Source organism: Ictidomys tridecemlineatus, chromosome 12, assembly GCF_052094955.1.
Source record: "Ictidomys tridecemlineatus isolate mIctTri1 chromosome 12, mIctTri1.hap1, whole genome shotgun sequence".
Classification (NCBI taxonomy): domain Eukaryota; kingdom Metazoa; phylum Chordata; class Mammalia; order Rodentia; family Sciuridae; genus Ictidomys; species Ictidomys tridecemlineatus.
In genome coordinates this window covers 10,444,038-10,516,126 of record NC_135488.1, presented here as the reverse complement: position 1 = coordinate 10,516,126, position 72,089 = coordinate 10,444,038, and the positions used below count along the sequence as shown (strand labels likewise).

The 72,089-nt window shown below is 34.4% G+C and overlaps 2 pseudogenes; both read left to right on the top strand.

The window, feature by feature from the left end:
• The first annotated feature begins 30,584 nt into the window (after nucleotides 1–30,584).
• On the top strand, nucleotides 30,585–47,671 carry LOC144369501 (tyrosine-protein kinase Yes-like; annotated as a pseudogene).
• Nucleotides 47,672–57,413: 9,742 nt separating this feature from the next.
• LOC144369534 (large ribosomal subunit protein eL24 pseudogene) lies at nucleotides 57,414–57,952 on the top strand (annotated as a pseudogene).
• The last annotated feature ends 14,137 nt before the right edge of the window (nucleotides 57,953–72,089 follow it).

The window sequence follows — 72,089 nt, the reverse complement described above, 5'->3', positions numbered from 1 at the left end:
TCTTATAGTGTCCCTGAAGGCTTCTAGTACCTTACCTTTAAGGGAGAGACTAATAGTAACAGCACCCAGTGCAAACAATATACACTTTTAAACAAAATAGTTCCTATTAAGGCTTCTACAGTTTTGTCACAATAAACAGAAATAATATGTTAAATTATTGTCTACAATATAAAGAGTAAGTCTACTGAAAGGGTTTACAGTTTCTAATGATGGACAGTGAAGGAACAGAAGTAGTGTGAGATGTGATATTTATGAGGGAGAAAGAGAGAAGATAAAGGTAAAAATTTATAGTAAGGACAAGGGGGGAATTAATAGAGGTTGGCTGTTCGTATGAGAGAAGTAAGAGAATCCAGGGAGACAGGTAGGTGAGAGAAAAAAATATATACAGATTTTAAAGAATAATATAAATAATCAAAAAGTAAATATATAAGAATACACAGAAAATCTGTATTATACTATTCAGCCATTCCATTTCTCAATAAATTGATGCATGAAAAATATTTAAATTCTAAGATGATAGAGATGTGAGAGAGGGGGCAAAAGAAAGAATAAAAGGAAAAGTCTCAATGGAAAATTGAATGATAGCTTCCATTGGCTTTCAAAAAATTTCTCAGCTTCCCTTCTTTGATGATAGGTGGAGTTGTCTGAAGTTTGATGGTAGGTTCGGTCCAGTTTTCTGGGACCTGTTGGGTGGTGATCCGATAGCAAAATGCCCTCACGCCCTTTTCCAGTCTTCCCCACCATTGTAGCTGGCCTCCTTTGTACCTGTGCACTTCAGGACTCACTAAGCTGTAGACAGCCCAGTTTTCTCCAGCTGAGTTCCCCGCAGCAAACTGCCCCAAGTCTCTGGTGTTCCATGGGTTTGATAGACCCAGACTGACCCACATAAGCCCAGCTACAATCTGATGGACTTGGGCTTCAGATTTCCCCAGGCTCTGCCTTGCTACAGACCCTCAATCTCAATTCCTCTGTTTCAACTTGCAAGGAGAACACCAGGAATGTCCTCACACAAAGGAACAACACTACAAATAGGCAGCCAGAAGGCGGCCACTAGCACACCCAGCAGAAAGACCTCAGATGCAACCAGATTTGCAGTTCCCCGACAATATATCTCCAGGCCCTGGCTGGTGTCTCCAAACTGAAGCCCTGCCGCAGTGGCAAACTTGGAGGCCCTAGATGGTGTCCCAAAATTGTGGTGGCCACGTTTAATCAAACCTGTGGGTACTTTGTCAGTGGACTTCTGGGTAGTGGGCAGCGGGTGATCCACTTGCAGTCTGTGGGCAGTCTGCAGGCAGGAGATCTGCAGGTGGACATTGGGCTGTGGGCAATGTGCAGGCAAGAGGTGGGCAGATAGGCAAATGGCTGATGATAGGTAAAAGTCATTTAATGATCTGTGCTCAAAAGGTGAGGGATTTGCTGGTAGATGGCAGGTGATCACGGAGGGCAAATGAGGGGTAGCCAGGGATCAGTGGGCAGTAAGGCTGCCTTTCAGAGGAACAGTATTTCCTCTGGTTGAATCCAGAGTCATGGAGTGACAAGGAATGTAGCCTCTCTCTAAGTCCACCATCTTGGATCTCCCTGATGGTGACACTTTTGAAGTATTTTTGAATGCAGGAAAGTGTAACAGTCAGCTAGTAGTGTCTTCCTACCATCAGCATATCAACAAATAACTCCTCACTAAACTCAGGCAATAATCATATTTTTTTTTTAACTTTGGAGTGGCAGACCTAGTACTAAGCTAGTAGCATTAATAATCAAGTAAATTCAAATAAGCAATCTACTGGAGTCTGATATAGAAACTGTGGTTTGATTTGGCAGTGACTTGTAAATGTTAAGAGAAGTAGAACTTAAATTATTCCTAAGGACAATTATCCATTTACAATAAGTGGGTTATGTTTATTTTTTAAGTTTCTTATTCTGTAAATATATGTCTAGAATTATGCTTCTTAAGCACTCAGTACCTCTTATAATTACAGTATGTGAGCAATTTATATGGCTATCTGTTCATAAGGAGAGCTAGTCCCTGGCAGGACAATCTAGCTCCCCAAAACAACTTCACACCCAAGAAGGGAGAGGATGGATTTTTGGTGGACAGTTAGCTGTGTCTGCCACAGGTTGGGACAGGAAATAACCTATCAGTTACAGTTAGCCATCTGTATGAAAATACACTAATTTTATAAACAGGGTATTTTTTTTTAAAAAAGTTAGCCATAAGTGAACTTCCTTATTTCAGGCTTCAGTATTTCTAAAGAAGCAAACTATGTATGATAGAAGACTTCATAGCTCAGACCTTCTTGAAGTTTGTTTTCTAAAGCAGAGTGTCTGATAAATTTAATTTTGTATTTTTAGGTGGGAAAAGGATCTAGAAAGATATTAGTTGTTCTTATTTTAACTTAATTAGAACCAATAGAAAAAATAAGCTAGTGATATCTAAATTCTAGAAAGAATCTTTGGAGATAAGGGGCAATGTCATCATGATTTTTATTAAAAGTATCAGGGAAGAGAATTCTCTATATACTATGTGTGCCTTAGATTTCAGGAATCATGAGAAAAGCAGTAAGAATATGATGTAAGATTCTAATAATGTACCACCCAAAGGAATGAAAAGTCTAAAAATGCTCCAAACATTTTATAGGTAAAGTACAAGCACTCTGGTGGGAGAGGGAGTTCAGAGTTAGACTAGGACTGTTTCTGTATTTACTCAGCACTTCTGGTAATTGAGGAAAGACATTAAGTAGTCATATCAAAGAATTTGATGGGGGTGGTAGCAGGTAGAAATTAATAGTGAAGCTGACATTCCCTCTCCCCCACCATGTTACTTGCTCACCTTTCCTTTCACTACTCCATTAGCTACTCCTACTGGGGCTTGCTCTGTTGTGTTTTTGAGGAATGTAAATAGGAGGAGGAACTCATAATAAAGTCAAGTAGAAGAGAGGGTCATGAACCTGTTAGTATATATTTTTAGATATATTTGTAGTTGTAGTTGGACACACCACCTTTATTTTATTTATTTATTTTTATGTGGTGCTGAGGATTTAACACAGCGCCTAACTCATACTAGGCGAGCACTCTACCATTGAGCCACAACCCAGCCCCCTGTTAGTATATTCTTACAGTACAAATAGGATTTTTAGAATGACTGCTGTTTAGGAGAAGGAAAAACTAATAATAAGAGAAACATAGATCCACAGCGTAGGATAATAGAAATAATAGACGACAGAGAATACCTTGTACTGTAACGATTAAAATCATTTAACATTTGTATCAAGAGGTTGCTCTTTAAATAAAAAAAGTTAAAACAAAGATAAGAAAATAGTTAATAAGAGAGCATTTAGCTTTAAGTTATTTCAGGTCTCTCGGTTCGAAAGAATTATCTTAAGTTTCTGAAAGACTTTTTTTATATTCCCAGAGCCACACCAGTAGTAGAGAAATCATGGAGATAGGTAGACATTTCAGAAAAAAGTAAAATGATTAAAGGGTAAATTTTAATAAGTGCAGACACTGAAGTTGCCTTTAATTCTTGATAAAATTCTAGAACTGTTTATTAAACAGATGTTTGTGATAGTTTTTAAGCAATTAGGAGATTATAGACATATTTTTAAGAATTTTTTATTAGTTGTTGTTGAACCTTTATTTATTTATTCATATGTGGTGCTGAGAATTGAACCCAGGGCCTCCCACACACTTGGCAAGTGCTCTTCCATTGAGCCACAATCCCAGCCCCTATAGAATTACATTTTTTAAATAGTTACTTGTCCAGCAATGCTTTATTCACTCACTGAACCTCTATCTCTATAGAGTTGAGTAAATGCTGCCTACAAGATCATCTGTCAGTAGTACTTTCCTGTGCCATTCAGTGGTCAAACCTGAGAGGTTCCCTTCTGACAATAAGATCTAGTGATTCCTTTTTTTATCTTTTGGGGAGGGTGTGCTGGCTCTCTTTTTATTTTTCCCACATCCATAATTATTCTAATGACAGGATAAATTGATTTATCTTTTTTGGTGATATTAGAGCCTGGAATATTAAGAGCTTTAAGGCTCATTTTATATCTTTCCAGGTGTTTTGTTTTGCTCTTTTAGGAAGATTGAATTGGAATAATATATAAGCCTGCTTATTTATTAATAATATCTGTAAAATTGTTTTACTTTTGCTAGTATGTGAATAAAGATACCTTAGTTTTCTTTCGAGGTAGGGTCAGACAGGTCTCAAACTTATGGGTTTAAGCCATCCTCTCTCTGCCTTAGCCTCTCAAGGAACTAGAACTCCAGTGTGCACCACTGTACCCAGCCCCTTAAAGTTACTTTAATTTGACTTTCCAATTGAAGCCTACTCTACATTTTTCCAAATGGTGAATTGCTTTGTCAGTAACCTTTGCCAATTTTTTTGATTGATTTTTTAGAAGCTCTTAATTTATTGTGGATATTGATTCTTTCTATGTCTTTAGGTTGCACTTTCTCCATATCTGTGCTTGTCATTTCTTCATCTAATTCTTATATCTTTTTTTTTATTTTTTGGCACCAGGGATTGAACTCAGGGGCACTCAACCACTAAGCCACATCCCCAGCCCTATTTTGTATTTATTTAGAGACAGGGTCTCACTGAGTTGCTTGGCGCCTCACCATTGCTGAGTCTGGCCTTGAACTCAAGATCCTCCTGTCTTAGCCTTTAGAACTACTGGGATTACAGGCATAGCTACTGTGCCGGGCTTTCCTTATATCTTTTTTTTAAAGTATGTTATAATAATTTTCCTCTATGATTATGGATTTTCTGTTTCAAGAATACTTTCTCTCAAAATTTTTATCTGTCTTTTTATCTATCAGATAAGATAAAAATATCTTATACATAAGAATCATTAAAAAAATTCTATTATAGGTTTGTATTTTGTTTCACAATGTTAATTATTTAGCTCTTTACTCTGGAATTTATGTATGTTATGAAGTAAGGATCCGTTTTTTTTTTCCCTTCAGATGATAAAGCTTTCCAGTGCTAGTTATTAAAAGCTTTTTCACACCCGTGGCATTTACATTTTTGTTTTTTAAATACCCTTGGGTCTGGTTCTAGACTTACCCCCCACACCTCGCCCTTTTCTTTTCCAGGAACTTCAATGTTTATTCCTATGCCAGTACCACATGGCTTGATGCTGAGAACTCTGACCATGATAACAGTAGCAGCAGGGAATAAAATGTATTGAGCGTTGACATGTGTCAGTCCCAGTGATAAATGCTTTGATGTAGTTTAGCTGATTATTTCTTACAAAGCTCTTATGAGTTATGTGCTTTTAATATCTTTATTTCTTCAGGTAAAAAAAGCTTCAAGAGATTTAATTTATTCAAGTTACCAGATTATTCTAAAACCCATGTCGGTTGGTCTGTGTGTGTGTGTGTGTGTGTGTGTGTGTGTGTGTGTGCGTGCGTGTGTGTGTGTCTCTCTCTCTCTCTCTCTCTCTCGTCAGTTTTTAACAAAAGCAACTTTAAGAATACACTTTTCACTAGTGTTTGCATTCATAGTTTCCTAAGTACATATTATTATTTTCTTTCTTTTTAGATATACCTGACAGTATAATATTTTTTGACATACATACATGAAGTATAACTTATTCTAATTAGAGTTCCATTTTTGTGGTTGAACATGATGTGGAGTTATACTGATCATGTACTCATATATGAACATATGAAAGTTATGACTGATTCTTTCTACCTTCTTTCCTCTTCCAATTCCTCTCCCTTCCCTTCATTTCCCTTTGTCTAATCCAATGAACTTCTGCCCCTCACCCTCTTGTGTGTTAGTGTGTTAGTATTCATATATCAGAGAGAACATTTGGCCTTTGGATTTTTTGGAGATTTGTTCATTTCACTTAACATTGATTGTTTCCAGTTCTGTCTGTTTACTGGCAAGTACCATACTTTTATTCTTCTTTATGTCTGAGTAATATTCCATTGTGTATATATACCACATTTTGAGCATTTTTTTGTTACACTTATTTATAGATATTTGTATGTGTACTTAAAAAAATGTTAGTTTAGAAATAATTTCAAAGTTGCAAAAGAGTTTCAAAGAACTGGATACCTTCACCCATATCTACCAGATGTTAACTTTTTGTCTATGTATTCTGTGATCCCCTGCTTAGATACAGGTGTATGTATATGTGTATCCCCCTACACCATTTGAGAGTTAGTTGCAATCATACTGTCTTAATACCCTTGAATATTCAAGGTGTATTTCCTATAAATAAGGACATTTTTCTTATATAACCACAATATACAATTATCAAATTCAGTTAAGTTTTTAGTATCGCTATAATATCATTACCTAATTTCTAGTTGTGGTTATTAAATTCTATTCCTCAAAATGTCCCTATTTATTCACCCACCTGTGAATGTGAATGTGACCTTGTCATATTTGGAAATTGGGTCTTTGTGGATATCATGAAGTTAAGTTGAAATCATCCTGAATTAGGGTGGGCCCTTGATTCACTATGACTGGCATTCTTACAAAAGGAATACACCATGTGAAGACAAAGACATCAAGGGAGAATGCCATATGACAACAGGCAGAGATTAATGTGATGCAGCTATAAACCAGGGAACACCAAGGATTTCCAGCCACAGTCAGAAGGTAGAAGGAAGCACAAAACGATTTTACCCAGACTTTTAGAGGGAGCATGGCCCTGCTCACACCTTGAGTTTGGAGTTCTTACCTCCAGAAATATGAGAGAACACATTTCTGTTTTAAGCTTTTTTTAAATAGCAGCCTTAGGAAATATTATAACAGACCATAGTCACAAATTTCCAATTGTCATAATTCCTTTTATAACAAAAATCTAGAATCCAATCTAGGAGCACATGTATTTAGTTATATTTCTTTAGTCTTCTTTAACCTGAACAGTTCTTCAAATCTTTCTTTATTTCTCCAAACATTGATGTTTTTTAAATCAGACTACTTGTTTTGTACAGTGTGTATCAAGATTTGTCTGATGTTTTCTCATGAGTAGATTAAGTTTACAAATTTGGGGCAGGAATACAGCATAAGGGGTATTGTATCCTTCCTCATATAACACATTAAGAGGCACACTATGTTAACCTGTCCAATTATTGGCAATATTAACTTGATTGCTTAGTTACAGTGATATTTGTCAGGTTTCTTCAGTGTAAATTTAGCATTTTTCTCTTTAATTAGTCATTTATATGTGGGTAAAGTTTTAGCCTCCTCTGATAATTCTTGCCTTAATTCACCTGAGTTAATTATTGCAATGATGGTTACAGAATAATACTTTTCTAACTCTGTATTCTTTTTCTTTGGGGCGGCAGGTACCTGGGGTTGAACTCAGAGCACTCAATCACTGAGCCACATCTGTAGCCCTGTTTTGTACTTTATACAGAGACAGGGTCTTACTGAGTTCTTAGTGCCTTGAGGCTGGCTTTGAACTCTGGATCCTGAGCCACTGGGATTACAGGCATGTGCTACTGCTGCTGGCCTGTGTTCTTTTACATTTATTAGTTGGGATTCTGTAAGAGAATATTTATTTATTATCAGAAGAATTTATGGAGTTATTTTTAGTTAGCATGTTATAATTTATGTATAGTATGACTATGCATTTTGGTTCTCAAGTTTATTCTAGTTTTGGATAGCAAGAGCCTCTTTAAGCTGTCTCCTGTGTACTTTTGATAGACACCCAATATTTTTTGAGTAGTACTTTATTTATTTTTGGTATATGATGTCCCAGGTGCATCTCATGTTTGCCTTGCTGTAACTTTGAAATCTGCCACTTATTCAAGGAGTATTGGTTCCTTTTAGCAGGTGTGAATGGTTTTCAAATGGTTCATTTTTAAATTAATATATTATATTATGGTACACACCTATAATCCCAATGATTTGGGAGGCTGATGGAGGAAGATCACAAGTTCAAGGCCAGCTGCAGCAATTTAGAGAGAGCCTTAGTGACTTAGTGAGACTCTATATCTCAAGTTTTTTAAAAAAGGACTAGGGATATAGCTTAGTGGTAAAGTACCCCTGGGTTCAATCGCCAGTTCTACCAATCAGTCAGTAAAACTTTAAATAATCATATTATGCAGAAATAATGATTATAATCCTAGTTTATTGCCAGTATTTACCCATCTTATTTAAAAATGTTTTCAAAATAAAAAAAATTGTTACACATTTTAATTAGACTATTTCTAGTATTTACTGTTCCAACTATTATGCCAGAGTTTGAGCTTTAAATATAGATATATAATATACAGAAGATTCTTCTATTTCATGAGTTTTTATTTTATTAAATGTAGCAGTAGATGTTGACTTAAATAATTTTTCTTGGCTTTTATTGAAAGAAATGCCTTTTCTTGTTTTTTAACATGTTGATGAGCAGACTAATGATTAGTAAACCATTCTTACATTCTGAGAATAATTTTTTTTTCTCCCAGTGGAGAAGGATAGAACAGGGATTATGAGCATTTTCCAGTGTAGTATCTACCAGCTAGGAGAAACAGTTGAGCACTTAAAGCGTAGCCAGACCAAACTAAGATGTGCTATAAGTGTAAAATACACGTGAGATTTTAAAGACTTAATATAGTAAAAAATAACGTAAAATAACTTGGTTTTAAAATGTTGATTACATTTTGTGTATATTAGGTTAAATTAGATATTTTGTTAATCTTAACCTGTTTTAACTTTTACCCTAAATGTTTCTACTAGTTTTTTGTTTTGTTTTTTTGAGGGGGTGCGGGGGAGCAGTAGTGAAGATTGAACCTTGGGCCCCTGCACATGATATTTGAGTTCTGTACCCCTGAGTTACATCCCAGCCCAGATACCAGAAAATTTAAAATTACATGTGTAACTTATGTGGCTCTCATTGTATTTCTGTTGGACAATCCTGCTCTAGAGCCATACGGCAGACACAACATCTTTGTTTGTATATGGTGCTGAGGATTGAACCTGGGCCGCACGCTTGCCAGGCGAGCACACTACCACTTGAGCCACATCCCTAGCCTATTGAACTGATTTTTATTTGCAAATTATATAGGAATTTTTATTATAACAATAAAATTAAAAGAAAAGGTAATAAATTAGAAATATAAGTGGGAAATTCCAGTATGTTTACAAATAAAACCCCCTTTTTTGTTGTTGTTATTTTTCTCTAAATTCTAAATATTTAATTCATTTGCTTATATTATTTTGTCTTTAGTAAAGTTACATGGCTTTGAATTTTTTCTGACTACAGCTTTTGCTATAGCTCATTGATGTATAAAGTTGTTATTTTATAATTGTAGTTTTTGTTTCTTGTTTGACATAAGAGCATTGGATCATGAAAATTTTTCATCTCACTTAGGAAAGTTTGAAAAAACAGATGTACAAATTTTTTTAGGACTTCTGGTCTATATTCTGTTTTTATTACTCAAAAAAATGCTAATCAACACTATGAGGAAATTGTTTCCAGTCAGAATTGATTTCAGCATGTAGACATGAAATTTTAAACACCCATTCCTAAAACAAACAATATAAAATATGGACAATTGTATGACAAATGTTCCTACAATTCAGTTCAACAAACTTTTATATACTTGCTCTGAGCAATCAAAAACTGCTAGTAGTATTATAACAGTCTGGTAAGGGTATAAAATAGTATCAAGATTTCAAATGTTGTTAACATGTTGAATTCTAATATAGTTTTCATAGAACTTTGTGTATTTCTAAATTGGAAACTTTCACACCTTTATGTGATAATTTGGAAAATCAAAATGTTTTTCATTTTAAATAAGACTTTTAAAATGTTGACATTCATACACATACTTATTATGTACATGTTTTTAAAAATTATTTCAGGCTTGAAATAGTACAGCACAGAAGTAAAGAATATTTCAGAAATATTAAACCAAGATTATTTCTGGCTTTTTTTGGTCATCTTTAAGAAACTAGATACTGAGTATAAATGATCAATTATATAGCGTATGGTAAAATGCTCCCTATAAAGCATCAGCTTTTATGTGATGAAAAACTTGTTTATCTCCTTTTAATGTGACAATTTCATCAGACTAGAATAAAACCATCCATGCTGTTTCCACATTCATTTCTTGACTCCTGTATTTTGCTTCAAAAAGCAAAACAGACAAATTGATATTTTTTTGGAGATTCGAAATGTAAACGCATTTGAAATTCAAAATATAAATTGATTGAAGTCCTTCAGAGCATATATTATATATCTGTTTTTGCCTTTGTAATATAGCCCTTAGAGCTCAGCTATATATAATTTGATAAATACCAGATCCTATTTTCTCATAATTTTTTACTTTCATTTATTCAGGTGCCTTTAAGATTTCTACCTATTTCTACATTGAAATAGCAGCAATTTCTAAATAATCCGTAATGCAAAAAATAGATTTTTATCGATTGTCATTGTCAGAATGAACTGATAAACTTTGTTGTAAATTGATGCTACCATGAATTGGCATCTGTGATTTTTTTATATCCTTTTGAGGTGAGGGATATTGAATTTTAGAACCAATCCCCCATAGATACCAAAGGATGACTGTATGCTGATTCCAAGTATGGGTCCTGTGAGAGACAAAATCATGGCTCCCTACGATGTCCATGGCCTGTGAATATATCAAGTTATATGAGATGGCTTGGTCTGTTTTCTGTTGCTATAACTGAATAACAGACTGTATAATTTTTAAAGAATAAAGGTTTATTCAGCTCAATCTTGAGGCTGGGAAATTCGAGGCTAAGGAGATGTCTTTTATGTGGGCCTTGCTGGTGGGAGAGGGGTCCATACAAGAGACAGTCAGATTGGCTTTGATTACAAACCCATTCTCAAGACAACCCATTAAGCCATGAATAGATTAATTCTTTCATGAGAGAAAACCCTTCATGACCTGCTCCCCTTTTAAAGGTCCCACCTGCTCCATCTCACCTCTTTATGCCTCACAATGGCAATTAAACAGCAACATGAATTTGGGGAGCAGACATTCAAACCATAGTACTTGATAAAGGGGAAATTACAGTTGCAAATGGAGTTAAGGTTACTATTAAACTGATTTTTAAAAAGGGAGCACATACTGGAGTATCCGGGTGGGCCCAATCCAGTAACAAAGATTTTTGTTTGTTTGTTTTATGGTGCTGGGGCTTGAACCCAGGGTGTCATTCATGCAAGGAAAGTTGTTCCATCACTAAGCTACATCCCCAGCTTCAGTAACAAAGGTTTTTAAGAATGGAAGAAGGTAGAAGAGTAAAAAAATAAATAAATAAAAGTGTTGCTGCCTTAAAAGATTGAGGAAGAAATCTGTAAGTTAAGGAATGCAAGCATCACCTAGAAGCTGGAAAAGTCAAGAAAACCCATTTTGTCTTGAGAATGCGTTGAGTCTCTTTGAAATACAGCCATGCTGACACCTTTGAGTTTTAGCCCAATGAGACTGCTATCTGACTTCCAAAGTATTAAGTTTGCATTGTTTTAAGCCACCAAATTTGTGGTAATTTATTATAGCAGAAATAGAAATGACACTGAGTCTTCAATCAACTTTTAATTCTGTCACTACTTTAGTGACATACAGCTTCACTGCTCAGGCCTCAGTTTCTCCATCTGTAAAAGAGATAATAATAGCACATATATTGCAGGATGTGGTGATGCTTGCCTGTAATCTTGGTAACCTGGGAAGATTGCAAGTTTGAGGCCTGCCTCAGCACCTTAGTGAGGCCTGAAGAAATTTTAGTAAGACCCTGTCTCAAAATTTAAAATAAAAAGAGTTGGGGATGTAGCTCAGTGGTAAGGTGCCCTGGTTTCAGTCCCCTGGTGCTTCCATTGCATACACTTACATATATCTGTTGTTTAAATGGTAATATTGTGAGTGTATTCAGAAATATGAAATTAAAAGAAAAATGCTCAATACAAAAGAAATTAGACACTTAGCAAATATCTTCTGGACATTAATAATTACAAAGAATGTTTCTTAAAATGCGCATTTTTTGCCAATATGAAATTTGGAAAGATTCCATCAATATCATTCCTGTTGTTTAAGGTATGAAAATGGATCTTCTTATACTTAAAAAAGAAAACTAAGTAACTCTTATTAAGTTACTAAGTTTTATTTATACAGTGTTAATTGTATGTTATAAATATTAATGCCAGGTGAAAAAGTACTCAGACTGTGATACAATAGAAGCTTAGAAAAATCTGTTGTGTCGGCATGTGGGAGGCAGATATGTTATGAGTTCACTCACAGAGCACCATTTTATCCTGGTTTTTCCAATTCAACTAAGTCAAGCTTTCAGGTTCAATTTTGGTACAATATTGCAACCATTTTTTGCTAGAATGCCATAAAAGGTTATGTGATGGTTTTTCCCACATGGTTTTTCTACTTTAGGAAGTGTTTTCATGCCAGGCATGGTGTAATCATGCCTGTAATCCCAGTGGCTCAGAAGGCTAAGGCAGGAGGATCGAGAGATCAAAGAGAGCCTCAGCAAAATTGAGGTGCTAACCCGTCCAAAAAAAAAAAAAAAAAAGAAGTGTTTTTATTTCAGTTTAGAACAAGACTATGCTAGTTTAAATTGTTTTTTAATATCATTTTTTTTTGGGGGGGTAGATGGACACAACACAATGCCTTTATTTTTATGTGGTGCTGAGAATTGAACCTGGGTCCCGCCCATGCTAGGCGAGTGCTCTACTGCTGAGCCACAATCCCAGCCTGCTAGGTTAAATTTTAAAATATACTTTTGAGGTCTTTTCCTAACCTTCCCTTTTCATCTTTAAAATATGCTGTACATTTATTTGTTCGTTTGCTATCTAATTTAATAAAAGTTTTAAAAGAATATCCTTAATCCTTTTTTTTTTAAAAAGAAATGTTTACCTTTGTAGTCTATTTTGCAACATTTAGCTATTGAGATCAGAAATTTAGTAAAAGAATTTAAAACAGGAAAAAACTAATCCTTTAACATGTTTTATATTGATATACATTTTCCACTCATAGGTCATAGAAATGTAACTTTAAACTTGTGACTGATAACTACTACATTTTTATTGTAGTTGGTTAACTTAAGTTTTTAGTTCTCCTGAAATGCTGCTGCCTTTTACTTATTACGTGCAATAATATTTTGATTGCCCAGACTTCTTAAGACCCATTTCACCATCTCAAAGTTAAAATGGGACCTGCTGTGTTCCAGCAGCAATCCAACCTTTGTCTAGAAAAGACTCACCCAGAAGGAAGTTCAGAGTGCTTTAGGAATTCAAAGTTGATTCTTAAAATCTCTGTCTCAACTGTAAAATTAAGACTATAATATGTTTTACCTTGTGAAGCAAAGGGCTGAAAAGGCCATTCTGCCACAGGAGAGCAGAATGAAGCAGATATATAGAGGGGCAGAGTGCAAGATGGATAGACACTGAGACAAACTTGTAAGAGGGGAGCTGAGATGAGGAAAAAATGGGTATGATAGAGGGACCAGGAGAAAGAGAAGGTAACAAACTAAATTTCTAGGACTTAGATTCCTTTTTCTAGTTTTCTTTTATAATTTCAAATTCCTTGTAACCTTTAAGTAACCTTTATAAAAATTTTCTTTTTGCTTAAGCCAGAAGTCTTAATCAAAGCAAACACTTGCTTTTCTTAGGGTATGTACTGGTTGCTTTACATATGATATCAGTTAATTCTTAGAACCTTGAAAGATAGGTATTTTTCTTCTGAATAAAAATTAGGAAACTCGGGCTTGGGAGAGATTAAGTATTTTAACCAGGGATCACAATAATATGTAATGAAATCATAATTGAAATGTAGGTCTAACTCCAAAGTCACTCTAAAAATATTTATTGGGTATTAGCTATAGAACAAACACTGGAAAGATTTTTTTAAAAAATTATTTAAAAATTGTTGCCCCAAAGCTTACAGTTCAGAGGAACATAGTGAAAAACAGGCAGTAGCAATTCAGTAAAGTGACTTGCCTTATTTAGGAATAAAATATTAGCATATTTATGAATAAAATGTGCTTTGAGAAATCAGGGAAGATTCCTTGAACATATAAGACTTGAGAAGGCTGAGTAGTCATAAGCCAAGCGTAAAGAAAGAGGTAGGTGGATGTATCAAACATTTATGAAAGCAGTATTTCTAAAATAAATTCAGTATGCCAAGAAGCACTGGATATAGGAAGAGGGATGGGAAGATCCAGGAGAGGTAAATAAAGCAAATTATACAGGGCCTTCTGTTGCATGTTAAAGAGTGCAGACTTTATACTGGGAGAAAGGAAGTGGGAGTCAGGCTAATCAAGGCTCATAATCAGATTTATTTATTTATTCATTAATTCATTTATTTATAGATACATACATAAATACATACCAGGGATTGAACCCAGAGATGTTTAACCACTGAGCCACATTTCCAACCAGCATACTATTTTTATTGATTGATTGATTGATTGATTGGAGATAGGGTCTCACTAAGTTACTCAGAGCCTCACTGAATTGCTAAGCTTGCTTTCAACTTGTGATCCTCCTGCCTTGGTCTCCTGAGCCACTGGGATTACAGGTGTGCACCATCACTGCATATGGTTTTTTGTTTGTTTTGTTTTGTTTTGTTTTTTGAGAACATGCAAACATACTGTATAATCAGAGTGATAAGAGAACTAACACAGAGACAGGCTAGTCAAGGAAGCTTTTGCAATAATCTAGGTAATAAATAATAGGTAATTAAGGGAAGTAGTAATTAGCTGAAGAAGTGAAAAAATTTTTATAGATTATGGGCTATTATGATTAGGTATTGGTTACTAATCATATGGAACATGGGAGAAGTAGAAGTTAAACATGACTCTCAGGCTTCTAGTGAAGTGTGGATGGGAGCACTGTGCTTACCGTTCACAGAGACATGAGTGACAAGAGGAAGGAGTAATAGATTGTGATGGGAAAGATGACAGGTCCCATTTTGGATAAGGTAAATTTGAGATTCCTGGAAGATATTCTAACAGGTGCCTATAATACACAGCTATATCCACTAAATGAGTTTTCTGTGGAGAGTATTTTGACAAAATGAGACCTAATCTTTTATTTTATTCTATAAGTTTCAGGAAAAGAATGACTTTAGGTATCTAATACATTTTGCTATTTTAGATGATCTGAGAGATGTTTTATATTCATTTAAAAAGTAAGGTCATGTTCTTTCCCCACACCCTCCCCCCAAAAAATTGGTAGGAAAATCATTGCTTGTCTTTACTATTCTTCTGTGTAATTGTCATTATTTCTTAGACATATATTTGGGAAAATTCCTGTTTAAAAAGTAGAACAGAGGCCACTGCAGTGGTGCACTCCTGTAATGCCAGTGGCCTGGGAGATTGAGGCAGGAAGATTGAAAGTTCAAAGTTAGCCTCAGCAATTTAGCAAGCCCTAAGCAACTTAGCTAGACCCTGTCTCAAAATAAAATATCTAAAGGGCCAGGGATGTGGCTTAGTGCTTAAGTACCCCTAGGTTCTATCCATGGTACCAAAAAAAAAGGCAAAATTGATATTTTATAGATCTTTTTACCTAGAGGGTATCCATGGAATTATATTAGCTTGATTTTGAATGAGACAAAAGCTAAGAAAACTGAGTAATAAGCACTTATTAAACACCTATTATATGCCCAAACCTTAGTTTTTTGTTTAATATATTAATTACAAGACAGAACTTTCTTAATGGAATTTAAAAATTAAAAATTTTTTAATGTGTTTGGAGATTTAAAAATTTGAAGCAAATGTCAAAATTTTACTGATTTCTAACAAAACCAAAATAAACTGTTTACTTCATAAAGTAATATATCATGGTTGAGAAGGAAAGGTTTATTAATCACCTCTCAAGGACAGTGATTTTATTTATTAATTTTTTGTGGTACTGAGGATTAAAGCCAGGGGTATGCTACCCCTGAGCTACATCTTCAGCCCTTTTTATTTTATTTTGATATAGAGTCTTACAAAATTGCTCATGCTATGATCCTCCAACCTTGGCCTCCCAAGTAGAAAGTCACAGGCATGCACCATCATGCCTAATTTAAGAGAAACCAATTACAAATATGTAAAATTATTTCAGAGTTTTTTGTTTTTAACAATGGAAAAAATGCAATGGTTTTAAATGTAGTTTATATGTACAATTTAAAATGAAATTCTGGTATACCAGTCTCAACTTATTTTTCACAACTTATTTTTTAATTACTTCCATTACCAGATATATTACCTTGAGTTTGAAAGGCACTGTTATGGCTTCTGCTAATTTCTAAGAGAAGATTAGTGGTTTAACAAAAATACAACATCTGTAACAAAAGCTCCATGGTCTTAAAACTTATTGATTGTGGTTTCTTGCTTTGCCTCTTCAACTCATCTCCACCCATGCTTGTCATCATGTGATTCATTTTGTTTTCTTAAATCACTTGGCTATTCCTTGCTTTTGTTGCTTCATTGCTGAAAACTCCCTTTCCTTGGGTCTGCTGTATTATTGTCATACTTATAGTTGTGTACATTTGACTTATATATCAAACTTTTGGTTTTAAATCTGTTGATTAAAACATACATTGAAATTCAAGATAGTAATAAGTAAATATCCCAAGAATTTGGGGAAAAGTAAAGAGTTCCAGTCAATAACTAAATCCAATTTCTTTAGTTTAGTCTTACTTAAAGAAAAAAAAAACAGAAGGGAGATACAATGTTGTTACACAAATAATTGTTTAAAGAAGAGTCCATGTAGCATCTGAGGAGCATTTAACTGACCAACAAAGGTTAAAGCAGTATCTGATACAGCAATTTGCTCCTAAAAAATCTTAACAAAAGTCAGACATGGTGGCATACACCTGTAATCCCAGCTACTTGGGACGTTAAAACAGGAGGATCACAAATTGAAGGCCAGCTGCAGCAGATTAGGGAGACCCTGCCTCAAAAAAAAAAAAAAAGGGCTTGGAATATCTTGGGGCGGGGTGGTGGTGGTGGTGTTGGTGGAGGATATTGACAAAAGATGTGAAAATCTGAGAGGTTAAAAATTCTTAAGGGATAAAATCAGCTTACTTTTTCAAGAGTTGGCAGAATTTGAGAAGGGAATGATGCCTAATAGTTCTTTATAGGTGCTTTTCTACCAACAAATTGTTTTTAACAATTGTTGAAAGTAGCTAAAAGTAATTCATTCTTACACTTGGATCTGATCTATGTTGAATTTAATTCACTTTTTAAATCTGTGGTTTAACATTGATTTGTAAGTTATTTTTATTACTATAATCCATAGCAAAAAACAAAAAAGAAAAAGAAACAATGAAGGATTCATTTTTTGACTTCAGACCCTTGTCAGACTTAAACCATGAGGCTCCAGGGATTTGGAATGAGTTGCTTATTTTTTAAGGTCAATTGTTAAAAGTGTAAAAAAAAAAAAAAGAAAGAAAAAAGATTGCAGTGGTAGAAAATTGCCACCATTAGAGAACTCTACAAGCCTCAGTTTTTCATTGCTTACATTTTCTATTTCTTTCACTCTTGGAAAATTAAGTTATTTATTTGCTTTTACAAGACAGGAGTTCACGCCCTTTAAGCAATCTGCTTCTTCCTTCTCTTTGCTTATGTTTTCTGTTTTTTTTTTTTTATGATCCTGCTGTCCTTTGTGCTTTATATTAAAGGGGAAGATTTAAAAATGAAAGATAAAAGTCACTGACTTATGTTTATGACCTGTAAGGCTTCTTGATTTCACAGTCAAATGAAATTGTTCATTTCATACCTTATGAAATTAAATTTATAATTTATCTAAGATTTCTTAAAACTCTGTGGTAAATTGGAACCATCTGGGCAAAATGCCAAAGTAGGACTCTGGCCCTTCCCCCAAACTGGATATAGCATATAATGAATGCCACAGTTGGTTAGATTGCTAAAGTTAGAACATTTAAGTCTTTCTTAAAGTTCAAAAATGTGTTAAATTAGCCAGGTAGGTGATGTGTGCCTGTAATCCTAGCTACTTTAGGAGGTGGACATAAGAGTATTCTAAATTCAAGGCCAGCATAGTCCACATAGTGAGATCCTGTCTCAAAAAAAATGAAAATGTAAAATGTGTTATATTACTTGAGAATTTTTATTCACTGTTACTACCAGTAATGCAACATGGTTAGAGTGAAGGATGGAAGACTGTTTTCAAAGTTAATAGATTGGTGTTAGTTGTGCAGTGAAGCTGGCTGCCAATAATGTTGTTATGTTTGTAATGTTTTCTAAAGAGTTAGTATTTAGTGACTTATCAATGAACAGAAAATGTCATACACAATTTTCTTAGAGGTTATGTTGAGTAGTGAAAAGAATGCAACTTGGAAGTTAGAAAATATAGTTCCCTGGTTGTGTTTCCTTTTAGCCTCAACTCCTGAACAAGACAGCTTCCCTGGGCTTGAGGTTCTATAATATGTAGAAATTATGCCTACTTCTCCGGTAGTACATTAGGATTATTATGGGGTCAAATTAAATAATAAATATTTCAGAGACAGAAAACATTGTCAAAGTGGAAAATATTATTTAAAAGATACTTAACACTATACAGTGTAATAATGTTATCTGCTAATGATTAAGCCAATTGCATTAAAAACATTTCAAATTTGTCCCCAATTCACTGAATACAGTGTTATAGATTCTTATATAGTGTAGGTAATTCTGACATATACCCACCTAAGATAAAGCTGAAAAACTTTAATCTGCCTTAGGGAATTGATGTGTTAGAAACTTGCTGGAAAACTTAAGTATTTCTAGACCTTTTGGTATGCTTGGCTCTTTGCAGGGGATATAAATATTAGGTAGTTGTATAGAATTCATCAGCATCAAATTTTAATTCAGTAATTTATTTCAGTGAAAATTAAATGAATGCCAGTGTATAAAATGCAGCTTGTGTCAAGTAGAAAGAACAAAATCTCTCTGAGATAGACTGTTTCCTATTACTATCTCTTCTGTTCTCATCTTTCCCTTTTTATTTGTATGTTGTACTTCAGCATTGAACTACTTAACATTCTTAAAACTCACTTCATTCTTGGGTTTGTAGTAGGCTTTTTTTTTTAGTTTAATAGGGATCTTTATTTTTGTTTGTTTTATTTATTCTAAATTTATTACATATGATAGCAGAATGTAATTTAATTCATATTATACAAATAGAGTACAATTTTTCATGTCTCTGATTTGCACAGCATGCTCACTCTGCTTAAAAGGCTGTCTTTGCCTCCTGGTAGACTGTCTCTGCCTCCTGGTTTTCTTAATTAATATTGATTATCCTTTTTTGTCTTCCCTAACTCTGAGGCTGAGTTTTAGATTAGTAGGTGATAGGGAAAGCAGAATGGGAAAAGGAATTAGGGAAATTAGCCTGAAGTACTGGGGCTAAGGGAGTTCAGATTTTATTTTGTTGGTAGTAGAAAACCTGTGTCAAATGTGGCTGATGGCTAATGGTCAAGTAAGATGAGAGGACTGAAAGTTGGTCATTGGATTTAGCAGTGTGGAGTTATTTGGGGACCTGTTGGGAAGTTTTAATATAGTGAAAGCAGCAAACACAGTCAGAACGAAAATTCAGATTATATTTTAAGCAAGTGTGAGGAACAGGAATGTTGGAATGACGTTTGCTGAAAGAATAGGGTATGTGGAAAGAAAAGCGGAAAAATATAGTGGGCAGGATAAAAAGATCAGAGATTTGAAAAAAAAAATACCTGACCATCTTAAATAACTAATAACAATTTTTGGTGCTGTCACTATCTTATCTTTTATTTCCTACCGAATTTTGAAACAAAAGACAAAGGTGATAGGGCAGATATTTTAGTTCAGTGATTTATTTTCTTTTGAAGGGTGACAAGATGGCTATATAAGAAATGGGAAAGGAACTGTTTTACTTCTCTGCTCCTGAGAATTTGCCCTATCAGCAAAGCCCTTTTAGTTTTACTCTTCCTTTTCTTACTCATTATCAAACATGAAAAAGTAGTTCAGGTGTGATGAGAGAACAAGGTAAATCCTGATCTTCTGTCCAGTAAAAATAAAGTGACTTTGTGGTGGAACTGGATCAGCATTCAAACATTAATCTTCCAGATCTCTGAAGTCATCTCCATTAAAGAAAAATAATGTAATGTGGTGATTTGTTTCAGTCTGAGAAGTTTTTACTTTTTAGTGCATTTTGCTAAAACATGTGTCAACACTTGCTATTAAAGCAAGAACAATCCAGGAGACTTTGTTAAAGAGTTTACACTGAATACTGATCAGTCATCCTGGTTCCTTCCAGGCTCATGAAGAAACCATGGGATGAACCAACAGCCAATTCATAACTGGTTACAAGGTTAAGGCAATTGGGTAGTACTTCATATTCTTTTAATTTTGCTCATTCAAATGCAAAGTCCCAAAATAGGCAAATCATATAATTGTGGAATATTGAGAGACCCTTGAGTCCGTCACAAATGAATAAAGTATGTAGAAATTGTGAGATAGATAGGGAATGGCTGTGTCAATAGAAAGTGAAGTAGTTGGTTTTAAAACATCAGAAGAACAAGGACCAGAGGTGTAGTCTGGTGGCAGAGTACTTGTGTAGCTTATAAGAGGTGCTAGCTTCAATCTCCAGCACTGCAAAAAAAAAAAAAAAAGTACAAAAATAGAGATGCTATGTCCACATAATGGAAGGGAAGCAATAAACTCCTGACAATAAAACAGTGATTATAGTAGTAAGACTGCAATCATTATAATCAGATTATTCTATAGCTTCTGATTTTTATATATTCTTTCTTTGATTATGCTTATCTTTATAAGAACCCCTCTTCCCATCTAAAAGAGCCTATCTGAAGCTGAGTATAAAGTTTAAACTAATCAGATACATAAATGAGTACTTAAAAATGTTTCCTTTCTTCAACTTGTACAAAAGAAAAATGCCACAGAGTACTTTTAACAGATTATAGTGAAACACCTAAAATTTATTTGAAGGTGATTTATTATTAAGGGATAAATTCTGTTATACAAACTGAAGTACAGATTTATTAATATTTTTAGTTACACATGCACACAATCTATTTATTTTTATGTGGTGCTGAGGATCAAACCCAGTGCCTCACATGTACAAGGCAAATGCTCTGCCACTGAGCCAATACCTCAGCCCTAAAGTACAGATTTATTTAGAAAGTAATACCCTCTGCACTTTGATGATATTAAAATCAAGGAATGAAATATTTTTCTGGATTTAAACTTTTAAGAACAAATTAAGTGGTCATGATGAATTTAATCCATCCCCAGCCTCCTTCCCCAAAAGCGTGAAACCTGGACAAAATAAATTGGAGCAGTGATTTTTTTTTAGACAGTGGATAACATCACTACACACAGTGGTCCCTGAAAGACTAGAAATCAGGTGCAGTTTTCAGTTACCTAACCCCCTCAGCAAAGGTAGAGAATGATGGCCTTAACAAGTTGAAGAGACAGACTTCAGAATTTATGGAAACGGAGGTAGCTGGAGTTTGCAGAGGAAAAGAAAAGTTCCAGCCGACACAATGTAGACAAATAATGTTAAAAGTGTGTGTGTGTGCATAGAAGTCTTTTTACTTTTTCTTAATGTAGGCATAGAGTGAGACTATAAAACCGCACAAAGAGTGGCCAAATTAATGTGACCTGACGTACATCGGGGGTCATAGATGAGTGGTAGGTATTTGAGCTTTTACTAACCAGAGGGGAAAAGTTCTTGTTGATCACTCAGGGCATTTAGTGAAAACTCCCAAAGAGCCTTGGGCCTTGCTGGGGGAGGGTGGGGCTAAACTAGAGTAATAATGGAATGTTGTAAATGACTTTATGCTGATATTAATTTAACAACTGGGATGAGTTTAAGAAATCCTTGGAAGTTAATGCAAGAAACAAAATCAAGAATATAAATAGTGCTATATATTAAAGATACTTAATTTATAATTGAAAACTCCAGGCCCTAATAGCTTCTCTGGTGAATTCTTTTCAACATTTAAGGAACAAGTAATACCTGTCTTAAATTCTTTAAAAATACACACACATACAAATACACACACGTATGGGGAATTCTTCCCAACTCATTCCATGAGGCCAACATGATTAGTCTAATACCAGAAGCAACACAAAATTCAAAAGAAAATTAAAAAATAATGTCTCTTGACCACAGACCCAAAAATAGTTTACAAAATATTAACTTTTAGGAATATACTAAAAGGGTGATATACTGTGACCAAATGTTATTCATCCCAAGAAGTCAAAGGTTCCAAGTTTGATTTAACATTGAAAAATCAATGTAATTCACCTTATAAGTTGAATAAAAAAGACCTATATGATTGTATAAGTACAAATAGAGAAACTGGAAGAAATTCAACATCCCCATTAATGATTTAAAACTCTCAGGCAAACAAAGAATTTCAAGGGAAATTTCCTCAGCCTGAGGACAGTCAACTACCAAAAAATCTTTCAGACAACTTAAAGGTATAGATTGAATGTTTTTCACTTAATATTAGGAGCCATCGCAAAGATGTTTTCTCTCTTCACTTCTATCAACATTGTACTGTAAAGGAGCAAGCCAGTGCAGTAAGCCAGGCAGGCAAAGGCATACATTGGAAAGGAAAATAAAACTGGTTTGTGGTCTTTCTGGATGTAGATAATTCTATGGAACCTATTTTAAAAAAAAACTAGTAGAACTGATAACAGAGAGGCTAGCAGGAACATAACAAGTTAATACACACATCAGTATAGAAGTATCTTTTTAAAAATTATTTTATTATCATTATTATTAGATTGGGAATTAGACCCAGAGTTTTTTTTTTTTTTACCACTGAGTGACATACCCAATCTTTTATCTTAAAATTTGAGACAAAGTATTGCTGAGGATCCCAAACTTGAGGTCCTTTTCCCTCCCTCTCCTGAGTAATTGGGATTCCAGGTGTGTGCCCAGGAAGTATCTGTCTCATGAAAAACTGAAAATAGAAATAAAGCAATATCATTTATAATAGTATTTAGAAAACCAAGAAATGCTTAGAGGTTTACTTAACAAAAATTGGACAAGACCTATAACATTAAAAACTACAAAATATTTTTGAGAAAAAACTTGAAGATCCTAAATAAATACAGTACTACACTTAGGTGTCTTTCAGTAGATGAATGGATAAAAATAATGTGGTGTATATATTCAATGGAATATTACTCAGTTTTAAAGAAGAATGAAATTATGGCATTTGTGGGTAAATGGATGGAGTTGGAGAATATCACATTAAATAAAATAAGTCAATCCCAAAAAACCAAAGGGCGAATGTTTTTTCTAATGTGTGGATCCTAATTCACAGGGGTGTGTGTGTGTGGGGGGGTTAAACATAGACAAGAGGATAGAGTTACCTCAGATTAGGTAGAGGGAAGGGGAGAGGATGTGGGGATAAGACAAATAGTTGAATGAAACAGACTGCATGACCAATGTGAAATTATATCCCATCTGTGTATGATATATAAAAGTGTATTCTACTGTGATGTGTAACTAATTAAAACAAATTTAAAAAGTCAACCTCCCCCCCACCTCTTGGCACTGGGGATTGAACCCAGAGATGCTTTACCACTTAGCTACATCCTCAGTCCTCATTATTTTATTTATTTATTTTTAAATTTTGAGACAGGGTCTCACTAAGTTTCTGCGGATCTCACTGAATTGCTAAGGCTGGTCTCAAACTTGTGATCCTTCTGCTTTAACCTCCCAAAGCACTGGAATTCTATTGTGCACCACCATGATCGGCAAGATATCAAATTGATCTGTAGAGTTAGTCCCAGCAGCCTTTTTTTTTAAGAAATTGACACTCTGATAGTAAAATTTGTATAGTAATACATAGACTCTACTTCATGGTTTGACAGACTACTACTTGCAAGCCAAACTGGCTCACTGTCTGTTTTTTGGAAATTGTGTCATTGCAACACTGCCACACTTAATGTATTTGTGTATTGTGCATAGATGCTTTTACAATAACGTGGCAGAGTCAAGTAGTTGTTACAGAGACCAACATGGTCTACAAAACTTAAAACACTGTCCGGCCTTTTACAGCAAAAATTTGCAGACCCCTGGCCTAGAGTATCCAAAGCAAATTTGAAAAACAAAAAAATGGAGGACTTATTTAATTTCAAGACTTACTCTAAAGCTACAGTAATGAAAAGAGTGAAATAATTGATCATAGGCATAGAACAGGGAAACAGACCATAGAAATAGTCTTAAACAAATGTGGTAAATTGATTTTGACAAAGGTACCAACGTAATTCAGTGGGATATAGTTAATTTTTTTTCACAAATAGTAGTTAGGAACACTGGATGTCAAATTTGGAGAAATTGAAACTCATACTTGATTTTACAGAATAATCAAAAGTTAGCTTAAAATAACCTGATAGTCTTGATGTAAGAGGCTAGAATTCTAGTGAAAACATAAGAGAAAATCTTCTACTAAAGAATTCTCAGGACGTATAAACCACAAACCATAAAATTAAAAATTCTTAATTGGATTTTATCAAAATTTAAAAAACACATACAAGGGCCTGTGGCTATAGCTCAGTCGTAGAATGCTTGCCTAGCATGTGTGAGGCACTGGGTTTGATCCTCAGCACCACATAAAAGTAAATAAAATAAAGACATTCTGTCTATCTACAACTACCAAAAAAATTAAAAAAAAAACACGTACAAGGATACCATTAGAATAATGCAAAGGCAACATATATTCTGAGAGGAAATAGAATAATATATGTATATCTGACAAAGAACATGATTCCAGAATATATAAAGACTATAGAGTGTTATAATAGCAAATATTTTTGTTTCCAGTACACAACCCAATTAAAGGACCAGTTTAAATATATATGTTACCAAAGTAGATATGGTTAGCAAAGTAGAAAATAAGCATGAAAACATGCTCAATATCAGGTGCTTAGTCATTAGGGGAAAGTGAATTAAAACCATAGAGAGATCAAGAGATCTCGATTCACACTTATTAGAATAATTTAAAATTTTGACATAAACAAGTGTTAAGAATGTGGAACAGGGGCTGGGGATGTGGCTCAAGCGGTAGCATGCTCGCCTGGCATGCATGTGGCCCGGGTTCAATCCTCAGCAACACATACAAACAAAGATGTTGTGTCTGCCGAAAAACTAAAAAATAAATATTAAAATATTCTCTCTCTCTCTCTCTCTCTCTCTCTCTCTCTCTCTCTCTCTCTCTCTCTCTCTCCTCTCTCTCTCTCTCTCTCTCTCTCTCTCTTTCTCTCTCTCTCTCTCTCTCAAAAAAATGTGGAACAACTGGAATTCTCATTTTGTTGGTGAGAATTCAAAATGTTAAGGCCACTTTGGAAACATTTTGTCATTTCTCCTAAGATTGTACTTCCATACAGGCCAGCAGTTTCACACCTTGGTAATTACTCAGATGAAATGAAAGCTTATTATGTTCACAGAAAACCCTGCAGGTATATGCTGATAGTGGCTCTATGTGTGATTTTCAAAAATTGGAAACAACTCAAATGTCTCTCTATTGGGGAATGAATAAACAGTAGTATGTGCATACAGTAGTATGTGCATACAGTAGTATGTGCATACAGTGGCATAGTACTCATTCGTAAAGGAATGAACTGTTGACATTTGCAGAAACATGCCTGCATCTCAGATACATTAAGCTAGGTGAAGGAAACCAGAATTAAAAAGCTGAATATCATATGATTCTATTTGTATGGTATCTGGAAAAGATACAACTATAAGAACAGGAAATAGATCAGTGGTTCTCTGGGCTTGTATGGAGAGTACATAGGGGAATAGGAGAATCCTGGGAGGTGATGCAATTGCTCTTTATTGACATTGATGTAGCCAATGTACAATTGTATGCATCTGTCAAAACTTGCAGACCTGAGCCAGACATGGTGGCACACATCTATAATCCCAACTACTTGAGAGGTTGAGGCATGAGGATTGCAAGTTCGAGGCCAACCTGAGCAATTTAATGAGACCCTAACTCAATTTTTTTTAAATGGCTGGGGGTTGTAACAGTGGGAAAACACTTGTCAAGCATGTGCGAGGCCCTGGGTTTAGTCTCCAGGACCACCACCAAAAAAAAAAAAAAAGTGCATACCTGAATAACCTGTATATTAATAAGGGTGACTTTAAATTATGTAAGTTAAATCCTGGTTTTTAAATAGGATTTTTAGAAAGTGAGAAACTGATCCTTGAAGCATTGCAAATGTAAAAGATTCCTCATCATATCTTAGTAATTAATGTGCATGCTTACTTAGTTTACCATTGAAACTAACCTAAGTGAAGAAATAGTATATTTTAGAAGATAGGATGTTGTTTAACTGCTTTTTGCTGACTTTGGCAAATAAAGAGAGATTAAAGATGATATGCCATTATTCAGTACCTGACTGTAATTTGTATCAGTGAATTGGTTAGCGTTAATATGTAGTTCATATGATTTTTATAATATCAGTTCATCCAGATGCATTTTATGATGTCATATACCTTTTGATATCAATAGATTTCCATTGCCAGAGCTTGGAAATGTAAAACATAGCTATACAGAATATTTGGATTCTATCCAAATCCATGTAGGTATATGACAAGTTTTTGACAGAAAAAAAGAAGTATTGTTGAGGACGTAAAGCAACTGAAATTCACATTGATTACTGGTGGGATGCAAAATGGTATAGACAATATGGAAAATAGTTTAATAGCTTTTTGTGGTAAAAGTAGGCATAACTTTATATTACATGATCAAACAGTTCTATTCCTAGATATTGCTGGTGGTGGTGGTGAAGAGAATGACTCATGTTCACCCCACCCCTGAAGACTTACTGGAATGTTTATAGTAGCTTCATTTGTAATAGCCTCAGACTGGAACATTTCGAAAAACCTATCAACAAGTGAATGTGGTTATAGGCAAGTGATGGGATTCTACATAGCAATAAAAATTAACAAACTACTGATACATTGCAATGATATGGAAGTATCTCAGACAGGATTTAATGAAAAAGCTAAATACAAAATACATATGATTTTATTTAGGTAAGACCCTAGAAAAGATAAATCTATAGTTAGAAAAAACAGATCATGATTGCCTAGGGCTGAGGTTATGGATTGAAGTTAGGATTTGCGTGGAGAAGGGTACAACTGAACCTTTTGGGATGATCAGAATATTCTGTATTGTGAATATAGTATATAATTTTACACATTTGCCAAAACTCATTGAACCTTATGCTTAAAATGCTTGCCTTTTATTGTATGTAAATTATATCTTCAAAGTTGATTTTTTTATTTTTTAAAGAATTTTAGATAAAAACTTTATGACAGTGTCAGGACAGATTTCCATGATTTTTAAATAAGTTCATGTTTAAAAAAATCTTCAGAATAGCAGTAATAAATAAGATTGAGAGTTAAAACATTGTTTTCCAGCAAATATTCATACACATATCAGAATAAAATAGTTTGCCTATGATTTTAAGGTTTAAATTTTACAACTTAATATTTTATGGAGGGCTGGAGTTGTAGCGCAGTGGTAGAGCAATTGCCTTGTATGTGTGAGGCACTGGGTTCGATTCCCAGCACCACATATAAATAAGCAAATACAGTAAAAGTCCATCAACAACTAAAAAACTTAAAAAGAAAAGAATATTTTATGATTATATAAACACTTTGAGGGAAGTTTGAAATCTTTGTTGTTATGCTATTGAATCCTGATATCTGGAGCCTGGGAATGTAGCTGAAAGATAGTGTGCTTGCCTAGTATGCACAGGATTGTTCTGGATTTGACCTCAAGCACAAGGAAGGCAAGAGAAGAGCTGATATGTCCTTATGATATGTTGAAAAGAGACTTTAGGTTTATACAATATTTGAGTAACACTATCTAGGACCCAAGTGCCTTATGTCTTCCTGCCCTTCCATTCTCAATATATTGGTATGTTACCTCTGCTAGGTACTTGAGGTCTCTGGATGGCAGCCCCAGATATGGGCATTCATATTTGTGGATGTAACATCTGTGCAAGAAAAATGGAAAGTAAGGAAAACTTTCTAGAAACCTGTGTTCATGGCTCAACAAGCAAACTGTCAAGGGAACGAGACTTCCTGAGTGGCTTAAGTCAATCATTAGGGCTAGAAAGGTGTCGAGCCTCCTCTGAATGACTTGGCAAATGAAAGGAGGGTAAATAAAGTCAGGGTTCTTCTATCCGAAAACTGGGAGAATGATTGTTCAGTAACCAAATATCTGTTGTATCAGATTACATTAAGACTGTGAAGGAGAGGCTCAGTAAATTATACAAAGAAATTATAGAAGCCATCTTGATAGTAAATGTATGTTCTCAGCTGATGAAGATGTAGTCCAATAATTATCCATATTTTTATGACCTAGTCATTATTGTATTCTTCAGTATACTGTAATCTATCCTATGTCTTCATGACATTAAGAAATGTTCCAGCTGGGTACAGTGCCACAGGCCTGGTAATCTCAGCCAAGGCAAGAGGATGCTAAAGCAAGAGTATCATAAGTTCAAGACCAACCTAGGTAACTTAGTGAGACTGTCTCAAAATAAGAAAGTACTGGAGATATAAGTCAGTGGTCAACTTTCTGGCACCAGGTTCTATCTCCGTTGGTGGGGAGGGATTGGCAGAGATTCCTGAGACTGGGAGTATGGTTCAGTGGTAGAATACTTACCTGGCCAGCTAAACTGGAGGGTCCTGAATTTGATTCTCAGCTCTTTGAAAAGAAACACTAAAGCCCCTATCAGGCTTCTAATTTCTAATCAGCTAACCTTTAAAAATCAGTTTAAATGTCACTTCATTTTGGTCTTTAAACACTGTTAGTCATTTTTATCTGGAGAGTCTGTGTCTTTATTCCCTCTATACTATTCTACTTATTAGCACTTGTTAAAAAATTACAATGTACTTCACCTGAAAATAGTTACATAATTACCTACATTTAATACATTAACATTTTTCACTATTTGTTTATGTTTATTTTGCGATAAAATGTTATAGTTGAAGCTCTTTCCCACCCAACTCATGTCATTGTCTTAAGCTTATGATTATCTTTTTCAATATGGAAATATTAACAGCTGTAATTTCTGCTTATCTCTTATATGTAGGTATCCTCCAGCATTGTGTTAATTTTTCATTTTCCTTTAAATCTGTACCTTGGGTGAGTTTTATTATGTCCAAAAGAGTTAAAGTGTGAAAATATTTTGTTTATTTTTTTCTCTAGTTCCCCACCTTTTTCTGAGCTTTATATTATCCTTCACTAAGCTTCACAGCAACCTACAATATACATCTGGAATTAAACTCATTGGTCAAAAAAAAAAAACAACTTATCCCTCTCTACTTGTTTCCTTTCAGCTATGGTTTTTCTTTCCACTTGATTGAAACTACAAACTTTGAAGTCATTCATTACACATGTATAAAAACTAAGTGTCAATAAATACTATAAATACTAAGATGAATAAATGACCACTTTTTTCTTTGTGTTTTCTCTCCCCATATTCAGCTTATCATCTACACTTATTTATTCTGCATATCAACTAACTCATTTTTCCTTTCATAATTTACTGCTCCATGTTTCTTATTTTGCTTTTTTCTCATATGGGTCATTAAATGATGATGTTTCCTAATACTTTTATTTTAGTAGCAGTTGCCTTTTTTTGTGGGGGGGGTACTCGGGGGCACTCAACCGCTGAGCCACATCCCCAGCCCTGTATTTTTATTTTTATTTTTTTATTGGTTGTTCAAAACATTACAAAGATTGCAGAATCACATCGGTTACACATCCACATTTTTACATAATGCCATATTAGTAACTGTTGTATTTAGAATTTAGAGACAGGGTCTCACTGAGTTACTTAGTGCCTATTGCTGAGGCTGGCTTTTAACTCATGATCTTCTTACCTCACCCTTGTAAGCCACTGGGATTACAGATGTGCACCACTTGCCCGGCAGCAATTGCCTTTTTTTTTTTTTAAGTTGTAGGTGGACACAATATCTTTATTTCATTTTTATGTGGTGCTGAGGATTGGAAGAAGTGCCTCACATGTGATGGGCGCACACTCTACTACTGAGCTACAATGCTAGCCCCAGCAATTGCCTTTTATTGTTTAGTTTATAATTCCTTCATAGTTTTCAGTATATATTTAAATTCAGTATATACTTAAATTTCCAGACCCATCTTGTTTTGATGTGTGTATTCAATTGTCACATCTTTAGAATGTGTCCACTTAAAGTAGTGATCTGAAAACCCTTCAACTGTGAGTTTCTGAGACTGCTTATATTTTAATATTTACAGCTATATTTTGAATTAATATTACATAACTGAAGTTATGAATGTTCACTCTTTCAGAATTTACCAGGCAGTCATCATTCACCTGCTTTCTTCTGAATGTTATAGGATGGGAAAAACTACAACTAAGAATTACTGTTTTTTAAAAAGAATTACCTTTAAAGTTACTATTTGTAGTTTATTTGCTGCTCAATTTAAGTTTTTATAGTTGTCATATATAGAATAATGGGACATAATTTAATACTGCTTTTTTTCTGGGTAGCAAGGCTGGGAGGATGCTTTATTTAAAGTCATATTTTCCATTGTATTTTTTTAAAGTATGATGTATATTAACTATTTCTCAAAATACTTGCCTGTTTCCTCTGTAGATTTGATAATGGGCTGCATTAAAAGTAAAGAAAACAAAAGTCCAGCTATTAAATATAGAACTGAAAACACTCCAGAGCCTGTCAGTACAAGTGTCAGCCATTATGGAGCAGAGCACACTGCAGTGGCACCATCATCTTCAGCAAAAGGAACTTTGGTTAATTTTAGCAATCTTTCCATAACACCATTTGGAGGATCCTCAGGGGTGACTCCTTTTGGAGGAGCATCTTCCTCATTCTCAGTGGTGCCAAGTTCATATCCTACTGGTTTAACAGGTGAAATTTAAATGGATAATTATGTTGCCTATTTGAGAACATAACCTTGGGCAGTACATACTTATGGTCTATTTGCTAAGAAAAATATCTTACTGGAGGACTTTTAAAAATTGTATATGTGAAAATTCAATATCTAACATAAAAATTAAAGTCAATATATATATATGGTTCTGGGAAATTTGGTGACAGTTTGATAGGGTAATACTTTTAATTATTTCATTAATTTACCAGTAATTATTAAGCAATTAATATGTGGCAGACACTGGGAAAATGAAGATTAAAAACATACATTCCTCTTCCAAGAATCTTATAACTTCTCAGGATTAGAAAGTGCTAACTAGTATTAAAGTAATCCAGTAGTTACTTAATAAGTGTTAATTATTTGGCATTACAGTCACGATAATGCAGTATTTCTATCAGATACTATGATTTATAAAAGAAAAATCCTGAGGCTCAGAAAAAATTTTCCCCCAGAGATTATAAGCATAAGAGCTTGGATTCAGTGTCATACTGCAGGACTCCCATTTTTACATTATCATATCTTTTCAGAGAACAGCAAGAAGAGATAGTTGACAATCTTCCATGGATACAGAATGCCCTAAAAAAGTAGATTTTAAAAACTTGAAAAAGAGAAAATGAGCTCTTACATTACATGAGGGCTCCCGCATCAGGATGCTTTTCCCTTGAAATAACAAAGCACAGGTAGCTAAAGCAAAGAAGATGAACTTCAAGATTCATTTGTGTGGCAGTTCCATGATATCAATAGGATTTGGGTTTATTTCATCTGTTTCCTTTTTATCCTTAGGCATAAACAGCTACCAGCATCAAATGGAGTAACATATGTCCTTATTTTTTAAAAAAATTTATTTATTTATTTATTTATGTATCTTTTAGTTTTAGGTGGACACATTATTTTGTTTTTATGTGGTGTTGAGGATCAAACCTCTGCCTTATGCATGCTAGGTGAGCACTCTGCCACTGAGCCACAACCCTAGCCCTAACATATGTCCTTATTAACAGCCTGTGGGGGCAAAGGAGAAATCTCTGTCACAAGCATGGATTATAAATTTGTCTCCTCAGTTTGTTCACCTCTGAACCAATAATAGTGAGGACTGCCATACACTGATTCTGTTAGACAACATTTGGAGAATATTGGACATCACCACAATCACAGTCCTAATTCCAGCGTTCTGACTGCAAATATTTCAATAATCTATGGCCATGATGATATTTCTGTCATTAGTAAAAAGTTTAACTTATTTTCAGGATTATATGTTTTTGAAAGTTACTAATTCAAAATGATTAAAATAAATTTTAATACTTAAAAGACATACTTTAGTTACTTTAAATTTTTATTGATGTGCATAGTGGACATGGTGGTGCACACCTGTAATCCAAACAACTGTGTAGGCTGAGGCAGGAAGATCACAAGTTTGAGGCCAACTATGGCAATTTACAGAGACCTTTTTTCAAAATAAAAAGGGCTATGACTGGGGATGTAGCTTAGTGGTAGAACTACAATCTGGGTGCAATCTCCAGTACTGAAGAAAAAGAAAAAGTATTTATTCATATGAAATACCCCATTCAAAGATGTTCACTTATTAACTCTTGTAAAAAACAGAGTGTCTTTGCATATAGGTATAAGAGATGGGCAAGACAAACAAGGCTTCTCTCCTGATAGAGTTTACCTAATAATGTTGATTGAACAATAATTAGTGAACAAACAACTAAATAAGTTGAGATCAGTATTTCTTAATTCTATGAAGGAACTAGCAAGAATAATTGGTAATGATCCTGTAGTTGATCAGGGAAAGCCTCCTTGAGAAGAAATCATTTTAACTGATATTTGATTAATGAGAATGAACTATCTGCAGACCTCAGGAAAGAGCAGAATTTCTAGGAAGAGGGAATAACAAACACAAAGTTCAAGAGAAACAAATGGACTGGAAAGTTTTTAAGAACTGGTGGGAAGAACAATGTAGGCAGAGAGGAGAGTTGTATGATGTGATATTGATGTTAGGATACCACTATTACTTAGTACTACATAGACTCTAGTAAGGAGTTTGGATTTTTTCTGAAGCTGGGAAGAAGCTCATCAAGATTATATGTAAAGGATTTTGCATAATGGAATTCCCTTTTAAAAAAAATCATTCTTGCTGCTCTGTGGAGAAGTAGATTAATTAGCCAGTACTCATAGCCCCAGCAGTCCCAGTAAGAAATGACATGGATTGGGATTTAGGGGGCAGCAGTGGAAATGGAAAATAGATAAATGAAATATTATAGATGTAGAACTGGTAGTATTAGTAGTAGAATTGGCTCAAGTTATTACCTGACTTGATTCTAGTGCTATTTGCTTAAATAGAGAGGATTTGGGTAAATACAGGTTAGAGAAGAAAAATCAAGAGCTTCATTTTGTACATGTTTTAAATGGTTATTACACATTTAGTAGTGATGTCAAAAAGCAGTTGGTACATGACTAAAACTTGGGATAGAAGCCAGATGAATGAACTTTGGTTTGCTATTATTTTATATTTAGAGACAGTAGATTTTATACTGCTTTTTACATTTTGCATTTAGAGACAGTACGTTTTATACTGCTTTCTACATTTCATATTTTTACTTAGTCTGTAATTTTACTAACTGCCTTTCTTCCTACCATTAAAAAAAATCTATTGATGGATGCATGTAAACTAACCATTGATATTTGCCAAGTCAGCGGAATTACATTGAGTAAAATATATAAATATTGAAATTAAGAATATGTTGGAAGAGAGCTCAGTGATAGAGCATTTGCCTTTCTTGTGCGATGCCCTTGCTTGTGCGATGCCCTTGCTTGTGCGATGCCTTGCTTGATCTCTAGCACTGAAAAAAAAATTAAAAAAGAATAAGTTCAAATCTATAGTACAATCTAGTGACCATAGCTAATAACAACGTATTGTAGTCTTCAAATTTGCTGAGAAATTTTAAGTTTTCTCACCAAAAAAAAAAGAAATATGTGAAGCAATGCATATGTGAATTAACTTGATTTAACCATTTCACAGTGTATTCATGTTTCAAAACATTGTGTCATATGTGATAAATATATACAATAAAAACGAATTATATATTATGGGAAGTTTAGCCAGAATACCTGTCTGAAATAATTTTAAGCACTGACAAGTCATGCATATTGTATACATTTGTTCTATTGTTATTTGTTTTGCTTACATATAATAGTTTGGCTGTTCAGTGCGCTCTTCTCTTAAGCATCTGCACATGTTGCTAAATATGAGTTATTTTTGGAATTTATACTTTATAATTCATATCGGCCATGCCATTAAACTTCCACGACAAACCCAACAGTTTTATTTTTAAGGTAAGTATATAGTAAGTTAATCTTACTAAAACCCTAGTGTTTAGTATTAATGATTATGGATGTAAATGTTCACCTGTTGTTTATAAGAAGTTGAGAAGATTAATGTCAGTAGTCTATAGTGCTCCAGTAGTGTTCTTCCTTCCAAAGAATTGGTTCGAAATTTGACTGTCTTTTCAAGCCAGAGGCATTGGTTCAGAATCAAAATTAAATTTTTTTCCGAGTCTATAGAGTTTTAGAATATGTAAACTACAGTGATTTTGTGGAAGGTCTTAAGAGAACATCTCATTATTTAAACTCCAGCTGCTTAGAGCCCCAACTTTTAGAAGCCCCAATTGTCTAAAAATAGATTTTGAAAACTAGAGAGAAAAAATAAGATTTTTGCTGGCAATATTTTTTTATTTCTCTTTTGTTTCATTTTATCTATATAATTTACCTTGGTCTTTTTTTCCTTTGCTAGGTGGTGTTACTATATTTGTGGCCTTATATGATTATGAAGCTAGAACTACAGAAGATCTTTCATTTAAGAAGGGTGAAAGATTTCAAATAATTAACAATACATAAGTGTTGAGTATTCTGAGAGGGAGAAATACAGACAGACTCTTGTTCTTTACATTGAAACTTATAAGCTAGTTTATGATCTGGAGATAAGCATGACAGGGTATGAATCTCTGACCTCTGTGCTGGATAGATTTAGTTCCTTGAGACACGTGACATAATACTGCCTATAGAAGTTACTACTTCTACAAATTGTGCTGCTGTGGTTCAGCCATAAAGAGTAGAGATTTAAGAATGAAGACTTGTAGCTAATAAAATTTTTTTTTTAAATGAAGAGTTACTGAGGGGGCATATGCAAATATATTACTTTAAAAATCTTTTATAAAGAAAATTCTTTGTTCCTATTTAAGTATCCAGATGATTTAAAGATCTTTTCTTTTTTCTAAAAAACAAAGCCAAAAAGTTGAATAAGGAACTTTTGTACTCCCAAATGGACTAAATTAAGTTGCTTTTTCCTTATGTAACTCTCAAGACTTTCTGTCATTTAGTGATCCACATAGAAAATTTGATCCTTGTTTTGGAAAACCAGCCCATAATTTCATTAGCAAGCATAACAATCACTTATAACTTCTTGAAATATATACTTATAGTCCCTTTGATTCCAGTCATGTTTCCCTCTATCCTTGTTTCCATCTGTTACCAGTTATTGTTCTAGAATGTAAAATACGATCATGACTGACTTGCTTTAAAGCAAGTCAAAAAACAAAAAACAAAAAACAAAAAAACATGAGTAGCCATCGTTCCCTGAGGATTTATTATGTGTTTCTTCAAATCCTTTTTAACTCTACCAATCAGCCATACTGTAGTAGGTGGAATTTTCTAAGTACACTAGAGTTTCTTGCCCTTTCCATGCCTTCACACATACTACTTTTTTCTGGAGTGACTGTTTCTCCATTCTCCTCCTTCTCTCCCTTTTTCTGTCGCTTCCTTTGTGCTGGGGATTGAACCCAGGGCCTCCTGTATATTAGACAAGTGTTCTAACATTTATGCTCTACAACCCATGTCCTGCTATATTGTTTCTATTAGGTATTAACATAGCACCTTATGCAGACTTCAGTCCCAGCTCCCAGGGAACTTTTAATTTGTCACTTAGCTTGTCATTCTTTTAGGTTAGTAGTTCTCAACCTGGGGCAAAATTACCTGGGAGATATTTGGCAATGGCTGGAAATATTTTTGGTTGTCATCAGGGTGTTGCTACTGTCATCTACGAAGTAGAGGCCAGTGATATTGGTAAACATCCTACTATGCATGCAGCAAAGATTTATCAAATCCAAAATGTCAGTATTATTGAGGCTGCAAAACCCCACTCTAGACTGAGTTATTTAAATTTAAGGACTGTCTTTTTACCTTTTTTCCACACATCCTGAGTGGCATCTATCACTCAGTAGGTATTCGGTTCATATGAATCATGATTGCTTATCAGGATCAAATACAATTCTATTTGTATGTTTCAAAATAATTAACGTACTAGAAAACCAAAAACCAAATGTACGAGTTTGTAAATGTTTGAATTACCAAAGGGCTTTCCATTTCAGTTTTTGAGAGCAAAATCAATGAATATTTTTAAAATTTTGGTATAAAAAATACATTTAATCTTTTTTTTTTTAATTTTTTTTTTTTTGGTCAATGGTGCCTCACACATGCTAGGCAAGCACTCTGCCACTGAGCCACAACCCTATCCCTACACTTAATTTTAAGTAGTGAATGTCATGTACATCATCCTTATTAGAGACTAATATTTGTTCTTTTCATATTACTTTTGTAACAGTCAAGGTTTTTATACCACAAACCATATAGTTCTCATATTCTGAATTATGACTTAATTTGTGTATATTGAATTATTTTTAGATAACATTTTTCTAGAAATTGAGCTTTTTATTATTGTTTATTTGTAATTGCTTTTCTATAAGGAGTGCTCAGGCCTCATAATTTTTTTTTTCTAAAATGACTAAAACAAGAACATTATAATTTTGTGTACTGTTAAAAAGAAAAGCATTCAACAACAACAAAGAACTATTGATATGTGCTAAAACATAGATTAACCTTGAAAAAAATATATGCTGAGTGAAAAGCCAGTCACAAAAGACCACATAAATCATTCCATTTATATGAAATGCCCACAATATTCATATCCATAGAGATGGACAGCAGTTAAGTGGTTGCCAATAGTGGAAGGGGTTGGAGGTGATTACTCATAAGTATTGGGGTTCTTTTGTGGTAGTAAAAAATATTCTAAAATTTATTATGAAATGGCTATACAGCTCTATGAATATATTAAAAACCACTAAGTTTGTACCTTAAATTGGGGAGTATTATGGTAAGCAAATTATCTCAAGCTCTTAAGAAATTCAGACAAAGATGAATAATTTGAAAGTTTATTCAAAACTACTTAGTTCAGTATAGTTTATTGTCTTAGGTTGAAAGAATTGTGAAGAGGAATAAAAGATACTATAATTGAATTTTTAGTGTATGGTGTTTGGGGCTTTTGTTGTTGATTTATTGTAGTAGTATGTAATTATACTTTTGCTTAGTCTTAATTTCTTTAATTCATTTAACTTATTTTTAAAATGTTGTTCTTTTACAAAGTTGAGTTTAATTCTTGATCAAGTGAATGCATAAGTAGAAAAATGGAAGTTATATCTTTCATTTACTTGAAATAAGAAAATGCAATATATTATACGTTGTAGTAATTGTTGTTTTATGTGTTTCAGGGAAGGAGACTGGTGGGAAGCAAGATCAATTGCTACAGGAAAGAATGGTTTCATCCCTAGCAATTATGTAGCGCCTGCAGATTCCATTCAGGCAGAAGAGTATGGCAGTACTTCATATTTTATTGATTATTTTGATTTTTAAAATGTTTTAATGCACATTCTACTTAGCCACAATTTTACACACACACAATTACATACCAGTCTTAATACAGCTAATGTATCATTAATAGATGTTACTTGAGAATTCATAATTAATGCTGTAGCATCTGCTTAGATTGGTATCCTGAGTAAATCTTAATCATATTTTTATGCCTTGTCTTTTTCCTTTAGTTTTCCACTTAGTTTTTAAAATTATCTAGTCCTTTTCATATTCTGCAGACTTTCTTCAAAATTTACCTCAGAGAGGAGATTGTTTCAGTGTTTAACTACTTGATTTAGGTATTTGCATTGTGGTTATGTAGGACAGTATCCTTGTCTTCTACAAAGCATACACTGAAGTATTTAGGGTAATGATTCAGCATTTTGGCAACATTCAGTCAGTTCAAAGGGGAAAAAAGATGTAAACACATGCACCCAACATATAAAGGAAGGTGGGAAATAAAGAATATAACAAAGTAAAATATTAACAGCTGGGGAACTTGGGAGTTCTGTGTACTATTCTTACAACTTCTAAAATGTTAGAAGTCAGTTTCAATAACATATTACTTTTTTGGTCCAACTAGTTGTTCTGGAATCCATAAATAATAACCTCTTTTTCATATTACAACAGTTAACACAGCATCTTGCATATAGCTAGGGGTTATCAATACTTGTTTGTTTTATTAACATTTGCCTCAATTACTATTTTTACTATAACATTTGTTACTTTTGTTCTTTTGCCTTCTTCACTGTTCTGTGAGTCTTTTCATAGCAAAGATTGTCATTTTTATTCATTAAACTTTATTAAATCAAACTCATATGAAATTAGAGTTCCTCATAATTTGAATATTATATACTTAGATCTTATCAATACAGGTGATCACATGTTATCAGAGAACAACTTCTGTTCTTCCTACCTGTATGTGTCACTGACAGAAAAGATCTGTTATTCTGTCTTTCTCCATTTGCTGTTTCCATGACTGCCAGGTAGAGTTCCAGTGACATGTTGAGTAGTCAGTACATGGAAATACTATCAGATATTTTAACAGTGATATTTGTAAATTCTTATTTAATAAATAAAAATTTATGTTTTACTATATCCTAAGCATGTTCTGTAGCTATTCTTTGTCAGCTCTCCTATCCTATTTCACTCTTATTTATTTATGAATATAATTTTTCTGACCTTCAAACCTTCCCAACTCAAAACATCATTAATATTTTTTTTTTCTAGATGGTATTTTGGCAAAATGGGGAGAAAAGATGCTGAAAGATTACTTTTGAATCCTGGCAATCAACGAGGTATATTCTTAGTAAGAAAGTGAAACCACTAAAGGTATGATTACTATTATATTAATATAAAATTTTGTTTGTCCAGTATTTTAAGAAAGAGATAATAAGCATTTATTTTCTTTCTCCCAGGTGCTTATTTCCTCTCTATTCATGATTGGGATGAAGTAAGGGGTGACAATGTGAAACACTACAAAATTAGAAAACTTGACAATGATGGCTACTATATAACAACCAGAGCACAATTTGACACTCTGCAGAAATTGGTGAAACACTACACAGCTAAAAATTATTTCCTCATGCTCTGTTGTATGAGAACAAAATTCATGTCCTCATCTCTCTTAAGGGTTAGCATACTACTACTTTATACACAGTATGTGCCCAGTGTATGTTAGTATTCTAGTTTTAAAATGAGAACAGGTAGTTCTTAGTATCTGAATTGGGTTATTGGATAGTGTGCTAAAATTAGACTGTTGTTGAAATTTTTATATCTTACAAGCATAATTTTTACAGTGGAGTTCCATTTCATAATGTACAAATACATTTTGAGGCTGGGTGCAGTGGCACATGCCTTAAATCCCAGCAGTTCCAGAGACTGAGACCAGGAGGAGAGTGGGTCCAAAGCCAGCCTCAGCCAAAAGCAAGGCATTAAACAACTCAGTGAGACCCTGTCTCTAAATAAAATACAAAATATGGTGTGTCTCAGTGGTTGAGTGTCCCTGAATTCAATGCCCAGTACTCCCTCCCCCAAAATATATTATCGAAATAAATGAAAAACATAAAAGCAAATATTTTATTTATAAACACAGGTAAGTAGCTAAAGCTAAACACTTTGACACAAAAAGCTGTATCACATATCCTCTTGGATTACCTTCCCCTTCAGCGGCTGATCTCCTAAGATTTCCTAGAATATAAACCCAATAAAATATGGTCTGAAGGTATATTTTTCTTAGAAGATTAACCTGTGGCAACTATAGATATTCTTGTCTTTCAAAGATTTTGGAAATATTCAACTGTGGAGTCTTATGTCTCAGAATTTTTCATTATCAATTCATTATGTAAATGCATCTAAGTCTTTAAATTATTAGTACTGGAGGAGGGAAAGTTTCCATGGTAATATCTTCTTCAATGACAGGTAACTATAAACTGAGTCTACCAAGTCAATCAGCAGTCTTGACATCAATCAAATATGTTACCAAGCAGTGCCAACACATAATTGCCCTTGCTAGAATAGAAAATTTGTGTGGTTGGTAACCATTCTTGATGAGAATGGGAGGAAACATGTCTCATTTACAATAAGAAAGACTGTATGAGAAAGATGCACAGATCAAGCCATTATAAATCTAAAGTTCCTTACATTGTGGCTCTCTTATTCAAAATTCAGTTAACTAAGTGAATTTTTTCCTGCTGGGAACAGTGGTGTGCATAACTGTAATCCCCATGGCTTGGGAGGCTGAGGCAGGAGGATTGCTGGTTTAAAGCCACCCTCAGCAATTTATTATGGCCTTAAGCAATTTAGCAAGATCTTGTTTCAGAATATAAAAGGGCTAGGGATGTGACTCAGTGGTAAAGTGCTGGGTTCAATCTCCAGGAAAAAAACAACAACAAAAAAGAAATAACAATTAATAAAAGCATTCTCTTAGGGATCAAATAAATCCCATTTATTAAATCAGAAATTTGGAGGTAGACAGACCTGGCTTTGAATCCCATCACTTATTAACTGTGGGACCTTGAGAAAGTTTCCTAAATTTTCCAAGCCTCATTTTTATGAGCAATTTATAAAGAGCCAAATTAACATAATAGCTAGAGCATAAGTATTCAGTAAACAATAACATAAAAATATATTTAACAAAATGTTTCACTACTTATATGTGGGTTTTTTTTTACTTCTTGTAAACAACTTCCTTTTTGTTTTTAGAGAAAAACTTATGACAGTTTTTCTATAATTTATGAGCCCTTTTTAAGCATTTATATACTCTGTAGCTTAATTTTTATACATAATTCATTTTACATTGTAGTTTTATTCATTTATCTAGAACATGCTGATGGTTTATGCCACTAGTTAACAACCGTGTGTCCAACTGTGAAACCCCAGACTCAAGGTCTAGCAAAGGATGCTTGGGAAATCCCTCGAGAATCTTTGCGACTAGAGGTTAAACTAGGACAAGGATGTTTTGGTGAAGTGTGGATGGGTAAGAAGCCTGAATTTTTGGTTTTTGTCAATTTTTAGCCACAGATTAAAGTGCCGCAATTTTATTACAAAAATATATATATAATATTAAATATGTAATATAATTGCTATTCATTGAAATTTGTTCTAAAATCCCTTAAAATATTGATTAAAATAGTAAGAGGTATTGTTTCTCTAGGAACATGGAATGGAACCACAAAAGTAGCAATCAAAACACTAAAACCAGGTACAATGATGCCAGAAGCTTTTCTTCAAGAAGCTCAGATAATGAAAAAAATTAAGACATGATAGATAAACTTGTTCCACTCTATGCTGTTGTTTCTGAAGAACCAATTTACATTATCACTGAATTTATGTCAAAAGGTAAGTGTATATTAGTATCTTTTGGAATATTCATGTTGGTAACTTCTTTACAAAAGAATCATTCATTTCAGTTTTTATAAAAATGGAGTCTTATTGCATAGTACTTTCTAATTTATGATTATTTTTGGAAGCATTTGAAAAGAGAAATGGGACATTTTGGTTTTGTTTTTGTTGTTTGCTAGTCTGGGGATTGAACTCGGGAATGCTCTACCACTAGAGTTATATTACCAGCACCCACACACACACACCCTTTTTTTAAAATTTTCTTTCTTTCTCTGTCTGTCTCTCTCTCTTTTTTTTTTTAATTGAAACAGGGTTTCACTAGGTTGTCCAGGCTGGCCTTGAATTTGCCATCCTCCTGTCTTAGCCTCCCAAATTGCTAGGATTACAGGCATGTGCCACCATGCCCAAAAAAATGTGACACTTTGTTAATGAAATAGTGGTTAGTTCCAGTTATTCCGGAGGATTTACAAAGTTTTAAAGGATGCCTAGGCAGTTTGAATTTATTTTGAAAGTAGGTGTTTTATTTTTAAATATGTTTTTTAGTTGTAGATGGACACTCAGCACCACATAAAAATAAATGAAAGTAGATTTGACTGAAGAAAAAAACAAAATATACAACAAAATATACAAACTGAGTTAAAATGAGAAAATCAGAATGATATTCATGTAGTACTGAAGCAAAGAAAAAAGGTAAAATTAAAGGAAATTTGTTTTAATGTAAACACAGTCTGTATACTCAGGACTCCTAGAAACTTCTTTTCTCCACTACTGTCAACTGCAGTTTCTCCATCTTTCAAACACAGACCACAAGGTGAGATCTTCTGTAACAGAGCTAGTTATGGCCAAGAAAAAGAGAAAAGAAAGTTGATGTTCTTTCCTCTTCATCCCTAGGCTACTGATGCTTTAGAAGAAGGACGAGTAAATCTGCAAGTATGCTTACTGGCTCAATTTTTACCCATTTGAATTTGATCTTTTTTTTTCTTTTAAGTTGTAGATGGACACAATATTTTTATTTTATTTATGTATGTTCGTGTGGTGCTGAGGATCGAACAAAATGCCTCACATGTGCTAGCAAGCACTCTACCACTAAGCCATAACCCCAGCCCTTGATCTATTTTTTAAGTTATTTTATTTTTTTACTCTCTTGAATTAAACTAAATAACTGCACAGGTTATGTTACCCTCTCTATAGTCTACCTTGTCCAATGTTATAGTTCCCTCTAGTGGTAACAAGGGCAACAACAAGACACATATTTACTATAGGAATTTTTTTTTTCTCAAAAGGGACTGAAACAAACTGACATAGCCTGTTAATTGATAGTCAAAACATACCTAAACCCAATAATTCATGGCTCTCTTTGGGAAGAGTTTCTACTGTAAACAGCTTCCTTTTCAAAGAGTACTCTGGTTTAACTAGAATACAAAGGAGAAAGGGATAAGGAAGAAATTTAAATCAAGACATTGCTAACAAAAGAAATATAATGGAAGTAAAGCTAATGGTTCACTTATCTCTGTATTACTTTAAAAATTATTTAATTTTGAGAACATGTTAGAATTCTGTGTTGTCAGATATCTAGTTTAGGATTATTTCTAGGTAAGAGGTTAAGAATACAAGATAACAAAAGTCCTTTCTAGTTTTGAAACTCAGAAATTCCCCATTTTGGTTTTTAACTTAGCAGTTGGCCCCTATAATACATCCAGACTCATTGCCTTATGTGCTCCAGTGTAAACCCACTGTTTTGGACAGATAGATTTTTTTCATTCCTTGCTTCCATTACTTGGAATTTCTTTTCCCTATCTCCTGGCCATTTGTTACATTCAGTTGTAATTTCTCTTTGTCTCCTTGAGCTTGGAGCCATTCTTCTGACTTTCTGTTTCACAGCATTGTTGTTTAAGAAAACAATCCAATTTTATGTTTTATAAAATAAATCTTAGTTTGAATTTGTCTGATGGTTTCTCTTTATTAAATTGAAGCATGTGTATGTTTTTAACTAGTGATAGAGAGAGGCAACAAATAGACATTTCTTCCTGGCTTTTCTCTTTGCTGTATTCATAGTATTTTGCTTTTCCATTATAATTTCTGCTAAAATTAAGAGACATTGGTCAAGCCAGCACTTCCACAGAAGCTCATTTAGTTATAACCATATCTGAATTCTTGAATCATATTGATTTAAAATGTTATATTTTTTTGAGGGCTGTGGCTGTGGCTCAGTGATAGAGTGTTTGCCTGGTACATGTGAGGCTTTGGGTTCGATCCTCAGAACCACATAAAAATAAATAAAATAAAGTCCATCAGCAACCGAAAAAGTATTTTTTAAAAAATATATTTTGGGATATAAAACTTAGAATCTTGATCAAAGCAGGAAAGAATGACACCAATTTGATGACATTTTCTGTAGGGAAATGGAAAATGGTACATTTTTCCTTTTTTTCATGTGTTATAAAGAGAATAAATTTCAGTTTAGGGGTCTTTTCTAGAATCTTTGAGGTAATTATTCAGAAATTTCAAAACTACAAAAGAAACTTTTTTAAAATAAAAAGTTGAGAAATTTTGTTAGAGTTTGGTTATTTGGGGGTAGAGGAATATTTATGTCAATCTTAATGTAAAATCTACTTATTTTCCATGGATATTTCACTGTCTCTTACAGGAAGTTTATTAGATTTCCTTAAGGAAGAAGATGGAAAATATTTGAAGCTTCCACAGCTGGTCAATATGGCTGCTCAGGTATTTGCATATAGATATATCAACTTGAATTGAAAGTTAACATTTAAAATGTAGAATAATCTTACCTAAATAATATGGTTTATGTAGAAAAGTAAAGGTATTTTAAAACAGAAAGGAACGTTGGAGATAATCTAGCATGAGCTCCTAGTATTACAAATAATATAGTATCTAAAGACCAGAGGGATTTAAAATTTACAAAACTTGTTCATAGCAGAACATATTAAAACTAGCTATGGAACTCCCAGTTCAGTGCTATCCCATATATTATGACCCTTTAGAAAGCATTTTCACAGATACAAAATCTATTTATATTTCAACAGATAAATCTGAGAAAATTAAAATGGCTGGGCATGGTAGCTCATGTCTGTAATTTCAGTAACTCCCAAGGCCGAGGCAGGAAGATTACAAGATCCAGGTCAGCCTTAGCAATTAAGTGAACCTCTCAGAAACTTAGTGAGACCCAGTCTCAAAATGAATAAATTAAAAGGATTCAGGGAATGTAGCTCAGTGGTAAATTGCCCTGGGTTAAATCTCCAGTAAAAAAAAAAAGAAAGAAAATTAAAATGGATGATTAGTCTTCCAAAGAAAATATTAGAAATCTAAAGTGTATGCTGAATTTTTTATTTACTATGGTCCTAAACAAAAATTAAAATGGCAATATGCTGTTAAGAATGAGTCTTTTGAGCTGGGGTTATGGCTCAACGTTAGAGTGCTTGCCTAGCACGTGCAAGGTCCTGGGTTCAATCCTAAGCACCACATAAAAATAAATAAATAAAGATACTGTGTCCATCTACAACTTAAAAAAAAAAGTAAAAAACATCTAAATATCATGCTCCTTACCAAAAAAATATATATTAAAAAAAAAAAGAATGAGTCTCTTTAGGCTAGACAGACTAGACAGAGTAGTACACACATAATCCCATTGAATCAGGAGGCCAAGGCAGGAAGATCACAAGTTTAAAGCCAACCTCAAAAGCTTAGGGAAACCCAATCTCAAAATAAAAGGGTCTAGGGATTGTAGCTCAATGGTTAATATGCACTCCTAGATTCAGTCCCTGGACCCCCCCCCAAAAAAAATCTTTTTTAATTCTCCTGAATTTTTTGTTTTATTAAAGTGTAATGTTTCTATTCAGATATATTATAGGTGTTCGAAGGACCTTTATTGAACTCAGTTGACATAACTGGTAATGCAGCTTTTACTTCTCAGTGAGCTTCCACATGGCCACAGAATCTGGCAGTTTAGAGGAACTTTATACAGAGGAACTATACATATAACACTGGCATATTCCAGGCATTGAGGTCAAAATTCTAGATACTCTGTGTTAGGGTATCTGAACCTTTTTTTTTTTTTTAAGTCAGGTACATGTTTTAGGTTTTAGGAGCCATATACAATCTCTGTCAGACCCCATCCTCCTCCTCTTTACAACTCTTTAAAAATAGGAAAACCATTTTTAGTTCTCGGGCAATATAAAAAGAGTTTGCAGGCCACGTTAGGCAGCAAGTTCATTTACTGTTTTTCACCTGTGCTTACAGGACATCTTAGGCTGTGCCTGATGCGAACTTTGATAGACTTTTATCCAAAAGTTCTAAATAACCCTGTGACTTATCTTTTCTCCCAACTACTGACACAGGAAGACATTAGGACATTTAGCTGCTAATGGTTACTAGATACACTAAGTGGTGCCCTCAAAAAAGGTGTTAGATTTTTGGTGGTTGTGCTGGGGATGTGTCCAATTTTTAAAAGCTGGATTTAGCCTGCTTTTTTATTATAGTGTTTTCTATTTTACCTACTAGCTCCTAAGTACTATGCCTGTTACTGTCATCTCCTTTTGAGATATATGATTTTCCAGTGATCTATTAAACATTAACCAAAATTATCTTCTCCCTGGTTCCTTCTGCATCATGTTTTGTATGTATCTGTTTTTTCCTTTCCAAGATTGCTGATGGTATGGCATATATTGAAAGAATGAACTATATTCACCGAGATCTTCGAGCTGCTAATATTCTTGTAGGAGAAAATCTTGTGTGTAAAATAGCAGATTTTGATTTAGCAAGATTAATTGAAGACAATGAATACACGGCAAGACAAGGTAAGAGTACTTTTATTTAAATGCTTGTAATCTATTGTCCTTTGTTTTTTTCTCACTTAAAACTCTTTTCAATATGCAGTTTTATAGAGTAAGAATAATTACAGGTCCATCAGCAACCCACACAGGACTCTTAGATCCCCACCCATGCAAGAAACCTGGTGGTAACTGTCCCACAGGATCCTCAGCCATCACTTCTGTGTAGACTCCCATTATCAATGTGGGCTCCCCCAGTGTCCCTATAGGAACACTACAATCACTGCCATAGCTCCATACATGTGGTAGCCTGCACCTGGGGACACTGGACAGGGTCTGTAGATAGCTGCCAGTACATCTAGATCTCTGAACATGCCACCGAATGCCACTACCAGGCCAGACACAACCAACACCCTATCTCTGAAAGCAGTTGCCTCCAACTTGGGACACATTTGATGCCATCTTTAATAAGGGCAACTCCTAGCTTGGGACACAGGCTGGGGCCTAGAAGCAATATCAAGGTACCTAGAATCCCAAAATCTCCCCTCTCCCAAGCAGCTGCTAACCCCGCACAGTGCTTGCAGCCACACAGCAGGTCCATAGCTAACAGAGCCTGGTACTGCTCTGTTCAACATCTCTCTCTCCACAACAGGGAAGCAGTCCCCAGGGCACAGCCCATAAGATCTCTGGAGAGAGGAGATTCTGATTGGGAAGTAGAAAGGGGCAAATGAAAAAGAGTCCAGAGACTAAATTAGAGGCCAGGAATTGTGAGGTCTCCAGGGGGGCCCAAGACGAGATCCTTGGGGTGCAGTCTCCCATGTGGATTGACAAGTGCTACACCATTTCCAGGAACTCCATCCCAAGACCAACCCTCCCACCCTAATAACCTTCACCATCCTGAGGGTGGAGACACAAGTAAACAACCCCAACTTGTAGAAGAGAAAAGAAGCAGAAAAGATACTACTGAAGTCCAACAAAACAATCCTGTATCTTCTTTTTAGATTTTTTTTCTCTTTTCTCTCTTCTCCCACGTTTACATCCCCAACATTTGTAAAACAAACAACTTTTCATAGATTAGGCTACTGATATCTGGAAGGTCTGATTACTATATTACAGTTCTATTGTATATTCTTTTATCTCCTATTTCTACATTATTCATTTCTTATTTTTTATGTTTTGTGTTTTGTATTCCCTCTACTGTCTTCCCACTAACTTGTCTCCCCCAAAACACTTTCTCTTTTCTCCTGCTACTATTCAACTTCTTTTCATTACTCTTTAACTCTTGCTAAGATCTAATAACTCTATATCCTCATCTCCCACCTTCTTAACATCTCAATCTATACTTCACTCCTGGTTCTTTGTCCATCACAGGAAATTGTAGACCTATTTGCAAACCTATTGTTTATGTTGTAGATAATGATTGAACTTGCCATTTCTGTATATTGTTACAAAGCCAGAAACATCTTAATAGCAGCTATTTGGTTTAAGGCTGCATAATTTTTGTATTGGAATCTGTGAATATTGATCTCCCCCTTAAAGGGGAGGTATTGGAGGAAATTAGGGACACTACAATCCTCCATAGTAAATAATGTGACTCCTTGAAAAAATAGAGCTGGAAGGGAAGATGAACATGAGAAACCAAGGGAAAAGTGTGCCCCAAACAAAAATGCTACATTATGGGAATCCATGACCACAACAGCAGGAGAAATAATAGAGAAGGAGCTGAGGAGGTACATAATTAAAATGTTCTATGAATTAAAATATTAAATAAGAGATCAAATACAGGCAGCAAAAGATATTTTTGACAAAGATCTAAATAACCAAATATAAGAAGCAAAAGATTACTTCAATGGGAGATAGAAGTTCTGGAAAAAAAATAAACAGAAATCATTGAAATGAAGGAAATAATAAACCACATTAAAAACTCAATAGGAAGCATCTCCAACAGAATAGATAACTTAGAACACTGAACTTCAGACAATGAAGACAAAGTATACAATCTTGAAAATAAAGTTGACCACAGTGAAGATGGTAAGAAACCATGAACACAACATTCAAGAATTATGGGATAATATGAAAAGACCAGACAGAGCTGCCCCACGTGCCTGCAGGATAGGCAGACCTGTGACCCACCAGCAGAACAGGTCCAGCGGCCTGCTGAGGGGCAGGCCTGCTCCCTCCCCCAGTGCCTGCAAGGTAGGTGGGACTGTGATCACTGGTATATCAGGCCCAGCGGCCTGCTGAGGGGCAGAACCGCCCCCTCCCCCAGCACCTGCAAGGTAAGCGGACCTGCGACCCATCGGCAGGTCAGGCCCAGCAACCTGCAGAGTGACAGAGCTGCCCCACGTGCCGCAGGATAGGTGGATCTGCGACCAACCGGCAGAGCAGACCTAGTGGCCCGCCAGCGTGGTAGACAGATCACCACAATTGGAGGAGGATCACAGCTACTACCTGCTCTGCAAGGGAGATTTTTCAACTATACAAGAGCAATATAAATAAATAGAGGGATAATTTCAAAAACAAACAGTTTTACCAAGCAGAAAGAAATGCGAGCAGTATGAAAAGACAAGGAACGAAAGGACCACAAGCAATGCAGGTCAACTCAACTCTAGAAGAAGTAATAGCTACAACAGATGGAATGTCAGATAAAGAATTCAAGATTTACATGCTTCAGATGATCTGGAGTCTCAAGGAAGACATGAGATAGAAATCAGACAATGAAAGATCACTTTGACAATGAATTACATAAACAAATCCAAGAAGCAAAATATCAATTACACAGGGAGATAGAGGTAATAAAAAACAAACAAATAGAAATCCTAGAAATGCAGGAAACAATAAACCAACTTAAAAACTCAATTGAGAATACTACCAGCAAAGTAGAACACTTAGAAGATAGAACATCAGACAATGAAGACAAAGTATTTCAACTTGAAAAGAACATAGACAGCCCAGCAAGACTGTTAAGAAACCATGAGCAGAACATCCAAGAAATATGGGATAACATAAAAAGACCAAACTTAAGAGTCATTGGGATACAGGAAGACATAGAGGTCCAAACCAAAAAAATAAACAATCTATTCAATGAAATAATACGAGAAAACTTCCCAGACTTGAAGAATGAGACAGAATCCCAAATCCTAGAAGCCTACAGGACGCCGAATGTGCAAAACCATAAGAGATCCACACCTAGACACATTATAATGAAGATGCCCAACATACAGAATAAGGAGAGAATTTTAAAAGCTACAAGAGAAAGGAAGCAAATTACATTTAGGGATAAACCAATCAGGATAACAGCTGATCTTTCAACACAGACTCTGAAAGCTAGAAGATCCTGGAATAACATATTTCAAACACTGAAAGAAAATGGGTTCCAACCAAGAATTGTGTATCCGGCGAAATTAAGTTTCAGGATGGAAGATGAAATTAAAACCTTCCACGATAAACAAAAGTTAATAGAATTTGCAGCTAGAAACCATCTCTTCAAAAAATCCTTGGCAAAACTTTACAGGAAGAGGAAATGGAAAACAACAATGAAAACCAACAGTGGGGTGTAGGACAGTAAAGGGGGAAAAATAATCAAAGAGGAAAACAAATCAGGTTTAGTAGCATTAATAAACAAATATGGCTGGAAGAACAAACCATATCTCAATAATAACCCTAAATGTTAATGGCTTAAACTCACCAATTAAGAGACACAGGCTAGTTGAATGGATCACAAAACAAGACCCAACAATATGCTGCCTACAGGAGACGCATTTGATAGGAAAAGATATACATAGACTTAAGGTGAAAGGTTGGGAAAAATCATATCACTCATATGGACTGCGGAAACAATCAGGAGTGTCCATACTCATATTAAATAAAATATATTTCAAGCCAAAGTTAATCAAAAGGGATAAAGAGGGACACTACATACTACTCAAGGGAACCATACACCAACAAGACATAACAATCATAAATATATATGCCCCAAACAACGGTGCTGCTATGTTCATCAAGCAAACTCTTCTCAAGTTCAAGAGTCTAAAAGACCACCATACAATAATCATGGGAGACTTCAACACACCTCTCTCACCACTGGACAGATCTTCCAAACAAAAGTTGAATAAGGAAACTATAGAACTCAAAAACACAATTAACAACCTAGACTTAATTGACATATATAGAATATACCACCCAACATCAAGCAGTTACACTTTTTTTCTCAGCAGCACATGGATACTTCTCAAAAATAGATCATATATTATGTCACAGGGCAACTCTTAGACAATATAAAGGAGTAGAGATAATACCATGCATTTTATCTGATCATAATAGAATAAAACTGAAAATCAATGATAACAGAAGGAAGGAAAAATCATGCATAACTTGGAGAATGAACAATAGGTTACTGAATGATCAATGGGTTTGAGAAGACATCAAGGAGGAAATTAAAAAATTCTTAGAGTTAAATGAAAACACAGACACAACATATCGGAATTTATGGGACATATTGAAAGCAGTTCTAAGAGGAAAATTCATTGCTTGGAGTTCATTCCTTAAAAAAAGAAAAAAACAACAAATAAATGATCTCATACTTCATCTCAAAATCCTAGAAAAAGAAGAGCAAAACAACAGCAAAAGAAGTAGAAGGCAAAAAATAATTAAAATCAGAGCTGAAATTAATGAAATCGAAACAAAAGAAACAATTGAAAACATGGACAAAACTAAAGGTTGGTTCTTTGAAAAAATAAATAAAATTGACAGACCCTTAGTCATGCTAGCGAAGAGAAGAAGAGAGAGAACTCAAATTACTAGCATACGGGATGAAAAAGGCAATATCACAACAGACACTTCAGAAATACAGAAGATAATCAGAAATTATTTTGAATCCTTATAAATAGATAGAAGGCAAATAGAAGATAGTGAAGGCATCAATAAATTTCTTAAGATAGTGAAGGCATCAATAAATTTCTTAAGTCATATAATCTGCCCAGATTGAGTCAGGAGGATATAGACAACCTAAACAGACCAATATCAATTGAGGAAATAGAAAAAACCATCAAAACATTACCATCTAAGAAAAGCCCAGGACCGGATGGGTATACAGCAGAGTTTTACAAAACCTTTAAAGAGGAACTAATACCAATACTTTTCAAGCTATTTCAGGAAATAGAAAAAGAAGGAGAACTTCCAAATTCATTCTATGAGGCCAACATCACCCTGATTCCAAAACCAGACAAAGACACTTTAAAGAAAGAAAACTACAGACCAATATCTCTAATGAACCTAGATGCAAAAATCCTCAATAAAATTCTGGTGAATCAGATACAAAAACATCAAAAAAATTGTGCACCATGATCAAGTAGGATTCACCCCTGGAATGCAAGGCTGGTTCAATATACGAAAATCAATAAATGTTATTCATGACATCAATAGACTTAAAAATAAGAACCATATGATCATCTAGATAGATGAGGAAAAAGCATTCTACAAAGTACAGCATCCCTTTATGTTCAAAACTATCGAAAAACTAGGAATAACAGGAGCATACCTCAACATTGTAAAAGCAATCTATGCTAACCCTCAGGCTAGCATCATTCTGAATGGAGAAAAATTGAAGGCATTCCCTCTAAAATCTGGAACAAGACAGGGATGCCCTCTCTCACCACTTCTGTTCAACATAGTTCTCGAAACACTGGCCAGAGCAATTAGAGAGACGAAAGAAACTAAAGGCATAAAAATAGGAAAAGAAGAACTTAAATTATCACTATTTGCAGAAGACATGATTCTATACCTAGCAGACCCAAAAGGGTCTACAAAGAAACTATTAGAGCTAATAAATGAATTCAGCAAAGTGGCAGGATATAAAATCAACACGCATAAATCAAAGGCATTTCTGTATATCAGCGACAAATCCTCTGAAATGGAAATGAGGACAACCACTCCGTTCACAATATCCTCAAAAATAATAAAATACTTGGGAATCAACCTAACAAAAGATGTGAAAGACTTATACAATGAAAACTACAGAACCCTCAAGAGAGAAATAGAAGATCTTAGAAGATGGAAAAATATACCCTTTCATGGATAGGCAGAACTAACATCATCAAAATGGTGATATTACCAAAAGTTCTCTATAGGTTTAATGCAATGCCAATCAAAATCCCAATGGAATTTTTTGTAGAAATAGAGAAAGCAATCATGAAATTCATATGGAAGAATAAAAGACCCAGAATAGCAAAAACAATGCTAAGCAGGAAGTGTGAATCAGGTAATATACCAATACCAGATTTCAAACTATACTATAGAGCAATAGTAACAAAAACAGCATGGTACTGGTACCAAAACAGGTGGGTGGACAAATGGAACAGAATAGAGGACACAGAAACCAACCCACAAAATTACAACTTTCTTATATTTGATTAAGGGGCTAAAAGCATGCAATGGAGGAAGGATAGCATCTTCAACAAATGGTGCTGGGAAAACTGGAAATCTATATGCAACAAAATGAAACTGAATCCCTTTCTCTCGCCATGCACAAAAGTTAACTCAAAATGGATCAAGGAGCTTGATATCAAATCAGAGACATGGCATCTGATAGAAGAGAAAGTTGGCTACGACCTACATGCTGTAGGGTCGGGCTCCAAATTCCTCAATAAGACACCCATAGCACAAGAGTTAACATCTAGAATCAACAAATGGGACTTACTCAAACTAAAAAGTTTTTTCTCAGCAAAAGAAACAATAAGAGAGGTAAATAGGGAGCCTACATCATGGGAACAAATCTTTACTCCTCACACTTCAGATAGAGCCCTAATATCCAGAGTATATAAAGAACTCAAAAAATTAGACAATAAGATAACAAATAACCCAATCAACAAATGGGCCAAGGACCTGAACAGACACTTCTCAGAGGAGTACATACAATTAATCAACAAGTACATGGAAAAATGCTCACCATCTCTAGCAGTCAGAGAAATGCAAATCAAAACCACCCTAAGATACCATCTCACTCCCGTAAGATTGGCAGCCATTATGAAGTCTAACAACAACAAGTGCTGGCGAGGTGTGGGAAAAAGTGTACACTTGTACATTGTTGGTGGGATTGCAAATTGGTGCAGCCAATTTGGAAAGCAGTATGGAGATTTCTTGGAAAGCTGGGAATGGAACCACCATTTGACCCAGCTATTTCTCTTCTCGGTCTATTCCCTAAAGACCTAAAAAGAGGATGCTACAGGGAAACTGCTACATCAATGTTCATAGCAGCACAGTTCACAATAGCAAGACTGTGGAACCAACCTAGATTCCCTTCAATAGACGAATGGATAAAAAAAATGTGGCATCTATACACAATGGAGTATTACTCTGCATTAAAAAATGACAAAATCATAGAATTTGGAGGGAAATGGATGGCATTAGAGCAGATTATGCTAAGTGAAGCTAGCCAAGCCCTAAAAAACAAATGCCAAATGTCTTCTTTGATATAAGGAGAGTAACTAAGAACACACTAGGGAAAAAGAGCACGAGAAGAAGACCAACATTAAACAAAGATGAGAGGTGGGAGGGAAAGGGAGTGAGAAGGGAAATCACATAAAAATGGAAGGTGATCCTCAGGGTTATACAAAATTACATATAAAAGGAAAGGAGGGGTAAGACAAGATAATACAAGTGGAAGAAATGATTTACAGTAGAGAGGGTAGAGAGAGAAGATGGGAGGGGAGGGGAGGGGGGATAGTAGAAGATAGGAAAGGTAGCAGAATACAACAATTACTAATAGGGCATTATGTAAAATTGTGGATGTGTAACTGACGTGATTCTGCAATCTGCATTTGGGGTAAAATTGGGATTTCCTAACCCACTTCAATCTAATGTATGAAATATGATATGTCAAAAGCCTTGTAATGTTTTGAACAACCAATAAAAAAAAGAAAAAAAAGAATAAAATCCTGCTTTACATAGAGGGTAGTAGATTGACTTAAAGCACGTTAATAAAAGTCCTGCTGCAATCAAATACTCCTATTTTCCTTCCAAGAATCCAGATAAATATGAACAAATATTTCATTTGTATTTCCATAAGAAATACCTTCTATCCTCAAGATGAAATTGGAATCTCAGCAGACACATTTCTGCTTTGCCTTTACATTGTCACTGTCTTTGTGGTACCCAAACCCAGGATTACTGACCTCCCAATCACCCACATGACTGTAACACACATCCTCATGCTCCTTACACATGGGACTTTTGGTATCTACAGATTTTGGAGAAGTGTAGGATAGTTCATGTCAGTTCCAATGTCTTCCTGGCCTAGGTCATGAGGGGACTCTCCATCTGTACCACCCACATGCTGGGTGTGCTTTAGGCCATCACCATCTGTGGCTCCTAGTTGCCCTGCTTCAAATTGAAAACCACAAATGCCCTCCAGTGGCTAATTGTTTTCTTATTAATCCTCACCATCTCCACCTATACCAATCCAGTTTTTTTAATACTGTGGCCAGACCAAATAAAATGCAGCCTTGTCTTCTATTTCTCACTGACCACTGTTCCTTTCAGCTCATAAACTACAAACACGGGTTGCTCTTTTTTTTTTTTTTTTGCACTGATGGCATTCAGTGATCTCTAGTTTTGAGGCTGTATGGTTCTTTCAAGAAGATACATAACAATAATCTTTCATAGATGTAAACAACAATCATGTTTTTTCAAAGCTTCAGATTTACTCCATAAATTTCCCCCCCCAAAAAAAGCAATTCATGCCCTTCTGCTGCCCATTATGTGTTTTGACATCCAGTATTGTTTGAACTCCATCATCTTACTGTTAATAAGCACAGTGTGAGCAACTTATCTCATCTTGAGATGTCCTCAAAGGCTTGGTATCAATGGTGATGGCATGCTCAGTCCTTTTGTGCTGATTTATGCTGACACTCAAATAATAAATCTATGCAAATTAAATGGAGAAAAAAGTCTGCTTCTGACAAAACTGATCAAAAGCAACTTTGTCATTCTTATAAAATATTATATATTTCAGAAAATTTTACCTCTTATAAAAATCAATAAAATAGAATTAAAATTTTCTATTACAACAATGTTATCTAAATAGATAACAAATAGTATGTGAAAATTTTTTTCTGTATATGGATTAGTTTTTTCAACATTTGCATTAATTTTCACTGTATCTTACACCATTTGTGTATCATAAAGTTTTATGAACTTTTTATGTAAATTTTTATGTACTTTGTATCTTAGACACTCATATTTGGTCTATGTTATTTGTCTTCCTGCTTTAAATTTTCTGATATTTCTTTCAGTGGAATTCTATTAGAGGAATATTGATGCTTTTCTCTTTTTGTCTATTAATATGCAAATGCTCATATCAAAGCTACTCAGGAGTCTGCAGTAGTATTGCAAGTTTGTGGAAACCTTGGGTAACTTAGTAAGATTCTGTGAACACAACAGGTAGAAGATGGATCTTGTTGGTGGACCACCTTAGAGGTTCACTTCCCTATACAAAACTACTACAACAACTAACTGAACAACAGAAATACAATAAATACCATGAAAGAGTACTTCATGAACAAGAGAATGCCGGCACTATTTTAAAAATAGAAGTGTTGGTCACCATGTGAACCAATTAGAAGCCACACACTTCGGTTCAGAATATAAAAAATAGTATATAGGTATAAAAAAGAATTTGATGATTACTAAAATTTTAAACAGAATTATCACATGACCTACCAATTTTATTTCTAGCTATATTTTCAAATGAACTGAAAACAGATATTCAAACACTTGAACACGAATACAAATGACATCACCATTTCCATTAGAAGATATATGAAAATCTAAATTTTCATTAAGAATGGAAAACAAATGTGTCTATGTATTTATATGTATTCTTGTCTGAATAAGCACATGTACATATATATGTTCATATTCATATATCTATATCTCTTTATAGCTTCCATATATGTTTGAATATTATTCTGCAATAAAAATGAAATTCTGTTACAAGTCACCATGTTGACAAATCTCAAAAATATTAAGAAAAGTAGACAAAATCAGACATGAAATTTCACCTGTGCTATAACTACATTTATATTAAATATTCAATATTTGTAAATCATAGAGTTTGAAAGGAGAGAGTTTGTTGCCAGGGGCTTGGAAGGCATTTAAGGGAGTGTTGATTAACTGATTATATAATTTATTTTCAGTAATTGAAATGTTTAAATCAAAATAATTGTTGTAATTATAACCACAAAAGTATAAATGTCACTACTTATTTTTTTAGCTCTTTTATGAAAATTGAACCTCAATAACACCAATAAGGAAAAAAAAATCTTTAAAACACTGAAGTCTATACAGTCATAGCTAGAGGTGACAGAAATGAACTATGAAACTGGTCATAACTTTCTTATTCTTGTATTGGAGCACATGACCACAGTAACTACATTATGTAGAACCACAAAAATAGAATCCTAGATACAATGAGTTATATTCTATGTATGTATAATATGCCAAAATATATTCTATCATCATGCATATCTAAAAAGAACAAATAAAAAAAAACTATAGATTTATAGTCACCCACATGTACTCTGCATCACCAAACTAAAGCATGGATGGTAACACTGGATACTAGAAATCAAGAGCCTTCTCTGTGTCAGGCAGTATTCTTGATTCATTATTCACTTTGTCCTTATATTTCAAGTATCATGAGTCCTGATTGGAAGACTTCTGATCTTACAGATGAGTAAACTAAGTTTGAGGGATGACTGATTTTTCCAAGATCACTGTCTATGCAGACTAAGGTTCTGACAATTAATTTGTGTGGTGTCCAATTTACTGTATCATGTATCACAATACAAAGTCAGGATTTTATGTTTGTTTTGTTTTGTTCTGTTTTTTGTTTTTGTTTTATTTTGTACCCCCCCCCTTGGAGGAGGAAACAAGAGGTAGAAATACAACAGGGCACCAAGAACCATCTGCATAAACTATCAATGTTAAAAACTTAATTGTGATCATTGTTACACTGGTAAATAGGTATCTGCAAACATGACAATGTATGAATTATATGTGTATAGTTTATTGTATTTCAGTATTACCCTAATACAATTGTTTTAAATTTGAATGAAAGAAATAAATATATTCCTCAGAAAAAAAAATATATTTGGAAAGCATAGGGAAAGATGCTGAATATTATATGTCATTAAGAAATTACAGAGCAGCCACCACCATGAAGGTCAAGCTGTGCAGTTTTAGTGGGTACAAGATATACCCCATATACAGGAGTCACTATGCAAGGACTGACGGAAAGGTTTTCCAATTTCTTAATGCAAAATATGAGTTGGCTTTCTTATCCAAGAGGAATCCTCAGCAGCTAAACTGTACTGTCCTCTACAGAAGAAAGCACAAAAAAAGCCAGTCAGAAGAAATTAAAAAGAAGAGAACCCAACCTGAAGCCAAATTTCAGAGGGCCATCACTGGTGCATTCCTTATGAATATCATGGCCAAGAGGAATCAGAAACCAGAAGTTTAAAAGGCTCAATGAAAGCAAGCTCTTAGGCTGCCAGGCAAGCAAAACAAACAAACAAACAAAAAGGCTAAGCAGGCATTTAAAAAGATGGCAATGGCTGCTGCTAAGACTCCCACAAAGGCAACACCTCAGAAAAAGACTGTGAAACCTGAGACGTTTTCTGCTCCCCAAGTTGGTGGAAAATGGTAAATTGGCAGATGAGATTTTAAAATAAAGATGTAACCCTTTTAATTGAAAAAATGTTAAAATAAGGCAATAAAGATGTATTATTTAATGCTAGCTTTGCTTTGATGTGTTTAGGACACACTACAGCAACTGAAAGTAGTGGAATCTTGCATAGATTTAATCCAAGTTTACTATTCAAATGCTCTTTTCCTGTCATTTATCTATCCATGACGGGCACATTTGTTTTTTTATTGGGTTTGACTTATACATTGGGACCCCCCTTCTCCCACCATTTGCTATTATCTGATTTGATGGTGCCAAAAATTGATAGCTGTATTAATCTCTTACTCTCAGAAAATAGCATCCCCCTTTGTATTTTGGCTATATATTCTGTCTCTGAAACCAGGGACACTGAATAAGAGTATATTTTACCTATTCCCAGTCCTAGTTTGTTGAGCTAGGACTTTTGAAAGAGCTGTGCCAAATAAAATAAAACTGCTCAGTAGCCTTATGATCAATAAATGTGTAATGAGATAAAAAAATTATAATTTGTGAACAGGTTTGTACTCTATAGATGTCTTTATTATCTGCCCAACTGTGCTGAGTTTCAAGGATACAACAATGCATAAGCCATGTCTTAAACAAGCTTTCTCAAGGTAAAATTACGGTGCATGTCAACATTTTCTTCATCCCCAATTATCCAAGTTAATGGATTACTAATTTTCTTTCTTGTGCATGTAAAATTCAGGCATTATTCTAATTGTTGGGTATAATAAATAGGCTTGGGGAGAAAAAAAAGAAATTACAAATTAAACAGAATTATAAAAATTTATAAAATTTTATACCTGACAATATCAAAAGCTGTCAAAGATAGGGAACAAGAAGAACTCTCATACATTGCTGTTGAGATAGCAAAATTGGACAGCAACTCTGGAAGACAGTTTGGTAGCTTCTTAAAAATCACAATATACACTTAATATGGCCCGCTAATTGTATTTCTCAGTGTTAATTCGATGGAATTGAAAGCTATGTCCACATACAAGTGTCCACAAAACCAAGATACAAAGGTCCACAACTTCTTCACTCATGATTGCCAAGAAAAGAAAGCAGCTAAGAGAGATTTCAGTAGCCATTTACCTCTTATTAATGTAAACACTTTGATACATCCAAACACTGGAGGGTCACTCAAAAAATTTCATAAAATGAATTTACTATCAAACATGAATACACATGGAGGCATCATTAATACATATTGCCAGAAAGAATATATTGTCTAAAATGCCATATTCGTGTCATTCCAAATTTATGACATTCTGGAAAACTCAAACATTAAAAATGGTAAACATTGCCAAGAAATCAGCCAGAGTAGATGTTAAAGAGGTGAAGAACAGGAACTTTTGGCATGGTGAAGCAACTCTGAAAGATGCCATTATGATGAAAATTAACATTATTCTTTCTCAATGCTTTAAAAATTGTAAAATTTATTAATATATAACTAAATTATTGCCATTAATAATTATTTTGTACCATCACTATTGGCAAAATATTTTGATTTTGTACTTACATCAAATGTTTGTCAGTAATATACAAAAAAATATTAGTAGAAACTCTGAATAGGGAAGGCATATGGGAACATGGTCCTATATGATTCATTTTTCTGTAAATCTACAACTCTCCTTAAAATAAAGTCTGTTCGGGGCTGGGGATGTGGCTCAAGCGGTAGCGCGCTCGCCTGGCATGCGTGCGACCCGGGTTCGATCCTCAGCACCACATACCAACAAAGATGTTGTGTCCACCGAGAACTAAAAAAATAAATATTAAAAATTCTCTCTCTCTCTCTCTCTCTCTCTCTCTCTCTCTCTCTCTCTCTCTCTCTCCCCTCTCACTCTCTCTTTAAAAAAAAAAATAAAAAAATAAAGTCTGTTCATTAAAACAATCAAAGAAGGCTTGGTGATATTTCTAGCCTCAAAAATATCTGGCCCTAGAACTGGCCCTCAACAATAATATTTGTACTGATAATTAATAATTTCCAACAACCCTTTCTTTCTTTCTTTCTTTCTTTCTTTTTTTGACATTTTTCTGCAAAGTTTTGCTGATATTTTCCAACAAGAAATTCAAGAAAATCTATTTTTTTCTGTTTTAATTATCTTCTTAGAGAACAGTGAACATAAGCCCTTAGTGAATAAACTAGTACCTTACATTAAAAAGATGCTTATACATCAATAAAAATAATTATTTATCACTCTGCTCCACAGATAGTAAATCATAAAATACTAATAAAAAGATGTTCTAAACTTATTTTACTAAACTCATATTCATGAGAAAATTATCTGATATATTTTTTAAGTCCACCTCACTTCCAATACGCTACCTATAAAATGAGATTACTTTCTTTTTCTTACCCAATATACTTCTGGTTGAAATAAATGAAGATAGTCCAAGTAAAGGGGTTTGATGATACACATTAAGGGGCAGATAAATTGTGGGTGATATTACTGAGAAACACAGTCCTATTGATCAGATAAATAATAGGCATTTGGTGATACTGGGAGCTCCATAATCTTTTTTCATTTTTTAAAATAATACTTAACACTTCCCATGTTGATCTTCCAATTCTGAGCTATGGTAGTTACTAACACTAACCTACCAGAAACAGATAACATGGTCTGTGAGTCATATCTTTCCAGATCAAGTTCCATTATGCTCACAACAATATTTAGTAGAGTTGGATATGATCAGGGCCAGTCAGGACCTTCCCTTACATTTCTCAGACAAGGTTAACAGAGAAGAGGTTCTCATTTTGGTTTCTAGAATGGGAAATAGAAAATCCTGCATGACTGGCATCAGTATTTTTTTCCACAGTTTTTAAACTACATGCTCATGGACAAGCTGGACTGTACAGTAGCTGAAGAAATTATCTTCAAGCACAGATTGGTTCATAATGACAATGTATATCTGCTAAATATTCAATATGATAAGGGTGAGAGAATGAGAAGATAGACTACAATGGAAAGGGGAAATTGAAAGAAAAACTGGCTGCATCAGGAAGAAGGTGCTTTAACCTATCTCCATTCCCAAATGAGAAAAACCATTAGTTAAATTTCTTCCTTCCTTTCTCTCTTGTCTACTTTCTTCCTTCCTCATTTCATTGGTTATTTTCTTATTTTTTCTCATTTTCCATCCCTTCCTTCATTTCTTTCTAAGAGAAGATGTCTCAGTTCATTCTTCATATTTACTTCTCAGAAACAAGTCATTTGGAAAATAAAGCTCTATGAGAAGCATATCCATTTATATAGGGTATCATTACTCTAAACTGTTTTCAATTGAAAGACCTGAAAATATATTGTAAGAGTATACGCACTCACATGAAACATTAGTTTGGGATTTATAAAAATTTATATTCTTATACACCAAGCCATATATATCTGGGGTATAGTGAGAGGCCTTACATTGTTTTGCTAGGAACACAAAAAAAAAAAAAAAAAAGAAAAAGAAAAAAAAAAGAAAAAGAAACATGGCAACAGAAATAAAAACCAAATTATTTTCTATCACATTACTGACTTTTCTGTAATAAAAGCAGTTTATGATAATTTAAAATTATTTTGTCTTTTCTTGAAAAATATTTAAAATTTCAAATGAATTTTTACTTATTTTTTACCCAAATACCAAAGAATGATTTTGTTCACTGAAAACTTTAAAGAAATATGTTTTTCAAAGACAATTTAAATTCATTTCATGAATGACAGCAGACTTTGGGTGTTCAAGTAAAGTAAGCATTTTCTTTTCTTTTTTTTGATGGATATTTATTTATTCATTTATTTATATGTGGTGCTGAGAATAAAACCCAGTATCTCACACATGCTAGGCAAGTGCTCTACCACTGAGTCCCAACTTCATCCTCTACATATATACTTTTTGCTTGTATTATTGTACATAATAGTTGGGTTTGTTTTTACATAATCATAAATGCATGGGATATAATTTACTCCATTTCAGGCTCCAGTTCCTCCTCTTCTCTCCCTTCTCCTTCTCCCTAGTCTCCTTCCTCTACTCTTAAAGTAAGCATTTTGTATAGAAGGTTTTTTTTGGTAATTTTAAAGAGAAAGGTAATTGGATCATCAGAGTACAACTTTGCCCCAAATATCTCAATCCATACATTGATATCAGGATGGCCAAAGCTTGGGAAAAAAAGAAAAATTTTCTTGAAGAAAACTCAAAGTCCTGGGTACCTACTTTGTACCCATGAGTCTTTCAGGCACTGAGTGACTATTCTAGATGAGGCACCAGAGTTAAGGAATACTGCAGCATTATTCAAAGTGTAGCCATTTATCTGAGAAGACTTTCTGTTATTACTGAATTTATTCATGGGAAATTGTCATTTTCCTTTCTCAGTCATAGATGTCTGAAGAACAGTTTAACAAGTTCAACTTGAAAGTTTCTTCTACCACAGCCTGGTTTATTAGTTTCCCTTGAAATGAAGAATTTTTATTGAATTTATTAAAAATATGTGTGTAAACTATTGCCTTCTATTCTGTCCTCAGCAGCAAGAGAACTGATGGTCTATTTGCTTAACTTCATTGCTTTCTACAAAACATCTCTAGGCTTCACATTTGAATTTCCAGCTAAATTCAGCATGATGTTTATGATAGTGCTTCCCTTATTTTCCTATTTCTTAACACTGTGATTTTCTTATATTCTCCTACTTTACAAACACGTAAATATTTTACTATAGTAATTATCCAAATGTGTGTGCGTGCACGAAAATTTTTGATTCCACTTCTCATGGAACTTAGCTTTTAATTCAGAAGCATTTCATGATATACATCCTGCTCCCATGGGACTCTGTCACTTTCCTTGAGTGATCCTCATGTGTTTTATTTATTTCAAAGCTTTTTACCTTTATTTCAGGAGCATTATGTCAAGAGTATGAATAACATTAAATTCCATTGGAAATAAATTTGATAATATTGGAGAGTTAGATTATTAAAATATTTTACCCCATCATTTTATACTTCCTTGTAGATACTCTGATAGAAATTATAGCTACTTTAAGTGTTCTTTGGATCAAAAATTTAAGATCTGGTCTAAAAACCTTGAGTAAAATACCCAAATTGGAGTCATGGCTGTGTTATTTAATGCAGTTTTACTAAGTGACCACAAAACTCTGGAGACACACACACACACACATTTTAAAGAAAAGAGTCTTGGAGGTGTCAGTCCTCTCCTGGTGAAAACAAAAAATGTTTAAAAATATATTGTTTTTTGACAACTAACATTTGTCAAAGCAAGCTAATGTTAGGGTAGTCATTTCTCCTCTAAAGCCTGAAGTCTTGAGTGTACTACATTGATTCTCCCAAGCCAGGTTTATCACAAGCCTAACAACTAAGATAAACCCAGTATCAGAGGAATTATCAGCCCAGTTCTACAAGAAGTTGAAAGAAGAATGAACACCAATTGTTCTAAAATTATTTTATGAAAAATAAAATAGCAAAACCTTCTAACCTCCTTCTATGAAACTATTATTAACCTGATGCAAAAACCAGATAAAGACAAATCAAGGAAAAAATATTTCAGACCAGTATTCCTGATGAACAAAGATGTAATAATTCTCATTAAAATTATGGCAAGCAACATACAAAATTATATTAAAAAGATATTACAACACGATTAGTAGGGTTTGTCCTGGTGATGCAGGGTTGGTTCAACACATGAAAATAAATAAACATTTTTCAAGTAAATAGATGTAAAGGCAAGAATCAGAAAATTATCTCAATAATTGCAGGAAAAGCATTTGACTGAATACATGGTCAAAACACTAGAAAACTATGTATAATAGAGATATATCTATAAAAGCTGTCTATCCTAAACACAAGGGAAACTTATTCTGAAAACAGAAAACTGGGAGAACAAAGGATTACAAACAGGAATGTGGACCCACAGCAAAACAAAAACAAAAACAAAAGAACAAAAGGGCAGGGGGCAGGAGTGTCAGAAGGACAGAAGGGGGTAGCCAGAGCAAGGAAAAGGCATAGTATTTTTTCTTCTTCTTCACATTTCTTTCAAAAACAAACACAACACACATGCACACACAACTGTTTCTTCCCTATTAGAAACATAAATAAATAAAATAAAAGTCAGGCTGGAGGCTGCTCCCCAAGAGCCCGCTTACACAGGAGCAGCCAGGGCGCTCAGGTTTGTGCAACACAGGGAAGCATGGGCAACAGAGGTAGCTGGAGAAGGAACAGAGGCAGCATTAAGGGGGCGTCATTTGCTCAACCCGTAAGGAGCAGGGGGTCCAGCTTGTCAAAGTCCAGAGTGCCCTCTTCAAGTTCTGGGAACCCCAGGGGATATCCCTGGGGACCATGCTCTCTCCGTGTCCTGTGTCTTGGGCATCCTCAGGGAGGGGGTCGGCAGGGCCACATCCTCTTCAAGTACTGGGAGCCCAAGCCTCCCGCCACTAACCCGCCCCTCAAGGAGGGGGTCACACACACATCAAATAGAGCAGTAATCTCCAAGATATATGAAGAGCTAAACAATCTTGATGCCAAAAAAGAGACATAACCCATCAATAAATGGACTAAGGAACTGAACAGACACTTCATACATGAAGAAATACAATTGATCAAAAAACATATAAAAAAGACCATCATTTTTAGCAATTAGAGAAATCCAAATCAAATCTATTTCAATACTTCATTTCACTAGAATGTAGTCATAATGACAATTATCAAGAATACAAGCAATAATAGTGTTCATGAGGATATAGGAGAAAAAGTACACACATACATTGCTGGTGGTCACACCAATGTAAAGTAGGTCATTTCACAATGTCTAAACTAGTGAACCAACCTAGCTCCCTTTAACAGAAGAATACATAAATAAAATGTGATATATATATATATATATATATATATATATATATATATATACACACACATACACATATACATACACACACACACACAAATACACACACATATGTGTGTGGGGGGGTTGTGTGTGTATGGAATATTACTCAACCCTAAAAAGAATGAAATTATGCCACTTGCCAGCAAATGAATGGAAATTGAGGATACCATGCTAAGCTAAAAAACCAACAAAAAAGTTCCAAGTGCTGAATATTTTATCTGGTGTGCAGATGCTAATTCACAATCAAAGGGACTAGGGAAGATTAAATGCACTTTGGATTAGAAAGAGAAAAGAGTAGGGAGAAAAAGAGGTATGAGGTTTTGAAGGATAATGAAATGGATCAGATATTATTACCCTGCATACTTATATAATTACAAGACTGGTGTAATTCTACATCATGTACAACAAGAAAAACGAGAAGTTATACTCCATTTATGCATGCTGTGCCAATGCATTATACTATTATGTATAGATAATTGTAACAAATGCCAAAAAGATAGAATCAAACAAATTGCAAACTATAAAAATTAAAACACTGTTGTACTGAAATAGAAGGCAACGTACAGACCAATGCACAGAAAAAAAAAAACAAGGATAAACCCAGAAATTCACTTCACAATCATCTTTAAGGAGGGGGTCAATAATACAGAATGGATAAAGGATAGTCTCTTTAACAAATGGTGCTGAGGACACTCTATGTCCACATGGGGAAGAAAGAAAACCAAGACTTTTCTTACACCATACCAAAACATCAAGTCAGAAAAAAAAAATATATATATATATATATATAACAGTGAGATGTGAGTCTGTAAAATTCCTGGAAGAAAATGCTTGGGTTTCATTTACTAATCTCTTCCCATCCTACTAAGGTGACAAATATGAACTTTACTCTGATTTGATCACTACACAGTGTTGCATGAATCAAAATATCATGCTATACCACATAAGCAAATGAAGTTGCTATTTTTCAATCTAAATTAAAAAAAAGACAGAAAGAAGAGCATAAGTTTGTGAGCAAAATATTAAAGAAAACACAGAAGAAACACTTTACAACATTGCTTTAGGAAATGGTGCTTTGGCTATGACAGTAAAATGACAGGGGACAGAACCATAAACAGACTAGTATAATTTTATTAAACCAAAAGCTTCTGCACAGCACACTAATTCATGGACATGGAAATATTTTAACTGTTAGAATGATAGAAATTACTTACACATCACCTGAGAAGAGTATAAAGTCTAAAACACACACACAAAAATCCCTATGAAAACCAGTACAGGAGCTGGGCACATTGGGACATACCTTGAATACCAGTGGTTTGAGAAGCTGAGGTGGCAAGATCACAAGTTAAGAATCAGCCTCATCAAGTTAGCCAGGCACTAAGCACGCAACTTAGTGAGACTGTGTCTCTAAATTAAAAATAAATAAATAAATAAAAACTCTGGGGATGTGGCTCAGTGGCTAAGTGTTGTGGATTCAATCCCTAGTGGCAAAAACAAAAGGAAACAGAGTAGTATGTTGTTTCCAAAGGAAGGTGGTTCAGGTAAAATGGGTGTTAATCTTCAATGGATATAAAAGTTTAATTGTATAAGATAAACAACTTCTAGATATTTGCAGAATACTTCTGTACTTACACTTTACAATACTATAATGTTCACTTATATATGTTTTCAGAGTACATATATCCTACTTAGTGTTCTTACTATTGTGCAAGAGAGGAATGAAGGAAGCAAGTGATGGAGGGAGGGAAGAATGTTGGAGAGAGAGGAGGAGGCAGAAGACAGAGAAAGGAGGCCTAGCCCCATGATGCTCTTCTACACAGTAAGGATTCCTTCTCAAAGTGTACCTGTCCTTTATTTAATATTGTGCTATTGCTATCATAATTTTTATTGATTATATCTTACTACTTACTTTTCATAAGTAAATTCAAAGAAGACAATGGACCACAGGTATGAACACAGCACACAAATGTAACCTGCAGGTATATCGCATTTGGCCACCTCATGCATACTGAGATTTTATTCCCATCAACATAGAAGTCCAGTGGGCCAATGAAATATGGGAGCTAAGAGAAACTTGGGTACAATGTGACCATGTCCTATCCACACGTAAGTAAAAAAAGGGAAAATGATAAAACCCAGGGAGACCACACATTAATGTCCAACCAGAATTAGACTTAAATATAGAAAGAAGACAGCTTTGTTACTCAAGGTACTTCACTGTATCAGCCCATCTCTCCAGCTGAGGATAAGGGAAAATAGGGTGATCCACAGTCACTTTTCTTCCAGTTATTTCAAACTCATTAACAAAACAGGTGGACAAACTTTCACAGTTATCAAGGTGTAGTAAAAACAATTGCACTGGTTCTGTGTAACATATTCACTTCTTTGGTATTAATGAATCCAACATGTATGTGCAAGCTCTACAATGTGACTTGTTAGTAAGTTTGCATTTAGAATTGATGTGGTATACTTAAAGATGAATGTTAGAAGTCTTACTAATAATTAAAAATGTTATAATAAAAAGGACAATTAAAAGACAGACAAACTGTACCATGATATATGAGTAGATCACAGAAGAAAGAAATAGATTTCTGTGGCATGATGTCAATGGCACAGGTCACCTGCTTTTAGACAGGGAGTCTAAGTTTTCATTTTGCATTGGACCTGAAAAATTACATGTTTCCCTAAAAATACCAGTAAAAAGGTATATTTCCCTGGAGAAAGTGCTGATTCTAGCATCTCATAAGATAAATTAAAAATGAGCCTTAACATATGAAGGAGGAAGAGAAGAAAGAGTAGGAGGAGAGTCTCCCAAGGTCTCCCATATGTGGATTTCTGAAAAGTGACATAAGAACTAAGGTAAAAGATCCTGAAATAGTGAAAGTTGGAAAAATATGAGCAATAAAACAAAAACCTTTTACAATAAATTATAAGTGAAAGCAGCAAATGAGTATATATTTACTGATAAAACATAATAGACTTCATTGATAAAAAGTGATGGAAACAGACAACTCTTTTATATAGAAGAGTTCAAAACAATGCAGAATAATAGCATGCCCTCCTACATGTGGAGCTTAGAATCTTTCTCATTTTATAGATGGTCAGTTTCAGTGACTTGATTGCAACAAATAATGAAGGAATAAGGAAAAAGTATTACATTCCCAAAGAATGAACCAGGCACAAATGACTTTTGACAATGGATGGACTGTAGCACTTTAAATATTTCAGTGACCATCAGGTAACCTCATCATGCTGTGACAACAAGGCATTACAAATCCATACTATTCCTTCCAAAATTATTATTACTTTTTAGCAAATAACATAATTTTATTTTCTCAAAGTTCTGGAGACTGTGATGCACAAGATGAAGATGCTAGCAGGTCCAGCTGTCTTGTGAAAACTTGAATACACATTCTTCTCATCAGTGCATGGAACAGTCTCCAAGACAAATCATAGGATAGGCCCCAAAATAAGTCTCAACACATGTTAAAATATCAAATTAATATCATGTAATTTTTCAGTAAAATGTAATAAAATTAGAAATTGATAACAAAAAATTATTTGGTTTATTTTTTATATATTTGTAGTTTCCAGTTTTTCACCTGCATTTGACTTCATTTTTTGCTTCCTGCAATTCTGTTGACAGTAAGTTGACATTATTAATATAAGACTTTGATTATTTGTGCCACAGTTGCCTTGAAAACATTGAAAATGGTTTAAAGATGAGCTATTTTTCTCCCACTGGCGAGAATTAACTCACCCAGTTCAAGGAAATAAAGATTTGACTTGGAATACAAACTGATATGTATAGCTTTACTTAAGATTAAATTTTATTTTATTTTTTATTAGTTGCTCAAGACAATACAATGATCTTGACATATCACACATTTGATTCAAAAAGGGTATTAATTCTCATTTTTCCATGTGTACAGATTGCAGGATCACATTGGTTATACATCCATGTGTATACATACAGAAATCCTAGTGTCAGTTGTATTCTTCTGCCCTCCCTATGCCCCTCCCTTTCCCTCCCCTCCCATCACATCTCTCTACCCATTCTACTAGGACACTTATCTCTCTCTCTTTTTTTTCTTTCCTTCCCCCTCAAACCGTCATATATGTCCATATATGTATTTTGTGAAACCATTCGGATCTCCCTCCATCTTCCATGCAATTGCCCTTCTCCCTCCCATTCCCTCCCACCTCTTTTCCTTCTTTTGTGGTAATCTTCTTTTCATGCTCTTCCTCCCTACTCTGTTTTGAGTCACCTCCCTTATATCAGAGAAGACATTCAGCATTTGTTTTTTAGGGATTGGCTAACTTCGCTTAGCACAATCTGCTCTAATGCCATGCATTTCCCTGAAAATGCAATGATTTTGTTATTTTTTAGTGCTGAGTAATATTCCATTGTGTATAAATGCCACTTTTTTTATCCATTCATCTGTTGAAGGGCATCTAGGTTGGTTCCACAATCTAGCTATTGTGAATTGTGCTGCTATGAACATTGATGTAGCTGTGTCTCTGTAGTATGTTCTTTTTAGGTCTGTTGGGTATAGTCAGAGAAGGGGAATAGCTGGGTCAAATGGTGGTTCCATTCCCAGCTTTCCAAGGAATCTCCACTTATTTAATTAGTTTTCTTTACAGGTGATTGACAGTGACCGTTTTCACAAGCAGGAAACAAACCATAAGAATACACTCTCCCTCAGTGTTGAGTGCCTACCTTTCAGTGATCAAATAGAATAATTAGTTTTAATTTGTTTTTAATTAACAAATATTTATTGCATATGTTAATGGAATTGAGCATAATAACTCCAAATGCATGGTACACAGTGATCATATCTAATTATCTATCTTCTACTTTCATCTCTTGCCCCATCATCCTTCCTACTATCCAGAAATTACTATGTGGCTTCCATATTTCTTTTAAAAAATCAACTTCAGGGTGTAGGTAGCAGACATGGTAATAGAAAAAAGATTTCTGCAGCCACAAATAAGCAATTGCATGAATTATCTCTTTCCACATCTCAGAGATCATAAATGTTAACATCTGACTAAGTCTCCCTTTATCTCATTTTGCGTAATTAGAAAAACAATCTCCAGCTATTGCCTTCACTAAGCTGACCTTAATTTTTCCATAAATCATCCAATTGCCCTCAGTTCCCACAACCTAAAAATAGGGATTTCACTGAGATCATCATAAACCACTATGGTGCCAAATCTCAAGGTCTCTCCTTTGCCACCCTCTAGTTCACTTTCAGTGGTTTCCAGAACACAAGGTTCTGCCTTTCTTTTTAAATTCACCTCTTCAAAAAATCCATGTAATTACATTTCCCTGGTTTTCTATCTCCTTAACTGGATGCTCTCGCTTTCTGCCTTTTTCATAGACTTTTCTTCTCCATTGATAAATATAGGTTTCTCTGAGCCCTAACTCAGAAAAATGGTCCCTGTACTTCTATATATTCACCCACACCCAGGGTCATGCTCAGTCTCATGGCAGTATTTTCCAAATTCCTCTGCCTCCCAAATATTCATTTTCTTCCCAGTCCTCTCCTGTCACCTTCAGACATGTTCAATTGGATATCTAGAAGAAATCACAACATCAACACAAAAGCCTTCTTCAAGACTAGCACACTTTTCCTTGCCTCATGTGGTCTTTCTTCCCCATACAGGATTGGGTATCAGCAACTACCCTAGAGTGCTCAAGTCAAAAATTCAGCAATTGTCTTTGGTCTTTTCACCATTACACTCACCCCAAACCATCCCCAAACCTTGCTTATCTTAAAGACAATATTATAAACATATATGTATATGAGACAGAGAGATTCATATATTCAAAATTATAAATATATAAGTATATAATTATATGTATATTAAATATGTATAAAATATATAATTATAAATAAATAAATCAGGTTAAACTACTTTTATTCCTATTACCAAGTCATGCCATCATATTATATCATACATATTCTATTGGTAGTCATACCCATGGGGACAAGTTCTGCTAAATGGTCACAAATTCTCATATTAAGGAACTTAAAATCTGCTTTTGCCAAAAAAAAATTAAAAAAAAACACTGATTATTCACTTAGGCCTACAGATGGCCAATAAGTGAGATAAAACTTGACATCTCTGAGATATATTTATTCTATTTATTGGCTTATAATAATCACAGCATAGAAAAGAGAAAGAAATACCTGCAATATTAGTAAGGACTTCTGAAACATCCCAGGCACAATAGGTGTAGGAAGAGGCCATGACTGAATTGAAACCCTTACCTCACTTCTGAATAAAATTTTTAAAATAATACACATGCCCAAATACACAGACACACACACACACACATACACAGCACAAAAACATACATATATACACTGAGTAGTAAGTGTAATACTCCCTTTCTTAGCTGGATGATTAATTTCATACATGCAATTAATGAAGATTTGTACGAAAAAAATGAAAAAGCTGCTTGTAAAACAAGTAGTGAAGGGCTTTCTAAATGTTTCATAACCAAGCCAACCAATAAGTACGCAGACACTCTGGTGGACACTAGAAACCTAAATGGCTTTGCAGATGTGTAAATATTCATAATCAGTCTCATTTCATCTCTTTGTACAACAACAACAACAAAAACAAAACTACCACTACAATGTTCTACCATTTGTTCGATGGTACATGAAGCTAAAGCCTTAACAGTATTTTTACTTCATTAGATCATTCAAAATTAAACACTCTTTGGAGTTAATCTGCAAATTAAAAAAAAATAACCTCATAAAACTAAATTTTTTTCATTTTATATCCTTTCACACTTTTTGAATAAATATTATATTAAAAATAAAGCTAGATCACAAGTTAATAAGTGTATAGATATTTATTTGCTATCAAGTTAGAATGATTATTTCTCCATGAATTATGCTGTAATTGATAAAAATTAAGAAGAAGCTTAATTTCATCTACCTCCCCATCCCTAGTACAAATTTCTCTCTAGCACTTCTGACACCTTTACCTATCATACTGTGTTCAATACTGCAAACTGTGGAACATTTATGTAAAATGCTCCAAAAGTTTGGAACATTTTCTTAGTGGTATCTTCCAGAATGGTTCTATGAAACTCTGCACTACCATTTGCTCAGCCTAACAATTTTTTAAGATGATGAAATGTTGATTCTTCATTTTTTTTGTTTTACCCAAACTTGAAAAGCATCTGTTATGATTAAAATCAATATAAAGTGAATATATAAATTACTTTT